Source organism: Clarias gariepinus, chromosome 4, assembly GCF_024256425.1.
Source record: "Clarias gariepinus isolate MV-2021 ecotype Netherlands chromosome 4, CGAR_prim_01v2, whole genome shotgun sequence".
Classification (NCBI taxonomy): domain Eukaryota; kingdom Metazoa; phylum Chordata; class Actinopteri; order Siluriformes; family Clariidae; genus Clarias; species Clarias gariepinus.
The window spans coordinates 17,458,998-17,525,662 of record NC_071103.1 but is presented as its reverse complement, the minus strand read 5'-3'; the positions used below and the strand labels follow the sequence as shown (position 1 = coordinate 17,525,662).

The 66,665-nt window shown below is 37.6% G+C and overlaps 3 protein-coding genes across 6 annotated transcripts; 2 read left to right on the top strand and 1 right to left on the bottom strand.

Annotated features, from left to right (window-relative positions):
* Positions 1-12,189: 12,189 nt before the first annotated feature.
* dcst2 (DC-STAMP domain containing 2) lies at positions 12,190-21,843 on the bottom strand. Of its 3 annotated transcripts, XM_053495158.1 has the most exons (17): positions 21,779-21,843; positions 21,340-21,596; positions 20,940-21,110; positions 20,668-20,769; positions 20,349-20,543; positions 19,424-19,489; positions 19,029-19,242; positions 18,520-18,677; positions 18,210-18,374; positions 17,414-17,581; positions 16,854-16,954; positions 15,426-15,556; positions 14,944-15,071; positions 14,580-14,673; positions 13,895-14,065; positions 13,164-13,206; positions 12,190-12,469 (listed from the first exon to the last, which is right to left on the bottom strand). In XM_053495158.1, the coding sequence occupies exons 2-16, from the start codon at positions 21,593-21,595 to the stop codon at positions 13,203-13,205; spliced, it is 2,124 nt and encodes a 707-aa protein (XP_053351133.1). In that variant the 5' UTR covers position 21,596; positions 21,779-21,843; the 3' UTR covers positions 12,190-12,469; positions 13,164-13,202. The 3 variants fall into 3 exon arrangements, with proteins under 3 accessions (XP_053351133.1, XP_053351131.1, XP_053351132.1); XM_053495156.1 differs by lacking the exon at positions 13,164-13,206; XM_053495157.1 differs by lacking the exons at positions 12,190-12,469; positions 13,164-13,206 and adding an exon at positions 13,210-13,284.
* A 137-nt stretch (positions 21,844-21,980) lies between these two features.
* dcst1 (DC-STAMP domain containing 1) lies at positions 21,981-29,767 on the top strand. The gene is made up of 16 exons (XM_053495228.1): positions 21,981-22,072; positions 22,167-22,292; positions 22,446-22,520; positions 22,621-22,749; positions 23,440-23,579; positions 23,773-23,944; positions 24,091-24,234; positions 24,378-24,499; positions 24,725-24,882; positions 25,247-25,346; positions 25,420-25,515; positions 25,614-25,740; positions 25,828-25,944; positions 27,158-27,300; positions 28,789-28,899; positions 29,341-29,767. Exons 1-16 carry the CDS (start codon positions 22,027-22,029, stop codon positions 29,578-29,580), a joined length of 2,046 nt encoding a protein of 681 aa, XP_053351203.1. The 5' UTR covers positions 21,981-22,026; the 3' UTR covers positions 29,581-29,767.
* Positions 29,768-31,543: 1,776 nt separating this feature from the next.
* On the top strand, positions 31,544-62,866 carry adam15 (ADAM metallopeptidase domain 15). 2 transcript variants are annotated; one of them, XM_053494180.1, is made up of 25 exons: positions 31,544-32,097; positions 36,240-36,334; positions 46,291-46,367; positions 46,474-46,552; positions 46,743-46,819; positions 49,079-49,280; positions 49,381-49,446; positions 49,779-49,850; positions 50,632-50,801; positions 50,913-50,997; positions 51,104-51,252; positions 53,072-53,249; positions 53,355-53,447; positions 53,610-53,805; positions 54,307-54,415; positions 54,566-54,761; positions 55,933-56,010; positions 56,586-56,697; positions 56,808-56,958; positions 58,499-58,607; positions 59,608-59,676; positions 59,999-60,079; positions 60,876-60,944; positions 61,058-61,236; positions 62,012-62,866. In XM_053494180.1, exons 1-25 carry the CDS (start codon positions 31,881-31,883, stop codon positions 62,079-62,081), a joined length of 2,979 nt encoding a protein of 992 aa, XP_053350155.1. In that variant the 5' UTR covers positions 31,544-31,880; the 3' UTR covers positions 62,082-62,866. The 2 variants fall into 2 exon arrangements, with proteins under 2 accessions (XP_053350155.1, XP_053350156.1); XM_053494181.1 differs by lacking the exons at positions 59,608-59,676; positions 59,999-60,079; positions 60,876-60,944.
* Positions 62,867-66,665: the final 3,799 nt, after the last annotated feature.

Sequence of the window (66,665 nt, the reverse complement as noted above, 5' to 3'; positions counted from 1 at the left end):
TTACAGACAGTTGTGAAATAAATAAATTTTATCGTGTGGGTAAATTCAGTTAAGCTATTTCCTAGGGTTAGTCTCAGTCTGTTCTAAAGCAAAGATGTCCTCTCAGTCTGCTCTGTTTTAATTTGGCTAAGAGTCGAGCTTAGCGTGGTAGTTAGTTCAGTGTGTGAATTTTATTATAATGTGTGTTATATAGTATATAATATTCTTTAAAGAGGCAGCCAGGCTAGTCAATGTTTCAGTTTTAGCTTCCCCTTCCCCACTTTAACAAGTGATTAGCTGACCTTGACACTGAGTGCCTAACTGCAGCAGTTAACCATTGCTCTAGAGGTGAGTAATTAACCTAAAGATTTACCTTTTGTGTTTTGAATTGAGCTCAATATAAAATATTAACTGAAAGGGGACATGTGTAGTAACAGAATATTGTATGTTTCTTTATGATGAATATGATTATGATTAAATTTTTTTACTTAAATATTTAATTAATGTTAGTTAATTTGTCTCAGATATTCAATAAAAATAAATCAATTTCTTCCAGATTTCTCTCAGATATTCATTAAGTGTAACACATTTTTTTAATAAAGGTAAAACTGTTTTTCTTAAAATGATTTAATTTACCTCAAAATATTTTGATGAATAACTTATATTTTTAACATTTAATATTAAATCCAACACAATAAAAAACTTGATTTCATTTATAATTAAATATATATTTTGTCTTACATTTAAATTTTTTTCCCTATGTTTCTTACTCATTATTATAGTAGTAAAATTTACTTAAATATTTTAGGTGTCACTTTGTTGCCATAATTTTTTTAAGTAAACCCTAGGTCAGATTTTTTTAGTGTGCTTAAATTTACATTCTGCATGTTATATTGCCTTCACAGATGCAGATTCACATTTAAGATTTTTGAAAGAATTAGATATGCAAGTTCCAAAAGGTAAATTTTGATTTTGTACATAATTAAAAGCTCACATTTGTTAACATTTAATCACAAGTGTTTTTTAATTGTGTGCATGTAGATAGATAGATAGATAGATAGATAGATAGATAGATAGATAGAAGGATAGATAGATAGATAGATAGATAGATAGATAGATAGATAGATAGATAGAAAACAGAAATACATGCAATACATTTTTTGTTGTTGTTGTTGTTTTGTTTTGTTTTTTTATGAGGGGATTTGCCAAATTTTTTCTTTTTTTTATCTTTAATCTTTGTCACAAAAATAGTCCACATCTTTTTGTGAGTTATATTACCATGTACTTCTCCATATATTAGAGGTAATAAGGTAAAGACAAAAAAAAAAAGCATTATTTTTAACGAACATTAAATGTCATGTCTTAAAGCTTCCGATAAAATTTACATTTTTAACCATAAATGATGAAGGAAGTCTCCTAGGAAGCAAAAAAAAAAAAACTAAGTAAATATGATGGAAGACTTGTATGTAAGCTGGCCCACAGTAGCACACATAAACAGATAGTCAATAAGCAGACATTAACATGGACCCAGTGGAGTGTCAGTGTGATTGTGTGCGCCCCACAATGGACTATTTTTCAGCCAGTTGAATTAGCCTAGTGAATACTGTAAAGCTAAAATAAGTGAAATGGTGGAGCTAAAGAAACAACTGTGACACGTTCAGAGTATGACATCACAGTATGCAACACCTTACATTCACTAATGGAGCAAAGGTACGATTCCTTGTACAAGCACCGTCTGTGACAGAGAATCACCACCTCGCAGTCTCTACCCCTAAGTAACTATGAGGTAACAGTATAGGGTCAGTGTATAAAAACCTGCGTGTAAGTCAAGAGACTGCAGTCAGTAACACATGAGACGGTGAAGCGCATCAGCTGCTGGTCATCTCAGGGACACTGATGGTATGATCATACCACTCTTTACTTACGAAGGACTGATTACTGATTTATCACTTGAATATGAGTTATTTGATATTTAATTTAATTACTATTGTGCTCAATACAAGAAAGAAACAGTAGCTTATGTTATGCTATGATTGTTGTTTAAGTGTTTCCATGCATTCACAAAAAATGTCATATGATGTTATTATGTATTACATGTTTGCTAAATGGTTCATGGAATCGTATGTGTTAAGGTTAGTTAAATAATTTTGTTGTATTTGTTTACATTTTATTTAACTTTTCTTTATCAGAAGTAGTGATGTACCTTTTTTGTGTTTTTTTATTTTTCATTTTCATCAGGTTATCGATCACTTAGTTGAATCCACTTTTACGATTATTGTGCTAAGCTGTCAGACACAAGAATTAGAAGTGATTGAAGGGGTGATCTTCTGATACACTGACGGCTGCCTCTGAGACAAACACATGCACACATGGTGTCTGAATGTTCTCTGTCTATTAAGAGCAAAGACAAATCTTAAGTCAAATGCCTTGTGTCACATAAATCTGTTACATGAAAAATCAAAAGTAATTAACATGTCCAGGGACAACAAGGAGGAAGATTTTAAAGACAACCGGCACCGAGCAACAGGATGTCATGTATAATTCATTAATAATGAATAATATACAGGCATGTATAAATCATTGTCAATTCATTATTATTGGGATATAACTAGTTAATTATTTCCAGACTTTGATTCCAGCTGTTACACAGAGACTCTAAAATCAGATTGAACGCTACATGGAAGCATACTAGAAGTATGCTTTAACATTTACGATGATGAAATTAATGTAGGTGGCTGAGTGTCCAAAAGGCTCAGGTGCTCTTCAACAGATTTTAAAATAGTTAAAAACTTATTCACTTTAAGAGTTATAAAATAACGAGAAAGCATCTTTTTGTTGTTGTTACAAGGAAGATGAAAGTCCTGTGTAGAAACCATGTGGGTTTTATTTGAGTGTAATAAATGTTTTGGTCAAAACAATGAGAATCACGTGAGAGAATCGTGATCTCAATTCCCATGAAGAAAGACATTTTAGCAGTAATTGCGCAGCCCTAACTTTGTTGATATGCGAATCCGATCTGACCAACAAATCGCAATTGAACAATGCGGCTTTTAATGTGAACATAGCCTACTGTAACTTAGCCATTTTAGGCATTTCACCCTAAACAAAGACAGTGTAAGCATATTTTAGTAAACATATATATATATATATATATATATATATATATATATATATATATATATATATATATATATATATTGCATGCAGAAATATAAATAACTATATCAATACACTATTATAGAAAAAAAAGGATGACAGGAGTAAGGCAGGAATAGCAATGCAGGGAGGACTGGTGAGCGCCTGAAACATGTAACTGGAACAGCAAAACAGGGGGGATTGGAAAGTACCCAAAACAACTAAGGCAAAGTCCAAGAACATAAAGAACAAATAACTAGGCGACAGGAACCAGAACAACACACGTATAGGTCATGCAGGATGTATGCTCGAAACCAACCTTTGGCGGTTCATGGAGTTTCACTGTATGCTAAAAGCATGTATGCAAACAGCAATGTACGTAAACCTGTACAAAGGGCAGTTAATAAACAAACCAGAGACACAGAGCCAGCCTTATGAATAACATATTTTAATAAGAGTAGACACAGGATAAAAAAAAACGTGTATCTACATGGTAATAATATGAAAATAAAAAAGTATAAAAGCCCAACATACAATACAAAAAAATGAGAGTGGCGCTCTCATTAGTCTGTGTACTAGCAGACACTTTAAAATCAGTTTGAGTACCAACACTTACATGACACCCAGTTTTCTAGACTCTGGCCTCACTGGCTGAAAAGAACAATGAGGACTCTTAAAATCCAGACAACGTCTTTTAGAAGGACCAGGTTTGGAATCATCCTTTTTAAAAAAAGTAAGTCCCTTATCCCGAAGATACTGCATCAGAGATCCAGACAACTCAAAATCATCTCAAATAGGACTCACGATTCATGACAGGCTCAGTCTAGTTGTAGTCCTCAGATGGAACACTATCTGGACTGCCCTGGCTGTCCAAATCATCCAAAGGGATGTAGTCAACATTGTAGCAGTTGCAGTTAGCTATAAAATGCATAAACATAGCGAATAGGGTAAAATAAGGCAAATAAGTAAAATAGTGCAACGGAGATGCTTACCCATGGCTAGTCTCTTGGGAAATGAAGAACAAACCAAAGAAAAACTAGGAAAATGCCTTGAAAATAAGCGCCACCCATATATTTTTTATAAAAAGATACGAAAAGTGTAAAGATAATAGAAAATAATTTGTAAAAAAAATGAATTGTAATGGAAAAAATTACAAGCATGGGAGGAGTCAGATAAGCGCAGGGAGGAGTCAAATGACGAGGAGTAATTATAATGAAAAAACTTACTGGAGGAAACTGGATTATAATGGGTTAATATTTACCATGGTTGACAAATGAATGTACAGGGGAGGAAACTGGATGTTTTCCCCTTCCCTCATGAACTGTATAAAAGGAGCATGCTTTTCATTGTGAATTTAGTCTGCTCTTGGTAGTGCTTTCCAACCTAAGCATTGCTAAGCTGGCTGATCTGGGTTCTTATTGCTGCAATAAAATCCTGTCTTACTTCATCCAGATCTGCGTGAAGTCTGAAATCTTCTTTTATTCTCTTTGTAAGTTGTTAAGTAAGTGATTGATATTTTAAACTAAAGGCAACATCAACAGGTGGAAGAATTATCTCCCACAACAGAAGAAGGTGCTTCACAGGCAACAGTGTTGGTAAATTTAGAAACTGAATCATCATACGCCTCCACTCAGTCATGCACTTAGCTAAAAGAAAAATATAAACGATACTGGATTGAGCCCACAAACGCAGTGTCTCAATATGCTTACTGACTGGCTCCAACACGCTAAGTGGCCACGATGGACAGCAAACACACACGCTCATACAGTACAAACCATATGATAATGGTGTCTGTTTAACAACAAAGACAAATATTTATTCACCTAGAACTGTTAGATCAGAAGAACAAAAAAGACATTAACATGCTCTAAGGAGAAGAAAGAGAGCGGAAGCTGCATAAAGATCCACACGGATGTGGACAGAAGAGCTTAAAAAAACAAAGAGAGAAAAGGGGGAAGATAGGAGAAAGAGAGAAATGAAAGTTTATACAATTTAAGGAACATAACAGTATTAAAGTAAAGAAAGTTTAAGACAATAAATAAAACAAGACAATAAAATAAGACAAGAAATGTCTAAGATTTGTTCAGGGAGGGGGGGCCAAAAAATGTATACACACTTCAACATGGAATATATATGCCTTTTCTGACAATCACAATTTTATTTATATAGCACTTTTAACAATAGTCATTGTCTCAAAGCAGATTCACAAAATTTAAAGAAGATTATGGAAATGAGTAGGAGAAAGTCAAAATGTGTAAAGATCATAGTGATCTGATTGTCCCTGATGAGCAAGCCAAGGGCGACGATGGCAAGGAAAAACTCCCTGGGATGGCAATAGGAAGAAACCATGTAAGGAACCAGACTTAACAGGGAACGCAACATCAACGATGGTGTGACTACTAACATCTTCAGAGGAAACATAATACCACACATAGCTGCCATGATTCAATTTGAGTTTTAAAAGGGACATACTATAGATAAGAACTTTTAAAGTGTTTATGCAGTTTTTGACCCTATCTGTATTTAGGGTGGTAAAACTCAAGATATATTTGGTCAGAAGATAATAGGAAACATAAAATTGGAAAATTGATGGATAATTGCGAAACCTAGAACCCTTCAACATGTGACATGTACACCATGTGATAGATTTCACAATAAACCAAATGATTTAGCATACGTCAGGAAGAGCCAGAATATCAGCCAAGAAAAGACAAGATGATAGAATGTTCCAGAAACAATTAGAACATTTTCTAAGAAAGACTGGGATTTAGAGAGACATTTTCTAAGATTATCTGGACAAGGGAAGTACAGAGGTACATTTTACTTCATCCAATACATTGCCTGCTTTTTTATTCTCCTATCCTCCCAAAGATGTTCTATTGGGTTCATATCATTTGCTGAATAGATTAGCTGAATGGATAAGTAGGTGTACATTTGTTTCTAAAAGTTATGTTTATGAAAATACATTACTGTGAAGTTACACTGCCAATGCAGAAGAATAAAATAAAACTTTTACTTTAACTAATACTTTACCAGCTTTTTTATTTTATTTACTGCAGTTAGTTATATATCTGAACAAGATAACTCATAGGTGAATTAATGTGTGAATGAGGGGAAATCTCCCACACAACCATTAACAGTGTTTCTGCCTACCTGCATAAATATTTTTTTTTTATTGGGAGGTACACACGACTCTGCCACCTCACAGACCCAGGGTCCAGGTGCTTGTCTGTGTTTTGCATGTTTTTCCCAAAAGCGTTCTCCAGTTCCCAGTTTTAACATATGTGCAAGATGTCTGGGGATGTCTTGGCCTTCCATCCAGGATGTATTGCTACTTCACAGTCAGTGTTGGGATCCAGGGTCGAGGTTTCACTTCCTGCCTCAGGTCTGTGTGCAGGGATTTTGCATGTTCTCTATGTGCTGGATGGGTTTCCTCCGGGTTAATTTAACACATTATCAAACTCTGGAAGCATAGTGCTGAACCATCAATGCTGAACCGTCAATCATGAATCATTTAATCACTTAGTATAGTTGCATGGTAAAAAAAAATTAACAGTAAAAGAAAGCTTATTAGGTTTCAACACAGCTGTTTAATAGTGAAGGGAAGTGCATGAAGAAATGCACCTATTATGTGTGTTATGATCTGGTGTTGCTTCGGTTGCTCTGGTCTAGGCTCAGCAATGTTATGAAAAGCAATAAAATGAAGTCATCTGAAAACCTGAATGTACTGAATGACCTGGAATCAAGTTCACACATGAACTGGCAACCACCTTGTGTGCTTGAATCTAAGCTAAAGGTGAATAAATAGAATTTTAGTGTGTGACTTGGAAGAACTGGTATTTAAAGGGAATCCCCAGAACAATAGTGGTTGAACCTGCGACCTTTTAATTAGTAGAATGGTTAACCACTGAGCCACCACTAGTTGTCACCATTTCCAGGCCTGAATTAAACTTATTTGGTTCCAATTTAATTGTAAATGTACTAATACAGTAACAAATTCATAATAAAAATTATAGCTATGATTAACCCTAATTTCAAAAGCAGTGATGTATGAGGTGTCACTTAACACCTTAATGTAAACATATTCATGTCATGGTCAGGTTTATTCTATAAGCAAAACGTAATAAAATATCGAAATAATTACTCAAATGTGGGCAATAATGTTTTGTCTTTATTTTAGCAATATCATTACTCTGTTTTTCTCTTTATTCTTTCTACTCAAAATGTTTTTGTAAAACAAATATACTGTATATATGCAGATTGTATTTTTTTGTGCCAGGCCAACAAAGTGAAAGCAAACTGATCAGTAAAGCTGCATAGAAACTAGAAGAGAAGCAGTTATACTGAACTGGATTGTTTTCAAAGAGCTGTTCCAGGATCCTTCTGTAAGGGATTTAAATGTTGTGGTTAAGGGCATGAGGTTACAGACACAAGAGATACAAGATTTTAAAAATGGAATGTTTTAGGATATTTGAATGCCCATTTGCATTTTCTAGATGATTATATTTAAATTGTCTTAATATGATGAAAACACACAGCCAAGTGTTCAACATGTTTGGAATGAACACAATCAACCGTTTTGTATTAGTTTATCTTGCTTGTTGAGCTTGAGATTGTGAAAGAGACGCCTACACTAATGTCTCTCTCATGATGTGCTTTAAAGAGAGACGTCAATGTTGTGAATGAGAACATGCACCGAATTCCCCAAGACAAAAGGGCCCTTGTAAGAATTTGAAGCAGGTAATGATAACACTGGTTTACTGAAATATGGAGATTTGATGAAGTTCTGGATGAGGCAGCTGACTGAAAATGTCTGACATCCTAAGGGAAAATGAACACAACAGCCTCACAGGATATCTATAGAGTGTCTTAGTGATAATGTTTACCAGTTTTGTATGGTGTATGATTTTTGTTCCTTTAATTATAGCCATGAAGTATTAAGGAGATAAAGAAAAAAGAATTAAATGATATATTTGTCAGAATTTCCCTTCCCTTTGCTTAAACCAGGGATAATCCTGTCATTCTACCAGGTAAATGTTTATGAGGTTATAAAGTAAATCTATACTTCTTTTTAAAGTTGGAGGGTTCATTAGGGTTACACTGACCCCTGCTGTAAGCACATGCTTAGTGCTACTAGAGCACAGTCACACCTCCAAAAAATATTCTGTCAGCAAAAACATATGGTCAGCTTAAATATTGTACTATAGTATCGTTGCCATAGTACTTTTTTTTTCTTTCTTTACATAGAAATACACTATAGAAAGCAGGTAGGATGCTTTTAGGAAAGAGATCATATCAAAGGTCAAAAGGTCAAAGGTAATCCAGAACTGCATGCAAGTAAATTTTAGTTGCTCACTCACTGAATGTTTTTGTATTTATTTTAATATATTTTCCTTGTCATTTTAGTGTCATTTTATATGCCAACATATTTCTATACATACTTATTTATATTTTACCATGATACAAAAATGTATTAGTATGTATAAAAGAGACACTTGTCAAAAACAAACAAACAACAAAGCATCATACAACACAATAATTATGGCAGACCTCATCATTGTACAAAACTATCGTGATGAGAAGGTTAAATCAGAAACATTTAACCAACAAACCTGCAGCACCAAAACATATTAGTACATATATAAGCTGCTTCTTTACATATTGTTCATAAAGTCATGTACGTGTGACACTTACAATGTTGGCATTGTTAAGCCATTCAGGTTACAGGTGTGGCTGAGATTTTGTCTATAGTATCTGATAACATGTTAATGATAAGACAGAGGAAGTCTGAACAGGAGCCTGCTGAGGGAGCACTGCACCTACATGAATTGGGAGGGGCCGATAGGAGCTCTGTGCTTGGGTTATTCTGGTGCCTGGGTTTCAGAGTAACAGGCAAGTGCATTTAACACTTTTGTCTTTCTGGAGCTGGCCACACTGATTGCTAGCAAGGGAATTCACCAGTTTCCAAAAGTTCTCAAAGGTGATTCCGTGCCCCTCTTCCACATCCATTTCCTTCAGCATTTGGTTAAGACCTTCCTGGTCCTTAGGAGTCTGTTAAGAGAAGCAAATAAAGCTTTACTTTGGTAAGTAAGAGTACAGCAGGTCTTTTTTGAGTGTTTAACGGAAGTGGTGGGAATTCTGAATATAGTGCAGTAAAGTTTGTAATCAGATCTTCCTTTAGGATAATGAGAGCTCATTGTGGTAAAAGCTACCTACCACTGTAGGCAGTTCTTTGGAAAGCATCCCCTGGAACTCCTCTACTGTCAGAGTGGGACCTTCATTAGCAGAGGCTGCATGGAATTGAGTTACTATGGCGTTGATGGCCAGTTCTAGATCTGTGTACTAAACAAAAGGAGGATTTTAAAAAAAGTTTCACACCACAGTCTATGCTACTACATATTTCCTTTTGGATTAGTGACAAGCATTCATAACTTCCACCGCATAAGTTAGTGCTCGCTCTCAGTGCGGACCCAAGCCAGGATAACTACAATAAGAAGGACATGCGGCAGTAAATGGGACAAATAAAATTGTGGACTTGATGATCCACGAATGATCCACATACACTAATGGGAGCATGAAAAACATGAAGAAGTCAATCATATTATAAAAAAATTACATCTAGGCAAGTGAAATATATTTGACTCTAGCTAAACCTATCTATAGCCTTAAAATACTAAAACTAAGATTATTAATCTTATTTTTAGTCGAATGTTACTAAAATTGCATGTAGAAAATGTTCTTGTTCTACTAAGATGCTATTTTTTGCAATGTAACTTGTGGACCAAAATTTGGGTTAGTGTTGTTTCAGTTTTTAATTTAGAACAGCAATAATTAAGAACAGCAATAATTTGTAACAACAATAACACACTGCAAATAAAAAATATCTTAAACATAAATACAAAAACATTTGTCTTTATTAGATCATCTTTAACAAAATATAAGATTATTAAACCTTCTAAATGTTTACACATTACAAGCTTAAAATAAGTTGCTACAGTATTGGCAGACAATTGCCTTCTATCTAGAAATATGTGTATAAATATGTGAAGTAAGCAAAATGATCTGCCAGAAGAAACAACTCATTTCAAGAATGAAAAGAGTAAACATGTTGAGAAATAGGCTTAATAATCATAACAAGTATGTTTAGGAGTAAAATTTATGCTCTTCTGTTTGTTATATAATAATCTCATTTTCAATCTCAGTTTTCCTTTATTCAATATATTTTCACTTGCTAGAAAATTATTTCTGTAGAACACTTTGTAGTAGTAACAGGTACAAAAGAAATAAGAACGCTGGTGTTAATTGCGATGTAGAACATGATTCATTCAAAAAAATTTACACTTTTATGTTGCACCAAAAGGCACTTTTTTAAAATGATTTTTGGTACAACATAATAATACATTGGTAGAAAGTGGTGGAAGGGCTTTAGCACCATATGACTTCACCCACTGTTGCATTTTAAGATAGACAGAAAAACTTTTTAGACCAATTACTTATTTGGGGTCCTGTCTTATCCCTGTCTGTCTAAATATTGGCCACAGTAACATTTGTGGGGTTTTCCTCAGAAGAATGTCTAAAAGATTAACAGCTGTTCTCAGGCCATACCCCAAATTCTTTTGTAGTTGGATAATCTCTCTGTGCTATAATCTTTTAGTATGTGCTTCAAAACAGACCTGGATCTGAACTACTGAGTAGTTGATCAAATTACTACTGGACCAAAAAACAGAAATCTTCCAGGAGTAATTCTGCAAACAATGTTCAAACTTGTTTAGACTTGATTTAAAGGTGATCCCGGTCATTTCTGAAGAGTTAAAGCAGGGTTCTTATGCACTGATGTAAAACAGGAGTCATTCCTTCTTGTCATGTTACTCATAACATGTCGTATAATCTGGGGTGGAAGAGTCTCTTTACCTAACCAGGTAACAGAGCATGGACAATGAAATTCAGGAAGCAGTTAGGCTAGAGCATTCGCAACAAAGCAGTATTATTTGCTTTATGGGCGTTGGCCAGCAACCAATTTTACCTCTGGTATGGCCATAGTAGTAGGAATCTACCCTAAGGTGATTCAGAGCACTTTTTTTTTCAAACAATAGTATATATGATCCCTAGGCTTTCTGAGGACAATATCACATTATGGAAAAATTATTTTAAACTAGCTATGAACAAAAGCCTTGGGGATTATTAAAAAAGTGATTGCTTTAGACAAGCAAGTCAAAATAAAGCTATTTATTTTTGCTGTTTGACAGACAGTGTATTACAGGTGAACAAAGTTGGCAAACTGTTTGAAACTGTGCACATATATATATACTGTATATACACATACACAAACACACACACAATGCATCTATATCTGTAATGATAAAATCCACTCTGATCAAAGACCACATTGAGTTTGAAAGTGCTGTGCACACTTACTTGTATAAACTGGAAGCTAGTGTAGACATCATTTTATGCATGCAAATAAATACAACAACAACAAAAAGTAGAGTTATTTACCTTTGGTGCCATTGCGTCCGTTTAGTCTCCTGATGTCGAGTGGAACTACGTGAGTAAAAATCAGTGACGGTGTTTTCTCACCGCCCTGCGTGTGGACAGGCTCCTTATCTTCCTCCCTTTCCACGTCAGTCCTTCTGACTTTAATGACGGGCTTCGGGAGTCATTTGACTGAGTCGATTCTTTTGAATCATCGTGTCGTATGTTTAGTGCTGTGTGTTCAGTTGATTCAAAAGGAAGCGCGGTAGAAAGAGAAGAGTGGAGGCACACACATTCATTGATTTTTATTCTTATTTTATTTTATTCTACAGTATTTCCAGTTAATAACAGCAGTTAATAACTCACTATTTACAATTTATTTGAATTTAGTTTCGCAAAATCCCTAAACACAAAAACAAACAACAGAACTACACTGAAATTGTTCAAACGGTTGGGGTAGTGACTCATCTGTCATGAACATGTTATGCTAAGTTTTGTGTTAGCAAGAGTTGGTTGTGATGTTTTGTTTTGCTGTGTCAAAGAACAAAACATAGATCCTATGATGGATTTGGAAATCCTGAGGGTTTTTATTGTGTGTGTGTGTGTGTGTGTGTGTGTGTAGAAGAGCCCATACCGGGAATTCCACAAAGCCGCAGGCCATGAAAAACTAGAGCAATAACTCAACACCCAACTAGCCCCACCACATTCTCATAGACCATCTGAAAAACAATGGCATTTTTAAAACACTAAACCTACAGAAAAAAGCATATACATGTACATATCTTGGGTTAAGGCAGAAATGCAGTTAGATGATGCTGGATTTATCCTTGGTGTCCTGTCTTTGTCCTCTCAAACTAAGCTTTCAATCTCATCTTCACTGTCTCTGTCAATGAAATTCACACATATATTTAATTATAATTTCTACATATCTCTTCACACCTTTCACAGTTTTTAAAAACAATTATTAAATACTAATAATAAGTATTATACTGTAAAATAGCGGCACGGTGGCGTAATGGTTAGTAGTGTCCCGGTTCGATTCCCACTTCAGTTCTGTGTGCGTGTAGTTTGCATGTTCTCCACATGTTTGGTGGGTTTCCTCCGGGTACTCCGGTTTCCTTCCACAGCGCAAAGGCATGCAGATTAGGTTAACTGCTGTTCCCAATTTGTGTGAATGCGCGTGTATGTGCATGCCCTGCGATGGATTGCCACTCAGTCAATGGTTTACCCCGCCTTTATATTCTGTAAAGCTGCTTTGTGATAATTCCCATTATTAAGTCTTAAGCCTAAAGCCTAAGTCTCCTGACATGGGTTTCAGTCCCCTGCGACCCTGAACACAGAATAAGCGGTATAGAAGATAAATGGTTAATTAAAAAATTATATATATATATATATATATACATACATACATACATACATACATACATACATGCACTGCCCAGCCCAAAAAAGTCACCACTTCACAACAAATTATTGCCCTGCATCAAGCATCAAGCACCTAAAGCATTAAACACATATGTGCATCAAGCACATAAAACAATTAAGTAGATTTGTTGGAATTGGGTTAAGAAACTTACCAACACATTATTTAAACTTGTAAGGTTAGTGCTGAAGCTTCAACTTCGCGAAAGAAAAAGAATCAAAAAAGAATCATGAATGGAGATCACTTAAACTCTTAGCAAAGATGGATGGTAAAATCTGTCAGGAGAAATTACAGCTATGGTTTATAGTGAAAGTAAGATAATTTCTACAATGAGTTACTGAATTACAGGATTGGGACTAAACAGCTATTTGGGCATAAGAAAACAACTTGTTAGTGAAACTTATCAGGAAAAAAGCAATAAAACCTTCTAGGGAACATAAAGATTGGACTTTGTAGCAATGCAAAAAGGTCATGTGGTCTGATGACTTCAGACTGATCCTATTCCAGAGCAATGAGCATGTCAGGGTAATAAGGGAAGCACATGAAGTGATGTATCCATCATTGTACAAGCCTCAGTTGGTGAAGTCTAGGCTCAGCAATGTTATGTGGCAATAAAATAAAGTCAGTTGATGACCTGAATGTACTGAATGACCAGGTTATCACATCATGAGAGGTTTTTCTTCCGTGATGGAACAGGGATACTCCAGGATTCAAATTGTAAAAGTGTGGTTCTGCGAGTATAAGGAATCATTTTCATGGATAAATTTCTTACCAAAATGTTCATTATAATCGAACCTAAAAACATTTATAGAAATCTTGGGGTGTGCACTTTTTTTTTGCCTGGGCAGTGTGTTCTGTTTATAAGGTGTGAAGTAACTTTACTACCTGTGTGAGTTGCTGCTGGATGAATCACTGCGTTTCTTAGTTTTTGCAAGGTTCTCAGTTACCATGGACACATGCTTCCTCATCTGCCCCATCCTTTCAGCACTGTAAATGATGTATGTTGATGTCATAGCTTCCTTCCACAGATCCACTTGCTCCTCATCACTGGAGTCTCTGTGATACCAAGTATTTCATTGAAACGGTAACACGTTTGCTTCTAACACAGTTTTAATTGTTGTTTTATCTTTAAATTAGGATTTTATAATTAATTAATTTGGGGCACAAACTGGGTACCTAACTTAAATGCGATTCTAATTCTTTAAACAACACAGCGCCCTCACACAAACATACAGTAATTAAGGACAATTTAGCATAACACATCCAATGTTCTTTTGGTAGGTGGAATGAAATCAGAGGGGCTGTGGGCAGAAACTCCACACAGACTGTGACCCTGGATTGTGATTGAACCAGGGACCATGAAACTGTGCAACTGTTGGTGTTGGTTTGCCCATAACTGAATAAGGTATAACATGGCCAATGGCTTTTGAAATAATGTGAAATGCATTATAATGTGAAATGCATTATCATTTGAAATGCATTGTTTTTTCTTTTGGTGTTGTGCATCAACTGTAAATTTTTGGTTTAGCTAAGTGTTGACTTGTGTTAAGTTCTATGTAATTTGACTCACAGCTCATACTCATAGTCTTCCTGGAATGTTAGGGGCCCCATACAGACAGCACAGATGTTCCCCATTACCCTGAAGCACTCCATGCAGAAATACCCTGAAAATGCATATGTATATACACCCACCCACACACACACACACACACACACACACACACACACACACACACACACACAGACTTTTAGCTTATATATTCCCGAATATCTCTTGCAGAAACTACCATTTATGTTTCTTATCCTACATTACAACATGCCTTCCAGATCCTCTGAATACTAAAGAAAATGTCTTAAAAAATACGATTGAGTTGGGAGACATTTGCTCTTTGATGTTGAAGGCAATATTACTTTAACATGTATATAAATATGACCTGAGCACTTTTGAGTAGAGCAGATGTACACGGCAGAGCTGTTTTCGGCCTTCACGACAGTCCCACAGGCCAGACATGACTTATCAAACAGTTTCAGGAATTTGGCTATGGTGACTCCACCTGGCAGTCTGTAAACATATACAGGCACACAAATTCGACTTTGGTGACTCCACTGTATGAACTGCACATTGCCTGATCTGGCAGTACTCTCTCTTTCATCATTCAGTAAACTTTCAAAGACAGTTGTAGTTACTTTACCTTCACAAACAATGAATAATTAAAATAAACTCATATTAAATGAATTCAGGTACAGCTAATTGCAACAGTTAATTGTAACTGCTGCTATAGTAATATTATTTGCATGTATCATTCCCTTAACAATTAAACATTAAGCTGTTTTTACAGCATGTTTTCCACAGTATTTACTTATGTCTGGCTAATCATTAGCTAATCCCACCTAGAACAGTAAGGGCGTGACTCACCGCAGTGCCAAAGTTTGCAGCACACTGCCTTTGCCTTGCTTGTCCTTTTCCTTGGCAACCACCTGCAGTAACGCTTTCCCCACTGAGCTACGCTGAGAGAGGATACGACTGCGGAGATGCAAAATCCTTACCTGGAAAATGTTTAAAAGTATACACTCTCAAATCTTTGCATGACCTTGAAATAGCAAAATGTTAATTCGAGAGAAATATAAATATATAATAACTTCTCGTTATTGAAAACTATTGAAAAAAAACAATAAGTGGAGAAAACAAGCATATTACAAAACTTTTTATTGTTGTTTTTTTTTTGTTATAAAAATGTCTGACACTATGTTTCTTGATTTCTGGCCTTACCTCACAAAATGGGGTGCAAAGTTTTATATCTTTTGAACCCAATAATACAGATTGTGCACATTTTCTTTTGGGTTGGTGTGGCAGTGGCGGGAATGATTTGTTTTCATTGTAGTCTGGGTTAATGGCATGCAAAAATTTTTAAACCTGGTTTATGAAACGAGAAACAAATTTCAGTAACAACTAGCTAAAGTGACTAGAATCTAAGTGGGCCAACAGACAGAAACCAAGCAAGCAAATGTTGTTTCGCCTATTATACGGTAGATTTAAATACCCATGTGCAGTAGAGTATCACACCTGAATACCACACCTATAGGAGGTACAGCATGCAGTACCGCTTTCCCCACTGAGCTACACTTAGAGAGGATTGTTTCTCAAACTGTTGCCACACAGTTAAAACTCCACAACCGTCCTTAACATCTTTGTACTGAATGTTGTAGCTTTAATATTTTCCTTGATTGAAACAGTGGTCTAGACTAAAACGGTTCCAGTAGAACAGTGCCCCTGTGCAAAAAGCAAGCTCCATGAAGTCATGGATAGTCAAGGAGGAGTGGGAGAACTTGAGTGGCCTGTACAGAGCCCCGACCTCCGACCCACTGAACACCTTCAAGATAAATTGGAATGCAGTCTGCATTCCACCTCTTTTCCCAAAAAATTGGTGCTTGACTTCGGTAATGCTCATGTGCCTGAATTGGCAGAAATCCCAAAGAAACACTCCAAAATCTAGTGAAAAGACTTGTGGTTACAGGAGTAAAAGTGGAGCAACTTTGAAATGGGATATTCAATAAGGACGCATGGGAGTAATAGACAGTTGGCCACATCATGAATGAAGAAAATAAATTAAAAAATTGCAACTTTACAAGTTATATGAATTACCACCAATGCTGTTGTGCAATATAGCCCAGCATTTTGTGAAAGCATTAAGCTTGAACCTATGATTGAACATATATGTGATCACCCATGAATTTGCAATAAGAGAAACTTTCGCATATTTTAATACTATGAAGGAGAGAATAAATGTTGCCTGCTGCAAAATTAACCTTATCTAGTTTGTTGTGGTGATGATGTTTGTCTTACTTTCTCTCGCTGCGGGTAGTAATGTGCGCACACAAACCTCTGCAACCGTTTCAGGTAACCTCCAGCAAGCACGAGGGAAATGGCAAGACCATAAAGGAGGCCTGTAAATGAGCATAAAGTGTATCACATAGGTATGTCAAATGCATGTTACCAAGTAGTGTTACCAAGCAGATTGGGGGATAAATCACCAGCCTAGAACCTGGCTAAAAAATGTAAAATCTAAATCTAAAAAGAAGAAACTAAATAGCATAAATGCATAAATAATGTCACAAAATGCAGGTTAACTTCCCGTTCAGCAGCCATAGCAGACATGTTTATGATGTTTTAGAAGTTCAGGATTTTTATAAGTTCCCCTTTATCACTTCTCATTTATAATTTTGTACTGTTACCTTGAAATATCTTGACATAAAATTGCCTTAAAATGTATAGCACGCATAGTGCCAATTCTAACCACTAGATGTCCTTAGATATCTGTTGGTGCTTTCACTCTCTCTCTCTCTCTCTCTCTCTCACACACACACACACAATAAGGCAGCACATTCATACAGTATGTACAATACCTATGAATAGGTTGACCATGTATTCTGGCTCTAAAGGTTCCATCATGCACTTCTTGCTCACTATTGTAATGTTCCCTTTCTGCAGAATGTCAAATGAAGCCATAATATCCTTAAAGATGTCAGAAGCATAACCAGAGCCATTTACTTGTATATCCATCACCAAAGGAGCTGGGGAAAAAATTAAATAGAACAGCACATGAAACATTAGAAGACTAATGTGAAAAGACTAATGAGGAAATTAGTGCCAAGTGTCAACATCGACACATTCTTATTCTATTCATCGACACATTCGTATTCTATTAATAGTTCTTTGTATGTGTCACTAAATTTTAAAGGAGCAGTTTGTAACATTTAAACCATTTTCCGACCCATAATGACCACCAAATAATAATCTTAATTAGAACACTGACAAGTCTTGTCATCTACCCCACCTAGAGGTGTGTTAGAATGGGATTCTCAGAACCCAACAATAGGTCCCGTGATTTTTTTCACAATAAGTATAGGCAACTTTAATTTACATGGGAGCACTATGTACTGTAACATAGTTATCATGGCAAACCAAATGAACTCCTTAGATGAATTAGAATTATGTAATATTTTTAAAAAGACATATACACACTTCTTTAACATTAATTTTCATAATTGGGGCTAATATTTAAATATGTTATTTTTAAATTGAAGTCATGTTATTAATATTTTAGTTTCTTGACACTTTATTATGTAAAATTATGCATGCAGTTAACACGGCTGGCATGCATAGTAATATACAAGAAATGAACAACCCAAAGCCTCCTACCTTTAGCCACTATCTCTTCTTGAGCATGGTGATGCAATATGTCAAACGCCCAGAACACCATGTGGTCCAAGGCAATCACCACACAGCCCATTATGATGTACTGAAACATAGACGCCAGGCCGGTCATGATAGTTTTCTTCTCTCGAGCCGTCAACCGCAAGCAGTCTTATGTGGTGTAACAGTAAACAGAAGTGATTATGTAAGTTTTATAAAAATACATGTTAACACTTTTGGCTCCTCTTTAATAGATATCAAGTTGAATATTCTTTGATTTAAACATTTTTAAATCATTAGAAACACATTTTCTTACAGGGGGTGGTATAGGTCAGAGCCTCCTTCTTACTGAGGGGCAGGACGGCTGCTTTTCCTTGTCTATATAACTTGCGATCCATCTCTACAAATTCCTCTGTTATGTAGCAGTTGTCAAAATCATCTACATGAAGGTATTTTTTTTTGTACGAGACAGCCCTGTTCACAAGAGAGAAATGTAAAAACAATGTATGACAGACTACACAGTCAACAAATTACAAAGCATGATATTAGTATTTCCATTTATTAAACAGAAAATTTCAGGAGATAATAAATGCACGACTCATGTTTTCCGCATAAACATTTCTATAAGATCTATTTCTATAGGAAGTGCTTACTCCTGTTTAAGTGAGTTTACCACTCCAGATCAACCACAATCTATGTTCAAATAAAAAAACAATTCCTAATTATTTTTTTTCCAGAAGAACTTATCTGGATTAAGATTTCAAAATAAAAAAAGGAAGTAATTGGCAGACAAAGATGTTTGTTGAATAATATTAGTGGACTCACTGTAGGTACATGAACAGCATCAGAAACAGGCCCACATAGGTGAATAGACCCATAATGTCCAGGACCCGGTTACAGTCCTGTGACACTTCCTCCATGATCTTTTGAATCATTTGACGCACAGACTGACTGCTGTTTACATTCATCTCAAAGTGCACAGAGGCTAACATGTTGAACTCAAACTCTTTCTTCATTTGATCGAATGCTGCAATAATTGCTATAATAAAAACAAACAAATGAACAGAACACCCAGCTTTAACCTTAAGCCATATATAAAAACATAATATTTAATCTTTGTATATATAGTCTGTGGGCATAAATGACTATGTTATTATATCCTTAAAGAACAGGCTTAATGAAGGGGGAGAACAAGAAAAAGGAGGATTTGTCGGACTTACGGAAAGCCAGCTTTTTCTTCAGATGCTCGGCAATGTATGAGGGTATGACACAGAATAGCTCACCAACTGTTGATAGCAAGGTGAGGGGAAATATTACAATTCTATTACATTAAATATTGCAAATTATTTGAAGAACATGTACAAATAAACAAGATTAAACCGCAAAAGCAAATAAAGTATATAAAATTCCTTATTTTTTTTATCCAATGACTTCATGGATATTACTATCAAAAGAATGACTATTATTATTATTTTATTTCTTTATTAATTTTTACTTTTCAACCCATGACAATCCTTATGCAGCAGCATTCATGATGCTGAGAGAGTGAGTGAGTGTGTGTGTGTGTGTGTGTGTGTGTACTCTGAGGTCATGTTTCGATTTAGAGGCAGCACTGTCACTAAGGTTGCCTTGGCATAGACAAAACAATAATTTATACCAAATGAGAACATGCTGGCAAAAGAGGGAAGTGAGTCATGGTCAGTGAGCCTGAGAGTGAGAAGGGAAATAAGTAATCCATAGTGCAGGTTCTGCATTCAGAGCAGTTCTTATGCTAAAACACTGACCTCTAGATGATACAAAACATTTTTAACCACTCATGGTGTCTGACACGTAGCACCATCCGTGCCATAAAAGTACTCTAGCCGCTGATCCAAAAAGTAGTTTTACATGTTAATGTTGTAGGGATTTAAGTTCTGTATTAATTTAAGTTCTGTACTATAGAATCAATCGTGGTACACTTTGTACATAAACGCATAGTAATTATGTTTATATAGCCCTTTATAAAGCCATGTTGGATAAAAAAAAACTGGGAAAAAACAACTTCACCACAGTAATAAGTAAGAAGGCAATGATTAGAAGCTTCCTGTAAAAATGTTAATTACAGAACAGCAAAGGTCACAATAATACATCTGTGGTGAGACTGACCGCGTGTGAGGCCACAGAGAGGCCTGAAGCCATCCACGATGTGGCAAAGGAAATTGAACACTGAGAGCAGCTCCATGCAGTCAGCACGGCCCTCATCGAACACTGAGTTACATTTCTGATACGGTGTCCCCATCTTGGCATTACAGATATCGCCAATGCTCGCCAAGAAGTGCAGCACGTTTCTCAGAGAACGAGCTGGAATAGTTCAGAATAAGAGATGATGAAATGGTTACTATGGGAGATTATGAAGCATCCCAGGAGTCAATTTTTTTCTTGTGCTTTGTCCATCTGTCATTAAAGTACATTGAAATTCACTCACAGATATGCCGTACAGACTCTGTAAGGGCTCCAATTAAGTTCTGCACTCTTCCTGCCAGTGAGTATGCATTCCTGCTGACCTCCCTTACCTTGTCCAGCACAGCTAGGGTTGCAGATCACAATACAAAGACACCAGTGTCAGGTATTTTTGAAATATGTAATACACTTTTATTTTAATCAACACAAAAGGTTTAATGCATCTTAAATAAGAGAACAAAGTGCACCATGCTTACTTGTTGGAAAATACAGTGAAGGCTAGTGTAGATAACTTACGCAGGAGTGGAGTGGAAGCTCGCTGCATGAGTTGCTGGGTTTGGTTCATCGCTAACTCCGCTCCACACAGTATACTGGTTGCTGCTCGGTCAAAGTTCTTCACAGTGTTGTTTAAGGGGCCTTGAACCACGAGGGTGATGATGAGGAAGAGCAAGATTTTTTTACCCTCCCCTTCAGAAGAAGAAAAAAAAATCATGAAGAGAAAGAAAGCCCCAGAAATAAGAAGTATTTATAAAGTAATCAATAAAAGGGTATTGCCTTCGTGAGCCTAATAAATAGTGGACTTTGTTGTTCTATGATGAATAATATTCATAACTCAATCACATAACATTTATTGCTACCATAGAAGACTGATATGTAAGTTTTTAATGTAGTCATAAATGATGGAAAGGTTTCTTACTGGAGCACAGCATGGGAAGCATGAGCGTGATGTTGGCACGCACATTAAGGGAGAGACCCATTCCAAATGCTGCAAAAGCGCCCATGGTTACCGTGGTGATGATGCAGTACCAAAGCGCTTGATTCTGTATGTACAGTGCTGTCGCGCCGTAAACGAAGGCAAGCAGCAGCCCAAGCAAAAAGGCTGCAAGACTACGCCAGGCACGGCTCCATGCTGAAGTGCGAAAGATCTTTAACACCCGTCTGTTGAGTGCCATCCTGTCAAAGAAAAACAATATGTAATGATTAGAGAGTAAAGTGGAGAGTACCTGCTGCACCACTGTACACTTTTAAATGACCTACTGTAGCTTAGTGTTTTTGTTTTCTCTATCTTCCCACAGATCTTGTTTTTTTTTCTACCCAACCTTTATGTATATAATCTTAGGTAACTTTTTCAGTACCTTTTTCATTGGAGGTAATGCCTACTCGATGTCAACAGCCTATTTCTGGGAACTTTGTCACTCAGGTGAAGAATTTTTAACAGTTACTGATAGGTTGCTAATTTTCAAATTGAAAAAACAACACCCGATAACACTATTACATCACTTTTTAACTGACAAGATTTGAAATGTGCTGATTTAAAATATTTTTAACTGACAAGATTTAAAACGTGCTATGTGCTTTCCAGTAGACAATAGAGGATCTAAAAATGCAGAGATCTAGACGCAAACATGAAACAAAAGCACCTCTTTCAAGTATATTAATATTTTACACTATCTTTATTTGAATTTAAAGAGTATTTAATGATAATGAATCATTTGACAGTGTATTTCTTATTTACATATAAAGCATTGGAGAAGGTCAGTAGGCGTATCCTGCCTGACATGGCTCACAGATTCCTGTTTGGACCACCATCTGATTTCTGCTTTGCCAGATATTTGATCGGAGCTGTATTTGGAGCCATCAGTGGGACTGGTGAGAGTATACTTTTGTGTTTTGCCTCAAAAATATAAGGCTGTTTGAAAAGTCCTATATGTTATATATGTTTTTAAAGATGTATGTATTGATGTACTGTACATATGTGTGCATGTATAAATAATATAAAATTTGTCACTATCTTTGTCATAGCTTTGTTTTTTGGACTCATGCACAACATTCCACTGTCCTTCGATTACAAAATCTTCTGTGGACTTGCTTTTGTAGGTATGTCTGTCCTTTTATACACTAATTTTGCTGATTTTACATTAGGACGAAAAATAAGCTGTGAATGCTTAGTTAATAATATATGTGTGTGCTTTTAAAGCACTGTGTATCTTAGGTGCAATGGTGTCTTCATATTTCCGTTGCTCAGTTCTATTGATGTTTCCCAGCATTCTCGGCTCTCGTGGACAAGCTTATGTAATGCTATTCGTAATCCAGTCTCTCTATCAAGGTAAAGGCTGGTTAGAACTATCTTCTCTTTTGCATTATATTGTTTCATTGCTTTACTTCGTTATTTTCTGTTTTGCATCATGAGGGTTGGAATTTTATTGTTCTACTCTGATTTTTATGTGACATATTATCCTTGGGCAAATAGTGCTTATGTTACAGATTAGCTTTCCCAGCCCCTGGTAATGGGATCGCTTAATTATCTCGAATCCCGGGTAATGCTAAAGCCTCACTCTTCCAAAAGCTTATTGGCTGAGCTCTTTCAGACGGGAGGGAGGGGAAGCACTCTAATCTAAGAAATTGGTAGCCAATCATGGTTGTCTGTGAGCACACACAAGTGAAGCAAGGGGACATGAACAAGTTTGTTACACGTGAAACACGTGATAGTCTTCTTCCTCTCTAGTTGATAGGTCTAGCCTTGATGTGGGCGTGCCCTACTAATGACAGGTGGGATTGGCTACGAGTAAATTAAGGAGAAAATTGGGAATGAAATCACAAGAATAAAAAAAATTACTTTCCCATTAGTACATGTAATGTACTTGTACATGTAGAATACATTATACTTAATTAAAATGAGCAAGCAAATCAATCTCACTACATTCAACAACAGAATATTACAAAATGAAGAGATCATAATGTAAAACATGAAATCTTAAAATTAGATAATCTCACATGCAAAAGTATTTCATCTTAGGTCCAATCTCAAATATCCAACATAATGTCCAGGAAATGGTCTTCTCTGTGGGTTGCAACATAGACCTGCAAATCACGCACAGTAGGCTTATGTGGAGGACAGTTTCTGAACCATTTTTTCAAGTGTTACAGGAAATAGTGGTAAGTTTAATCATTTTAAATTATATTTCTATTAGCCTGTAATTTATTTTCTGCCAGCCCAATGAAAGCTGAACGATGTACGTAAATTAAGCTGGACATTTTTTATTAGTCTTAAAGACAGTTCACTCATATAAATGTATGTTAACATGTAGAGACTTTTTCAGCACTTTCATTCTTTTCTCCCTTACATCAGGACGACAGTGTGCAACTCCAGAAAGAGGCACAGAATGTTAGTAGACAGTTTGAGGGTATCAGGGATGAGGTGATGGGCCAGTATGGCTATGATTCCTTTGGTCAGAATCTAACAGCTACAGGAAACAGCACACAGGAGCAGTACACTGCAAAGACCATGCTGCGCTGTGAATGTGAGTGATGCAAATATTGCAGGATAACCTAAATAGTATTTTTGTTTGGGTTTACTTCGATACAAGGAGAATTTACTCACATCATGTGTTTTTCATGTGAAAATAGTCGACTTGTCACATTGTGATAGACAGAATGTTGTGTACAGATGTAGTACAGAACGGAATTGATCGCTGCATAAAGTGGTTTGATGATACATGGCTGAAGTGCATGGACACTATTAAGTCCCCTGTCATCAACCATTTCCTTTGTGTGCCGATGAAGTTTGATTTTCTTTGTAATATTATGAGAGGTAAGTAGTTACAGCATAGATACAACATATATTTCATTTGCTCATATGATATATTCCCAAGGTTGTGGGTTTTTGTTAACAGCTAGACATTACGACTACCTTATACGATGATTTTGTCTGGTTCAACTGTGTATTCACTTCAGTAATGACTCCATGGTGTAAGGAACAGATCCCAGTGGAGGGGAACTTTGGGCAAACCTTTGACAAACTAAGTTCCTCCATCAGTAAACTTGGGGAACAGTTTACCGCCAATTTAGTCCTTGAGGTATAGTGTGTTGGCACAGTTTCATAATTCTTTAATTAGTGTACTACATTCTATTCTGATAATTAACATTAAAATGTAAAAAGCATTTTCATGTTCTAATGTTAAAGACTTATGTCTTAAAGCTCTTTTATCTTAGTCCCATATTCTTTCTAAACTATTGACACTTATATTTGCATGTGTGGGAGTATTAAATGCCCTGTTGGTCTTGGTTTTTGATATCTGCAGAAAATTGAGGATCAGCCGATACTTGGAAGCAAAGTTCTTCGAGATGATTTTCGCGAGGAGCTCGTCAAGGCATTTAAGGAGGCGAGCAACACTGTTAAGCAAATCATAGGGATCGTACAGATCCTCCTCTCTTTCACGTTCATAACTGTTTTTACTTCGTAAGTGAATGCCTTTTCAGTCCTTCCAAATACACATTCATAATTGGTGTATTAAGCAATAATATTTCAAATAAAGGACAAGGAAATTAAAATATTCCCAGAAATCTTATACTGTAGAATTTTTATTACTTTATTTAATTAATAGAAATCTTTATTGATGTTGAAAATTATTATATTATATAAATGTTTACAATTATTATATAAAGTTATATTATAACTTTATATAACTTACACTTATAACTTTAATATAAAATTTATTATATATAATAACTTTAATATTTATTGCATAATTATTAAAGTTAGTGTTAGATATTAACATTAGATTTTTATAGCCTTTCCTTTTCTATTCTTTATCATTTTTAAGGGCTTTTGGATATGCACGGCAATACACCAGAGACATCTGCTTTGACAATGTCTACATTACAACTTACTTTCGACAGATTGATGAGCGGAGAAGAAAAAGGGTAAGATCAATTTTCTTATTCTGTTTTTCTGCAACTCTTTTTGCCCCCAGACTGACTAAAATGACTTTTTCAGGGTCGCAGGTATCTGCTGCCTCTGAAGAAAACAGAAAAGAGTAGTTTCATCGAGCCCTGGAGACTGAAAGTCAATTCCAATGAAATCCGACCTGTGGTACAATCTTTAGGGATTTAGTACATAACATAACATAATATAATGAAAGCTTTATTTTGCTGTTTTTATGTTTAAAACATTTTTTTTTAATCCAACAGTTTACAAGCCTGGTCCAGGTTGTATCTTTGGTCCTGTTTGTAAGTTTTCTGCTGGTCACTGATAGAATCCTTTACTACATCTTTGAAATCATCCGTAGGCATACATATATAGAACAGTCTTTTGAAAGTGAGTATAATTCACAAATTTGGAAATGTTTATATGTTAATCAGTACACTTTTGTATTTGTGCTTATTATTTACTCTTGTTTTACAGGTAGTCATGACATACAGATTGACATTAGTGGAGATTCCATGTTAGCGAAGCTCCTTCGTAAGACTATTGGTGCTTTCAACACTTCCTCTAACCTAAACATTGTGTCCAATAACTGGCGTAGGTGTCTTTCTAGTTTTGTATATTACTCTTACTTTACATGGCTATGATTCTGCATGCATTATTCCCTGCATTGCCTTGTATCTTACAAGGTCCTAAGGTACTTCTGGCCTACTGTGTAAATGGAAAAGGATGCCAAACATCTATTTGACCTTAATGTGTTTTCTGATCCAAACCCGACGGCGACTTCCATCTAGGAAAAACTAAGAACATGCGGGCAAATCCTCAGTACATTTATAGCTGAGTTCTTGCCACTCAGGCTTCAACACTCCCACTGATCTGGATTTAGTTAATGAAATGTTGGCTTTGAGAGGTGGAACATTGTCCATTTAGAGTCCATTCACAATATGGCTTACAGTAGTACTTTCCACTACTTCCTGTACTTCTCACTGATTTAATCTTTTTTGATTTATTAATCAATAATGTGACTATGGTCTTCAGCTCTTCAGTGTATTTAAAGATCTATAAAACTACTCTTAGTACTGTATATCTGTCGTGTTTTTATGTGGTTAAATTAATACCACATGCATTTGGAAGTTACAGACTATGTCGATTTTTCTCAGGCAGTATACCTAGGTACATGTTTTAAGACTGTGGAAGGAAACCAGAAAACTGGATGAACATGCAAAACTCCACACAGTAATCCTAGCTCAGGATCAAACCGAGGATCCTGGGGATGTAATGAGGCAATGCTACTTGCTGCACCACTGTACTGCACAGCTTACATAACAGTCGAACAGAATTAAATGAAAGAACAGATGTATTTCAAGTCGCACAACACATTTTAATATTTAATAGAGGGGACAAAACAGAATCAAATCAGCTTCTAGCCGTTTTTTATTATCCCTGCTATGGTTCACATACCCTTATACATGCTTTCTGCCATATATGGTTTAGCTCAGACAGATTGCGTGGCAGGGATTTTTCCATTTATTTCTACTGTAACTGTAAAAAAAAAAAAAACTTCTTTTTCAGCTCAAGTCAGGATACCTGGAAAAGCAACAAAGAGACAAAACCTTCTTTTTAAAATATTGATTTTCTCTTGTTAGTATTTGTTGTCGGGTTACAGGATGCACTCATATTTCATTTTAGAATTCCATTTTTATAGATTTTATAGATTTAGAATTCTGTTTGTATTTTAGGTATTTTCTTAGGTACAGGTCTGCAGTCTTAATAGGCAAAATGTATATTTTTTATGTGTGTGTGTTGATAGAGTGTCTCCCACAGCCTCATGCCCTGAGCCAGAATGACTACCTGTTGTGTATCTTCCCATTGCTGCTGATGGTCCTCATGTGCCGTCTGCAGGTTTATACAAACCGCCTACGCAGGGTCATCACCACCTTCTACTTCCCCAAGGTAACACTGGATTCAATATTTCTCTTAATATGCTCTGATACTAAAGATTAATGTATTTAATCCGAGGCTGGATATGTATTGTGGTTGTTAATAAATCTACAAAGCAGTAAACAATAAATGTTTCTTTATCTGATTATTGTAAACATATTAAATACAGCACAAATGATCCACATTGCTACATACTGTTTACAAGCTCTCAACACTAAATGCTAATCAGTTATGGTGTTGCATAACAAACAGTTGCAACATAAGGATAGGATTTAATCTAAGACTTTATCGGACACAAAACACTCACAGTTAGTGCTTCTTATACAGTGCCCTAATACTGAGTGCCTCAGTAGTTTTCATATATAAATATGAACTGGACAGCAGTTATAATCAAGCATGCATGCATCTCCAAACATGCTGAAATTCTGTCATGTATTTTAAATAAAATTTGGTAATTTTTCAGTTTTGAAACAAGGTGCTTTCTGCGTTATCAGTAATTTGGAAAATGGAAATTTTCTTAAAATGGATTAAGAAAATTAAACAAAACACACATTATTATACAGCATCTACTGGCAAATAACTAACATAGGGTGTGACTGTTTTTTCGGGTTACTGTCCTTCCCAATTATTACATCAGCTCAGCCAGCAGCAGGTGGTACACAGGAATGAGCCAACAAGAAAATGAAATGCTGGAGTACCTTTTCAAGAAACTGTCTAAACCTTAACTTTCATTTAACTACATTATGGTTATATTCAAAACAAATGAAAAGAAAATGTACATACAAGAAGCCAGAAGTTTAAGAGATGTTGTTTAGTATGCAAGTTATAGACTTGTATACTTGTATATGTAATATTCTGTGTTATTTTTTGTGAAAAAGGATTTAACGTTTTTTTAGTTTTACTTTAGTTTTACAATGCATGCATGTATTTGTTGGGTATTTGCTGTTATTTTGTTCTAAAAAATAATAATACCGTTGAAAGTTCCAGCATTGTACTGCATTTGATGTGGAGAATAGTGTAAAGCTCTTTTAAAAAGGAACAAGGTTTCAGAGTCTTAAACACTTGGTGGTGTGCTACACTTTATTTCACTGGGTTCATAGAATTAACAGAACATGGAGCATAAGCACAGCAAAATCTCTATTGTTGTATTACAATTCTTGCAGTGTTAATTTAAATACAGCTGCACCGTTTGTGTTAATTCGGCTCTTGTCAGCTTTGTTGTGCAAGGAGAAATATGTATGTGCACATGTAGTAATAAGCGGAAAGAGTTTTACGCTAATAGCTTTAGACACTTTGTGTTCTGAGGGCCCATGTATCTATGAAAAGGATTAGAGGCTCCATCAGGACTAAAGCAGCACTATTATACAGAACAGATCACTACTTATACCATAATGTCTCACCATCTAAATGAAACAACTAAAATCTACTTCATTACGTTTCTTTTTTTATATTTGACTTTATTGTTTTCTCTTTTAACTATTTCCTTTTGGTCCTGGACAGAGAGAGAAGAAACGGATTCTCTATCTATACAACCTCCAGATCCAGAAACGTATTGCTTTGGTCAACCGCTTGAGCAAACAGCTCAGGCGTCAGCGACAAGCCCCAAAAAAGGTGTGTGCGCTGTTCCACTCTTATTACTACTAAACTGGAAAAAAAAACATACACACATAATTTTAACGCACAATTTAACTCAAAAAAGTTGTATTCTTGTGCAAACTCTGTAGAGTATAGTGTAAAACATTTAGTGAGTCATGCATGTAGAAATAGAGGACTATTGTGATGAAGCTGGAATTAAGATTATTACACTACCTAATACTTTATTCTAGATAATAATTAATTTTCCACAACAGGGCAAAACAACAAGAGTGCCAGAATATCCCAGTTTAATTTATATTATCCATTCTCTTTTTTCTTGCTGTCTTTCTGTCCTATTGCTTTTTTCATCATCTTTGATTCCCAACACTCCCTATCTCTCTTTTTTCTTTGTTTGACACCATCGTCTGTTCCTCTCACACCTTCTCTCCAAATGTATCCTCTTTCTGTCTTTCTCAGGTGTTGTCAGTGCTGTTGTCTCCACTGGAACGATGGGGGTGGGGTGTGTGTTGGTGTTGGGTTTGTGAGGAGAATATGTGGCAGCAGAGGGCTATGCGTTGTTCTGTTGTGGGCTGTAATGCACTTTACTGTGCACAATGCTGGAGGGATTTGGGATACTGTTGTATCTGCTCCTTCCCAACAAATGGGAAGCCTCAAGACAGTGACTCTGACATAGACACAGTTTACTATGTTTATTAATTACACGTTCACATATGAGATAAATATACTATGTTCGTTAGTTACATGTTCACAGATGAGAAATCTATATTGTGTTTATTAATTACATGTGCACATACTGTATGAGAAATACATACTAGATTTATTAATTACATGTTCACAAACAAGCCTAATATAAAGTTTATTAATTAAATGTTCACATATGAGATTTTGCCCATATTAGGCTTTTAATTTGTTTATTAAACTTTCCCATTAATAAAAGAAATGAAGCATGTAATTTTACCTCTGTGTGGTTCCTATTTACAAGCATTGGCATACTTTTTAGGTGGCCTAGAGGCTGTATTTTCTTTTTGTATGATTAGAGTACATTATAGTGAATAAAACACTTTTATGTGTGCTGCTATAGCTAAATTATCTACATTGGGGTGGTATGATGTCACACCAAAGGTGATTATTTTCACATAACAGTACAAATGAAATATTTTATTTCTTTTATACCACAACAATTTGTTTTTTACTAAATTAAATTATACTTAACAACACATCATGCTTTTTAAACTGGAAATTAAAGTGAATTTATAAGTTAATATGACAAAAACAACACAGTTTATCATGTCACGACTTGCTCATGTGGCAAACGCTGAACATGATGTTCTGAAGACTTTCCTGTGGCAGAAAACTTATGATGTTTCAAAGCACTGACACTGAGAACTTCTTTTAGAAATGCTAAATAAATAAGCCTCTTTTTACAGAAAGCTTCACTATATCTAAAAGTTAAACTTCACTCTCACTTAGTAGATTTTCCTTAAAATGAAAGTCTATGAAGTGCTTCTTTGAAAAGGAAAAATACTCAATTATGAGACAGCAAATGAGACAAGAAAGCTGCCAACAAAAAGCTAAATTTAAAATAAAATACCTAGAGTCAGACCTAAATTATGAGTTTATTCACATACTCCAAGCCTGCTCTGTATAATAGATGTGGCCTTAAAAGTATGTTTGAGACAACTTCAACTCTGACGACTTTCTGGATTAAAATCAAGGTGGAATTTAATGAAATTATCTTAAAACCACTGAAAACCCTTATTCCATTTCCACCACCTATCTTTGTCAAGTGTAGTTTCCTTCAAGGCCAGCAACAAAAACAAAATGACAAAGCAAATTGGACATAAGAAATAGAATATAATGGGTGTCATTGCCTTCCATCACTCCTACAATAGAAGGGACCGTCTTGTCGCAAGAAAAAACACTTTTGTTCTGGGGGGTTTGTCAGGAAACTTTTTACACTAATTGGACAAAGTGTTTCAATCATGCCCCTTATCCCCAGTGAAGGGCAACCTCAATGCTTCAGCATACTAAGACATCTTGGACATCTATGATTTCCAAGTGTGGGAGGGCTCTTTTTTTATTCCAACACGACTGTGTCCCAGTGCACAAAGCAAAGATTAAAAAGACATGGTTTGATGAGTTTGGTGTGGAAGAACTTGATGACTGACCTGCACAGAGCGCCGACCTCAACCCCACCAAGCACCTTTGGGGTGAACTTTGGGATTGCGAGTCAGGTCTTCTTGTCCCACAGAATGCATGGGCATGAATTCCCACAGAAACACTCCAACATCTTGTGGACAGCCTTCCAAGAAGAGTGGAAGCTGTTACAGCTGCAAAAGGGGACCTCCATATTGAAGTGTATGTATTTGGATATAATGTCATTGGAGGTTTGGCCGAATACTTTTGCCCATAAAGTGTACTATAACCAAATTAATATTGAATAATACATATTCTGGCCAGACTTACACGTGGTATAATTTATTATAAAGATTAAGAATAGTAAAACATGTCCTCTGCTCGCCTCAGTGTGAGACAGGATTAAAGGTCGGGTGAAGATAAGCAGTGTCCGCGGTGGAGCGCGGCCAGGAAAGGGTTAAGCAGCAGGAGGAAATCCCGCCTTGCTGACGAGCGCTACAGCGACCTTGTAAACACTTAGTTCAGCCCGAGCTGCAGAGCCACACGGTCGCGCTACGGCGATACGTTACGATGTAGCACGTTGGGAAGGAACGAGTTATTTCCTTTTTCCGAACACTGAAGCCCACAGCAGCGGAGACATTTTGAGCGGGAGATGAAGACTGCGCGTGAAGGCGCGAGCGCTGGGCCGATCTACACTGTTCAGGCTCAGCAGGTGAAAGGAGTACACGATTAATACATCATTGCCTTCATATTATACGGACAGTGTGTGTGTGTGTGTGTGTCACACACTCCGACATCTGGATGTACTCGTTGTGGAAACCCCTGGCAGCTCTTCACTCCTTTTTGGAAAGATTGAGACAATGAGGCACGGCTTTCTCCTTGTGTTTCGGACCCTTGTCACTGTGCTGATTTTTACACTCACACAAAGTGTTGACAGCAGACTGAGTGTACAGCGTGAGAGGGCGTGGACGTCAGCTGTACCTGTGGAAGACTTCAGCACTCAAAGCAGGACAGAGACACACCACCAAGATAATGTGCTGATGAACACACCAGCAATAACTCATTTTGCTCAGTCAGGTACGAGTCACCTCGAGAAATCATTGCACCATCAGAAAAAAAATCTTTTGAATGTACTTCAAAAGGACATGCTTTTTTATTTTACTATGCATCTTTTACCCCAAAACATGGCTATACTGTATTTCTTTACGAAAGATGTTAGGGTACATAAATAGACAGTCATTTTTTAAAAAGGTTTTTAAAGCTTGAAGTTGTCTGATACAGTACTTTGCATTTCTAGGTAAAGGTGCAACCTAGCATACCCTTTTGTAATGAGACATGTAATAGTGCTTAGAATTAATCATGTTCAAAAGCAATTTTTTTTTGCTTTGAAGCATGGTGGCGAAAGCATTGTGCTACAGTATGTAAGGAAGGGAATAGCCAGGAAGCACTCACCCACTCAGTCACTCATCTTCTGTACTTCTTAATCAGGTATACGGGGAAGATTGGGGGGGGCGGATCATGCGAACTCTATGCACACAGAAGTGGGAATCTAACGTGGACCCTGGAGGTGCAAGGCTACAAAGCCCAAAGCACCGGATATGATACTATGACATTATTATGACATTTATTATTTTTTTAATTTTGTTACAATTCTAATCAAAATTAGCAAACAGTTTGCCCCTACCACACAGGATGTTGCTTCTGAATAACTTAGAACGGATTATCTCTGGTGTTAAAGAAAGACAGCAAAAAAATATCCACCTCAGATGCAAACATACATCAATTTAAAATAGTTTTTTTAATAGATTTTGAAGTCACAAAACGAAAGAATAGTGATATGAAACTGAAACGGTCTCTAATGCTATGTGGCTGCTTCTGTTTATTTGGCACTAGGGCTCTATTCAAGCTAGAATGAATAATGGGTTGTTCCAAATGCCAATCTATTTTGGCACCAAAACATGTGCTTGTTAATTACCTAAAGATGAATAATAACAAAATATTTCCAGCAAGATAACAACCCAAAGCAGAAAGCCAACAAAGCATTGGCTTCAGAAAAAGCAGATCGACATTTTATATTGGCCCAGTCAGAGCCCAGCTCTAAATTATATCCAACACCGTGAAATGATTTGAATCGTGATGTGCACGGGAGCACATTTTGATTAATTTGGTGCATTTTTGAAAGTTGATGTGTAATAAAAATAGTAGAAGACAGTGTGCTGTATCAAGGGGTGTACAATCTTATGCAGCCAGACTACTGATTTTTTTCTCTTATTAATTTTCTCTTGTTTTCTTTTGTTTGTTATTATATCATGTGAAAGGTGGGAAAAGATCTGGCATTATGTTAATTGCTTACATCTAACAGAGGTTAAAGTATGAATAATTTAGGTAGCATTGTGGTGTAGTGGTTAGCACTGTTGCCTTGCACCTCCAGGGTCTGGGTTTGATTCCATGTGTGCATGGAGTTTGCATGTTCTCCCAGTGCATGGTGGGTTTCCTCTGGTTGTTCCGGTTTCCACACACAGTCCAAAAACATGCAGATTAGGCTAATTGGCTAATTCCCTAATTGCCCATAGTGTGTGCATGTGTGTGTTTCCCGCAGTGGATTGGCACACTGTCCAGGGTGTACCCCACCTCGTCTCCTGTGATAGGTTTCCGGCCCCCTGCGACCCTGAATACAGAATAAAGCGGTATAGATAATGAGTGAGTGAGAAAGTGAAGTATACTTTATATCCACTTAAAAAAAAAATTATATTATTATTATTATTATTATGTCATTTTTTAAAATGGTACCAGTGGTACTATTATCTATAATTGCATGGATAAAAATAATAACCAAAATAAGACATAAGCTATCTGAAATACATAGAACAAGTTTAAACTGTAATTTTTATTTTTAATCTTTTTAAGTTCTTCTGTAGATTTGGTTTGGAACTGCACAGAACAGGAACATCTCCTGTTCTGTACAGTGAGTAAAAAACCCTGTTTAAACTTTAATTTTATTATGAGCACAGCTTTAGTCTTCAGTCATAAGCAAAAGTTGCTGACCACAGATGGTCAGTGTTACCAACCCATGCACAGCTGCAGACAACACATACATCTGCGTATTAGTTCCACAGAACAGTTTACAAAGACCACCATTGTAAATGCACCAATTTATAAAAGTTTATCAGTATAATGAGTAATTAATATAAATAATATACTTCCTGATATTGCAGTATGAAAAGTTGTTTTGTTTCTAAGATGCAAAGCTTTTTTTTGGATTTGTTACAATTCTAATCAAACTTAGCAAATAACTTGCTCCTGCTGCACAATATTGTATATAAATATAATTGTATATAATGTAATATTAAACATTTATCAGGATAATTATTAACGAATATAAATAACATACCTTCTTATATTGCATTATAAATGTTTTTTATTTTTAAGATGCAACACTAAAAAAAAACAAACATACACGGACACACACACACACACAAAACAGAAATTCAGCAATAAAACAAACAGTCAGTGTTGTTTATGCTGCTGTGGTTTCAGGTGGCATACACATAAAACCATAAATAGACAGTAACTTTAGCAGAGCTTTGATTATATTTACCGTGCACACTGCAATTTCTGTCATCATCCTTCATTTATTTCTTCTCATTTAAATCTTGATCTGAAAACTATGTTATTGCAATATTCTTGGTAACTATAGTGCATTAGTGGTAATTCTTAAAGAATTCTATCCTGGAATTGGTCATTTTAGCGGCATATATGAGCAGCATAATACATACAATTTCTATGTGATAGTAGGTTAATTTTAATAGCAGATAAAACAAATGAACATTAAAATGCAGTACTAAATACTTCAACAAATCCCATTCTTACTGCCCTTTCTATTTAAAGAGTAATCTATCCTTATGTGAGCTTTGCATTCATGGCACAAAGTTATTCCTGTAAATGTAATCAAAGTATCTAAAACTCATACCGACAGAATTGAGGGCTGTGTTCCAATCCACAAAAAGCACACAGAGTAATATGATTAGATAGTAATTACACCCGAGGTGTTTTGGCAAAATATTTCATACTGATGTAATTTTTTTGGTAAAAGGATCAAGTTTTTGCAAGCCCAAAATATTTTAGCTGAGCTTAAATACATTGGCTAATACTGTACAGTATGTCTCTGAGGCCAACAAATACAGATTAGCCATTGTTCTTTAGCTAGCTAAAATCCAATGTAGTAAAAAAAAGAGCAAATATAGTCAGCTCTGCTGTGAGTCCTGTATATTTTATTATTTAATCCACAAATTAATTTCTCTAAAAGGTTAAATGCATTCCCTTTTAGTATAAATTAATTACTAAATCTATTAATCTGTAAGGCAAACTTGGCTAGTGTTTGCATACTAGCTAAAAAAGCTAGTAGCACAAGCAATAAACATACAATCTGAGGGCAATATTGTAAATATACAATCAAAAGGATGACAAAAATTAGCAGGATAAAATTCATTTTAGAAATGCAAACATTTACCCTGCACAAACATCAGCTGTTGTCCTCAGTAAGTTATCAAGACTTTTCTAGCTCAGTAGTTCCATGAGTTGATAACTATACATATTCTGCCTAGGGCAAAATCAACTGAAAGTTGTTCGTTAAATTCCCATCAAAACCTGTCCAGGAAGTAAAAAAAACAGCTCTTAGTTATGAATCAATTTTCCTCTTATAGCATTATTTTGACTCTCTTTTTTTAGTCAGACTTCTTTTGTGCTTAAAGTTGAGGGATGAGATGCTGTTTGAAATGTGAGCTAGCGAAGGATGTATGTGTACAATATGTTGCCGATGCAGGATTGTCAAGGCACCAGAGGAACAAATCGTAAAGAATCTTTTGTCCTTCTGTGATTTAATTATGTTTCTGTAAAAGTAGTAATACTGTTTTTAGAATTCTATTTTCAGTCAAAAACGAACATATGAACGCAGGGAAAACTGTTACAGTTGTGTAATGGATAAGTACACATTTCTAGGAGGTGGCAGTCAGGTTAAGACTATTTGAAGAGGAGTAAGGATGATGTCGTTATCCAGGCTGGCTGGAGTTCTGTCTCTGGAAGACAGCATTATGATTGCTGATCTAAGCAGCACCCATTGAAAATCAGAAATACCTGCTGAATTAAGCAATAAGCTTTTTAGACAAACAAGTATATTTTGATAGAATATGAATGTTCATTCTTTCTGTGTCTCCCTGCAGTCACAGGTCATAGCAGAGGAGTTAAGCCCCTATGGAAGACGAGACCTTTCGTCATTGTGGGTGAACACAGGAGGAGCCTGGGTAACGTTCTACAGGTGAGGCGAGCGAGACATTTCAATCTGTGGCCATGCATTTGAGGAAACAAACTGCAAAACAGTTCTAAGCAATGGAGGGTGAATGTGCTTCCTCTGAGATACACAACGTCAGCCAGTGCATTTCTGTTGAACAGCTGAACACATTTGGAGGGAAGTGCTAACTGCTCTCCTACGCATACACAGGATCACATACATGCAGAATTGGCAAGTGTCACTCTGACAGGGGAGTAAGTAATAGGAATCCCTCTTAAGCACAGAACATGACCAATTATGATTTTCAAGCACAGATGGCTTTGGCTTTGTCACGATTTAAGCTTGCAATATTCGCAACAATAAGGAGAGTATGTTTTGGTTTTCTGTCTGCTTAACATTTTTTACTCTAAGTGAATTAGATTGTCCTCTAGAACACCAAATGTGACAGAGTAGAAAATAAGTTTAGAGCTGCGTTGGCTGTTGGCTGCGAGGCTGCGTATCTGGGGCTTCAGCAGGATCATGACAGACAGATTTAATCAGGCAAACAATGTTTGTTCTCTGCTCTCAGTTGAGCAAAAGCTTCAGATACTTTTATCAGAAGGCTGCGTTCACTGTCAGCTGTCATCTGTTAATATGTAAATTAGTGGCTTTTGGAAACCAGCACTGATTGCAAACAGATCATTTATGAAATTATAAAAACAGCAAGATTAGATAGTATTTTGTTGTATAATTTCTGCAATTTCTTTTTTTTATGCATACATTAAATATTTTGATTGTGATACAAATGACATAACATTATTCATAATCAGTACACATATTATGTGAGGCTACTTATATTCTGCCTGGCAGTTGCCATTTCTGAAGGACTAAATTATTATGCTGCAACAACAACAAAAAAACAACTAAAGAGATTTGAAATTATTGGGACAGGGTTAAGAACTGTTGTCAGAAAAAAATCTGACATCCTTTTTATAGTGATCACAACAAACAGGTGGTAAAGTTGCTTGGTAAAATAATCTACAGTAATAACCATAGCTATGCTTAATAGTAAAAGTAATAGCATATTTATACATACTCACACAGTGTGATGAGAACTCACAGGATTTGAACTAAACAGCTGTGTAGCCATAAGAAAACCACTTGGTGAGGTTAATCAGGAAAAAAAGGCTTCAGTTTGCTTTGGAGCAATGGAAAAGGGTCATTTGGTCTGATGAGTTTAGATTGACCCTATTCCAGAGCGATGAATTCATCAGGGAAAGAAGGGAAGTGCATGAATGCACCCATCATGCATAGTGCCCACTGTACAAGCCTCTGGAAGCAGTGTAGGGTTGCTTCAGTTGGTCAGATCTGGGCTCAGCAGCGTTACGTGGCAATGAAATAAAGTCGGCTGATGACCTGAATGTAATGAATGACCAGAATATCCCATCTATGGAGTTTTTCTTCCCTGATGGCACAGGCATACCTGATGAAAAAGTGGTTCTGGGAGCATGAGGAATCATTTCCACACATGAACTGGCCACCAGATTGGATGCTGTAATAGAAGCTAAAGGTGACTGAATGAAATCTTATGGTTTAAACTTACGTAAGTGAATAAGTAGTGTATATCAAACACAGATTTATCAGCACATTATAGAATCCCGCTTTGAATTATTAACTCAACTCATTTCAAAAAGAGGTTGGGAATTAAATATTGAATTGAATTTATTTAACAATGGCTGCTGTGTAAAGCAGCTTTACAGAAATCCGGGTAAAGTTTTATATTTAGATCCCTAATGATCAAGCCAGAGGCAAGATTTGGAATGAAAAACTCCCTAAGATGACGATAATGAGCTGCATCTACATTGTGCTCTGGCCTTAGAAGTCTCTGTACTTCTGAAAATTCATTATTAATGAAGTTAAATATATATTTTTATTCCCATTATTTTTTCAATTTTCGAAGATCTGTAACCTATACTGACACAGTATCCTAGTCGTTATCAGAAGTTTTACTTGGATCAGGTCTCCCATTGTGCTCTAATTTGATTTGTGTGCGTGCTTGATATAAAAGGATATGATATCAGGGGTCTACACAGCTGCACAGGACATGGCCATCTCCTTCATGTTGCCTCCACTTCCTCTTCTCTTAGATTATACTTATTTCAGGAAGTCTCCAGTAAAAAAATGCGAGAGCGCCTGCTTCCTTCCTGCATTGCAGGAGGGCAGAAAAAAAGGAAACTAGCCAGCAGATCCACTTCTCATCACTCCTTGTTCTCTTGTTAAAAAAAGCTTAGAGTGAAGACATGACTGAGCAAACTCTCTCCGCTTTCAGGAACTGGACCAGACCCCGGCATTCATACTAGTTTTGGCTTAGCTTTTGAACTTTGTGGCAAAGCAGCACTTCCGCGCACACATGCACCACGCAGACATGCCCAGACAACAACTTTACTGAGTATTTTAAAGTGTCTAAAAGTTTCAATTCCTTTCTCTTTTACAATATTTGTAACCTACCAAGACACAGTAATCTTAGCAAGTGCAGATGTCTTAAAATTATTCATTTTTCTTCAATGTATTCTACTATTATGTTACTCACTCACTTTTTATACCACTTATCCTGTACAGGGTGACGGGATGCCTGGACTTGAGCCCATCCCAGGGGACCCGGGGCTCTATGCGGGGTCCCCTTGGATGGGGTACAAATCCATCACATGGCACAAGCACGCACACACTCACACACAACAGGCAACTTGGAAACACCAATTAGCGTAATCTGCAGGTCTTTGGACTATGGAAGGTAACCAGAGTACCCAGAGGAAACCCACTAAGCAAAGGAAGAACATTCAGACCATGTACACAGACACGAAGACGAGACTCGAGCCCTCGACCCACAGTGCTAAACATCGCCATTAGAGGTTTAACGCTAACCACATTTAAAATTATTAAACCTATTTCTAGATTACCCTATACCCCTAATTTTAAGCTTGAACTTGTATTATTCCATTAGCAGCTAATTTATCATATTTTAAGTATTTATTCCCTTAAAGAAGCATTACCTATATGTAGAATAAGGAATTATAAATCTTTAAATTATTAAATGTCTCAAAATATGTTTAAAGTTTTTTTTTTATTTGGTTAATTGTCATATTTATTGTAGGAAACACTAAATACATACTATTTTTTCATATTCAATATGTTTTTACTTATTAGGATGTCATATAAGATGCAGTGTCTTCTCAATGTCAGTTGTAATTCGAAGTTACCCACGTTGTCTTACTCATCTGGTCCTCAATGTTTCAGCTATCATTAGCTTTCTGAGATACACTGTGTGTGTGTGTCAGTGAATCAGGCTGCTTATGCAACCATAGCAACTGTGGTCTGTTTTTAGATTGTTTTCCAAAAAGTGAGGAAAGGTGGGGAGCAGCATGTCAGTGTTCAGAGAAAGCGGGAGGAAAGGGTGGGTGATGCTATGGGTGTGGGTGGGTGTCGGTATGGAAGGGTGTATGCACATTTCTAATTTATTAGCCTTTTCAGTTCCTTTTCAACTGACCCCCAATCATGAGCAAAGTTTGATCCTTTGTCCTGCCTTGTGTCTTTAACAATTATTTGCCTTTCAGTGCCAAGTCTGATCTAATTTGATGTGGAAGTATTCTTACCCCCTCCGAATTAAGCGCTTACGTCCCCAGTGCCTGTTGCTGAATCTGAAAGTACATTCCTTACTTTAGTCATTTCCTGTTCAACTGTACTTACGGATGCTGAGACCTTAATAATTAATTGCATCTATTTATTAAAGCAATATTTTAACTACAGTAATGTTGCTTTTATACAACAGTTTTATAAACACCATTAATTATCAATGGATTATGATTTGTTTTTTTATTTGACCAGGACATATCCTTCCACGACTAGCAGAACGAACTTACCGCAACTGGTGGAACTAGTGACTAACAGTTAGTGTAATTAAAAGTAGTTTGAAATTCTTACTGGTACTACTGTACTGTATGTAGCCAAAGGTTGAGGAGGTGGTGGACATTCCTGTGAATTTTAAGTAAGTTTCTCTTTCTATTTCCATGTATTCCACTTTAGAATATCAGCTCCATTTACAGTACTTTGCCGTTTCCAGGGTTAAATCCCAAATAGCATTAAATACAAAGGTAGCGCACAAGGGTGTATAATCCCTTGTTCAACAAACCAAGTAGCGGCCTTGATTAGGGGTTAAAGTACTGCGGATCTACTTTCACCCATGCTGTGACCAACAGTTAGTGTAACGGTTGTAGAACATCTGTGACGCAATCTGATGCATATAGTTAAACATTGCAGCGCTGTTACTGTCTATTATCACCACTCATGGAAAACCTCTTCTGCAGTCAGATGACTCGGTTAGTTGTACTAACTGTTGTTCAGTACACATCTTAAACCCAAAACACATCAATATGTATTATCTATCAAGATAGCAATGATCAAAACAAGTTAACTCATAGACCATGCATGTTGTGTGTATGCCTGTCAGTAGTTGATTGTTATATGTACAGTGATAGGCTACTTAACATCTTAAAAGAACTGAATTTTAAATGTGTTAGTGTCACAGGTATGCTTTTGTAGAGAAATAATGAACACCAGGATGGTGTGTTGTGGCCTGTTGCATCCCACGAGCTTAATAACATCATGAAGCTGACCATTATTAGGTTTAAAATGTTCAGTGCCCATGAGAGCTAGTTTCTGTTATTAAATACATTATAGCAGCTATAAACTGCCATATCCCAAATAGCCTGTTTTATTCTCCTTATTAAACTTAATTATGCACAAAACAAGAACACACTGCGAAACCAGAACACACTAAGTCATCTGGCTTTAAATGTGGTTTCTGCCTACCATGGAGAAAGCTATAATGACTGTTCCAAAGCGTTGACACTCAAGACCCCATCCATAAATGTTCAACAAATGTTTTCTTACAGAATGCCTTATCATATTACTAATTATAACATTTTCTTTGTATATTTTTTTTTACTACTACTCCGCAGTAGTGAGATATTTCAACTCCACGATGAAGTGTGGGCAGGAAACATTAGTTTTTGGTTTGTATAAGAACACAAGCCTCATGAGCTGGTTCTCATGTTCGACAACAGCAGGTTTTTGCATTTTCATCAGATTTTTTTTAAAGAACAAAAGAGGAAAAACCCAGTTTTTATCAACATCAATGTATCTATAAACAAGTCTAAATCTATCAGTGGTATTACAGTTGGCACTATCGTCCAAGCTCTGAATTAATTAAAATGACATTCCTCTAAACTCTGAACAGGCTTATGTTGCCTATTGCTGCCTCATATTTTGCTTTGTTTCAACCTTAACCTCTTTAAAACCACGACTTAGTCATGTACATTTGTCACACTTGCATTTGGCCACACTTAGGGTCTTTGTGCTGCTGTATTTTGCATATGTAAGTATAATTATGTATTTTTAAGTCTGTGATTAGACTGCAGATCAGTGAGGCACACCATGTTGTTTATCAGTATGACTACATCTCAGAACAGGCATTTATTGACCCATGAGTGTGATACAATTACTGAAATTGGTGAAAGGAAGAAAAGAAAGCAGCCGTGTGTGACAGTAAGGACGTTTTCTCTTAGAGACAGAACACAAGGTTTTATAGAGCTTTCATCTCTCATTAACCCATGCTTGTGAAATTCGTGAAATATTGATGTGTTGTCTAAAAGCCGTGGTTTGTATGGAAGCCAAGAGACTATCAGAGACAGGGAGTGGTCTATTTTGTTACTGTAGCTGAAAATTTCAAAACATTCGCTTTTGATCCAAAGTACTAATCAAAAATGTTCAAGTGTAATTAAGATCTAAGCCAACAGCGTCTGGCAGTAGTCATTTAGTCATTCGAGAGACACTATAGTGTCTTAATGCTATCTTTACTGTCTCCATACTGGATTACTTGCTCACGACCACAGACTAATGTAATAAGCAATTCTGTTATGAGTAACTGGAAGGAAGACAGACCTTGCTTAACCACCCTCTATCCGCTAATGTTTTCCCATCCCTCTCTTTATTCTGGCTCTGCTTTGCTTATAAACCACACCCAGCATTCATGCGCTGCTGAGGTCATCCCGCCAGCTGGAACATGTGTGTAGGGACATTGCATCATGGATAGGAGGTGGGTGTGTGATTGTGCGATAGCGAGACAGAGCAGTAAAGGGTGGTGCAGACATCGGTGTAAGGCGGTTGAGGTCAGAAAGTAGTTGAAAGCCTCCAGAAAGTCAGGAATATCAGCATGAACATGGAGAACAAAGGATACAGAGAATGCAGTGAGTGAAAGGTCAGAAAGAAACTGCAGGAAGGAGACAGAATGGATAAGATATAGAAGGAGGAGGAGGAGAATTTGACGTGTTGTGGGAGGTGTTATCTGCTTAGCATAGTTCTGAGTGTATCATACTATCATTAGTTCTGTCTCTTGATGCCAGTGATTGTTCTGTGATCACATCGGAGAGGGGACAGCTTATACCCCTTACACTTTCTTTAACTCATCAACATCTGTTTACCATCATTCTCTTCTCTTTCTGTCTCCCTTATATCCATTTGATTTCCCCTTTCTCGGTTTTCTCGTCTCTGCCTATTCTCGTCATCCATTAACATGTCCCATGAGAAGCTTCCTGTTTCTCCCAAGCCTTTTCTTCTGTTTCTGACTGCTGCTCCATGGTTTACTCTGTAGTCATATTTCTACACTTTGCATTGTTTGCATTGAAGCACCAGTTGGCAGTTTGCCTACGTTGCACAAAAATATCTCCAGTATTCATGTCTGAGCTCTTTCCTTTGAAGTCTGCACATAAACGATTGTGGGTGTACTCATCCAATCCATATACAATACACAAACTCCACTGTTTGAAATGTATATCATTAAGGCAGGAGCAGTTTCATTTCTTCTAAAGCCTCAGTATAAAATCAGCATCATTCAGAGATGATAGGGAGTTGCACATTGTTCTCCAGTCAACCTCTACTCCATCACCTCATGATGATTCAGACAGAAGGCTGTGGAAATGCACTGCAAAGCTTCCTTTAATTGTCCACAGCCTTCTTTTCTCTTATGATGAATGGAGTGATAACTGTCTAAGGGACCGGTTGCTGACATGTCAGACAAATATATCCACGTTGTCAGTGTTTAGATGAGGTTGATGAAAGGTTGAGCTTATGCACCCTATAAAACAAAGAAGGTTCAAAAGTTGGTTCTGCCCATTCGACCAGTGCTGGAATTAGACTGAAAGCACTTGGCATAAACATTTACTCTGAGTATAGATACAAGACTTGTATGAAATTGTATGACGAGAGTGTTTATTTCAATAAAGTGAATAGATCTTTCCCATTTTAAGTGTGCATTTGATACTTATTACTATTGGCATAGCCACATGTAGTGTAATTATCAGCATCAGACCAATTAGAAATGTAAAAACCAGTTAATTAAAATGACCACCGTTTGAATTTAATTCAAATTCATTTCAAATGAAATGATTAATAAAAGCTCACGGCCATGCCAGTGATAAGTCTCTTGGTGCCTGTCATCCTGGAATATGTGATAATGGTAGTTTTCTTTTGAGATAGCATCTGCGTGAAGTCTCAGTTCCCATGTGGAGGGAGAGAAGAAAGACAGGAAGCTGAGGTGGCAGTGCAGGAGGAAGCTGATGGAGTTTTCACCAGTCCATTGTATTGGGTGGGTGTTGGGGGGGGCGGTTATCATCGGCATATGTGCGTCTTTGTTAGTGCATCTACATGTGCTACAATCACTCTGTCTGGTAGTTTTCTTACTCTAGCTCCTCTGCGCAGGAAAGAGCCTCGCCTCGTGTGTAGGGGAAATGTGATTTGTGCATGGCTCAGGTAACAGGATGTTAGACGACTGAGAAGAGAGCAAAAAGGAAGAGAGGCCTGTTTATACTGCAGCGCAGCCTGCCACATTTAACTCTCAGTCAGCAGCAAGATCAGCAGATCTTTTGTTCTTAATGGTGATGTGTACAGTATGCTGAAGAGAAGTGGCTATTAGACATCTCACCAGAGTGCACTAGAATCCATCAATGAGTTGAAATCTGTCTTGAAGCAGAAACTGAACCTGGTCTATTAAAGAGATAACATTCCTGGATGTTAATGCGACTACAGAGGCTTTCACTGCTAAGCCGTTTATATGGATATCAAAGGTTACAGAGATATGGAAGCTTTAATGAACATTGCGGTGAAAATTGAATTATATTTAGTAAATTTTTTAGTAAAATTAGTAACAGAAAACACCAAAACAAACAACCAAAAACAACCGACTTGCACCTGTAGTGTAAATATGCTGTCGAGGGTTTTATTCCCGCCTCGGGTCTGTGTGTGTGTGTGTGTGTGGAGTTGATTGTCCATAGTGTCCGTAATTGTCCATAGTGTGTGTGTGTGGAGTTGATTGTCCATAGTGTCCGTAATTGTCCATAGTGTGTGTGTGTGTGTGTGTGTGTGTGTGTGTGTGTGTGTGTGTGTGTGTGTGTGTGGAGTTGATTGTCCATAGTGTCCGTAATTGTCCATAGTGTGTGTGTATGGAGTTGATTGTCCATAGTGTCCGTAATTGTCCATAGTGTGTGTGTGTGGAGTTGATTGTCCATAGTGTTCGTAATTGTCCATAGTGTGTGTGTGTGTGTGTGTGTGTGTGTGGGGTGTGTGTGTGTGTGTGGAGTTGATTGTCCATAGTTTCCGTAATTGTCCATAGTGTGTGTGTGTGAAGTTGATTGTCCATAGTGTTTGTAATTTGTCCATAGTGTGTGCGTGTGTGTGTGTGTGTGTGGAGTTGATTGTCCATAGTGTCCGTAATTGTCCATAGTGTGTGTGTGTGGAGTTGATTGTCCATAGTGTCCGTAATTGTCCATAGTGTGTGTGTGTGGAGTTGATTGTCCATAGTGTCCGTAATTGTCCATAGTGTGTGTGTGTGGAGTTGATTGTCCATAGTGTCCGTAATTGTCCATAGTGTGTGTGTGTGGAGTTGATTGTCCATAGTGTCCGTAATTGTCCATAGTGTGTGTGTGTGTATGTGTATGTGTGTATGTGTGTGTGTGTGTGTGTGTATGTGTATGTGTGTATGTGTGTGCCCCCTGCAACAGATTGTTCAGGGTGGACCATGCCTTGTGCCCACAGTCTCCTGGCACAGCCTCCAGGCCCCTGTGACCCTGACAAGGATAAGCACAAAGGAAGATGAATGAATGAATGTGTTTACATATGAAGTGATAAAAAAATTTGCTGTTTCTCTTTAATCCTGTTGCTGGTGTGCTTTGACCTATTCCCACAGCCCAGCATTATGTGTGGTAGGAGCAAATTATTTGTAACAAAACCTGCAGAAATTTTATCTAGGTATCATGATAATATTGTATCGGGAGGTCCCTGGTAACTTCTACAGTATAATCACTCTTTACAGTCATGATAAGCGGAAAAGCATCTCAGCCTGCACAACATTGCAACTTGAGATTAGTAAGCTTCAACACAGAGTAACACATCAGGTTTCACTTCTTTTAATCAGGAAAAACAATCTAAGGCTACCATGCAGTGGAACTAATTTTTTTCCTTCAGACCAGTCCAGTCATTTTTCTCTGATCTTTCTAATAAACCAGCTTTCAGCCTCCAGACCCTCAGCTCCCTGGATGGTTATTGTTTTTTTCACACCATTCTGTGTAAACTCTAGAGACTGTTGTGTGTGTAAATCCCAGGAGATCAGCAGTTTCTGAAATATTCATATCAGCCCATCTGGCACCAACAGTAAAGTAACAGATGATATTTTTCCACAAGTTTACAGTTTGATGTCAATATTACCTGTTTATGCATTATTTTATGCATAAACTTGTGGCTGCCACATGCGTATACATACATATACATGTTCATGTTAAAGTGGATGGTGAGTGTATGTACTTGTATTGTGTTATTACACATACTTGAAATTCTTTTTGTATTATCGAAAAATCATTAAATGGCGCCTTTTCTCATGATTTATTTTTCTTTTGCAGAATGGTCACCCTGACAGACTGTTGTGTGGGCTGCAAGTGGCAGACAGTCTTCTTCTGCTGGACCTGGAAAAGAACCAGTGAGAGTACAATCACAGACATGCAGCATATGAGGGCAATACATTATTCTGTCTATTTTACGTTTCATTATGTTTATTTTTTTGCCCTTTCTATCTTTTTCTGCAGAGAGCTATTGCCTAAGCCACCAAATGTCTTCTTCTACCTGCCAAATGGAGAAGGGGTAACCATGGAGAACAGTCAGGTGGTATGTTACTTCTGATGAATTTGTTAATATGCACATACATTAATGCACTTTTTATACTACAGTGTAATAGACATTTTATTAATTGTTAATAGTTTAAATAAATGCCTTTGTGTGTCAGGCAGATAAAAAGAAGGAATAGGGAAATGGCAAAAGCAAGTAAAATATTTACCTGTACCTGTTCTCTTTTTAGGCTCAGTGTTACTATCATGGCTCTGTGAGAGGGTTCCCCCAGTCCCGTGTGGCCGTCAGCACCTGCACTGGCTTACGGCAAGACTCTACTTATCAGTCTGCTATTGCTTTAAACACAGTCTGCTGAGGTTTATTCAGTTTAGATTATTGTGCCACTGAAGTCCTGTTTTGATATAATCTTTACGCTGTATAATAACCAATAGTGTGTGTGTGTGCTTATTTTGCAAAATGGTAAAATATTAAAAAACATTTGCACTGCAATACTGTTAATTACATCGCAAATATTGTGCTTGTGATGGAGAATCCTAAAGACTGTTGAATATGAACAACCAGTTCAAAGTAAACAGACTCTATGGGTGAGTAATAAAGAGAATATGAAAGCTTGAACCATGCTCCTCGTTGTGCATTAAGCAAAGGTAGTGTTTTGTGCAGAATTATATACTTAGTCAAGTCAAGTAGGCTTTTATTGTCATATTGGTGTACATAATTAGTACACAGTGAAATGAAGTAATGTTCCTCCAGGTCCATGATGTTAGATAGTACACTAACATTAGTACCCATCGTCGGGTGAGGAGTTTGTAGAAATAGTTAAAAGATTCAAGCTAAAAAAAATAAGCTGATCAGCTTTAATGTGTGGCGGCACAGGGTCTGAGTGGTTAGCACTGTCGTATTGCACCTACGGGGTTGAGGGTTCGATTCCTACTTCAGGTCTGTGTGCATCCATTTTCCATGTTCTCCCTGTGCTTGGTGGGTTTCCTCACCCAGTGATCACTTTTGCACCTACCTGTACAGTAGTTACAAGTTTCCTAAGCCAAGCCGTTGTAACATTACATTTACATTTACATTTAGGCATTTGGCAGACGCTCTTATCCAGAGCGACTTACAAAAAAGTGCTTTAATGTTTACAACATTGGATACATACTTACACTGGGTTAACTAGGTTAATAACTAAGTACCATTAGTCCAACACAACTGAGTTTTTTTTTTTTTTTTTTTCGGGGGGAGGGGGGTTAGTCCAAGTACTGGAGAAACAGATGCGTCTTGAGTCGTCGTTTAAAGATAGTCAAAGTCTCTGATGTACGGACATCTAGAGGAAGTTCATTCCACCATCTAGGTGCCAGAACAGAAAAGAGCCTGGATGAATGCCGCCCTCGATCCCTGAGAGATGGTGGGATGAGGCGAGCAGTGCTGGAGGATCGGAGGCAACGTGGTGCAGTGCGTGGTGTAATTAGCGCAGAGAGGTAAGTGGGTGCTGGGCCATTTTTGGCTTTGTAGGCAAGCATCAGTGTTTTGAATTTGATGCGGGCAGCTACAGGAAGCCAGTGCAGGGAGCGGAGGAGTGGGGTGGTGTGGGAGAACTTGGGAAGGTTAAAAACGAGTCGTGCTGCTGCATTCTGGATCAGTTGCAGAGGACGAATCGTGGACAGAGGCAGGCCTGCCAGGAGTGAGTTGCAGTAGTCCAGTCTTGAAATAACAAGGGACTGAACAAGCACCTGAGTAGCCTGTGAAGAAAGAAATGGGCGAATTCTTCTGATATTGTAAAGAAGAAACCGACAAGAGCGAGTAAGGTTAGCGATGTGTGGGGAAAATGACAGATGATTGTCCACGGTTACCCCAAGATTGCGGACGGTGGTTGAGGGAGTGATTTGGTTGTTGTCCATGGATATCACAAGGTCTTGACCTGGAGATGAGTCACAAGGGATAAACATTAGGGATTGGAATCACCCAATACAGTATTATCAGATACCTAGGTGCTGATTCGATTTGTATTGTGATTCTGTAAGTGTCACGATTTTGTAAATATCCCAATTGTGTATAATTTTTTTTTGTTACAATTATTAAATGATTTGATACTACCATACATCCATGCATGGTGCTGCCTGCCAGTGTGTAAATAGTTCAGAGCAAACCACCTGTAGGATTGTGGAGGAACTGCAGCATTTTATCACCTCAACCACATATAAATAAAAAAATTGATTCTGGAGTCGATACATGAATTGCCACACAAAAGATTGCCATACATCACTCGAATCGATTTTTCCCCCCATCTTTGCTTAACTTACTGTAGAGAGTAACCCAAGATCAGGATTAAACCATCGACTATAAAGCTGCGAGTCGTACCGCCCTAGTACGGCACAAAGACATAATTACCACTTATGTTTTTTTTCATTTTGGTATACTATGCTTCAGAACTATGCTTGATCTACAGCCATGGCCTGTAGATCAAGGGACCAGGTCAGCTTAGAGTCGTATGCATGAATGTATAATATAACCTGACATATAGTGGGGAAGGGGAAATCAATATTACTAAAGTAACTGTTCTGTTCATCTCTGCAGGGGAGTGATTGTAATCAATGCGAGTTTGAGCTTTGAACTGCAGCCAGAAGAAGGGGATGAAGGTGTAAAAAGAAGTGGGAGTTCAGAAGAAGAGGAATTACACGTGCTCTACCCAACCCACCACCTGAGCTCTAAATCTGGGGGATGTGGTGTTCCTCACACATTTATACCACCCATTCAGATTATTCCACACATGCACAGGGTGAGAGCTGTGTGTGTTTTTCTTCCGATAGCTGTCTATAATCATAATGTGAAATAACATCTGTCTGGTGCACTCATTCGTGTCTTTGTTTGTTTCATAGATAAAAAGAGATATTCTCTTAGAGACCAAATACATTGAGCTGGTATTGGTGGTCGATCACAAGGAGGTAAGTGTTTGTTCCTGTTACAGTGTGTCATACTGTACAATGCAGCATTGTACAGTATTTGTATGGTTTCAAGTAATTGTCTAAATAGCGTGACTGTATCATGAAGGGCTTGGCATTTAGAATTCAGTCCATTGTATTTTGTTTGAAAGTAGTGGCAAAGAATGTTTTTTTTATTTTCCTTTTGTGACTTGGCCAAAAAAATAGATCATACAGTTTAGTAAGTTGCATTTGTTTCTCCAGCACCACCTACTGGTAATTCTACCTCTCTGTAAACAAATGGCATTTTTGTTTGCATCTGTTTGATGTTTTGTGCATGCATGTCTTTATCACAGTACCTAAATTATCAGAAAAACAACAAGACTATTATTTACCGTATGCTGGATGTGGCCAACCAGGTAGACTGGGTGAGTTCATTTGCGGAATTTGTCTTCTCATTTCTTACTTCTGAGTATAATGTGTGTTTGTATGTCCAAGTAAAAAAAAAAAAAAGCAAAAGAAAAACTACAACAAACAACAAAAATGTAAGCATTTACACTTTCTGTGTGAAAAAGTTTCACTAATGTGATACCCTGGTCATTCAGGACATTCAGGTGGACAGCTGACTTCATTTTATTGCCATATTACATTGCTAAGTCGAGACCTGAGCAACTGAAGCAATCTTAATCATAACACTGCCTTCAGAGGCTTGTACAAAGGCCACATGACCCTTTTCCATTGCTTCCAAGAACTCCAAAGCATATTAAAGACTTGTTTTACCCCACTTAGTCTCGCTGACACTTTTTTTTAGTTTAGTCTCAATCCTGTGAGTTCTTGTTGTATTGTGTATGTGGAAATGCTTTTATTTTTGCTATTGAACATAGCTGTGATTTCTGCTATACATTTTTTAGCTGCAACTTCACAAAGCGTTTAGATTATCTTTGATCAGGGCATTTAAGACTTTTTTTTAAAACACATTCCCTCCACAAACTTGCTGGTTCAGCGCTATCCTTTCATGTTTTAATAATGCATTGGAAGTCGTAAACCCAAGGCTCTTGATTATACTGAATGCTCAGACTCTTGTGTACTGTAATAAAATATGTAATGTTCTATTCCCAGTGAAATTAGGACAAAAACAGGTCTAAAACTTTGCAGCACAATGTTTGATCAGTGTTTTGTTCTCCCTCTCCTTACCTGCATGCACCTCAGTACTATCGGCCTCTGAATGTGCGAGTGGCCCTAGTGGGGCTGGAGATCTGGAATGATCAAGATAAAATCCTGATAGATAAGAGTCCCGGTGACACCCTCAACCGCTTTTTGGAATGGAGGAACAGAGAGCTGCTGCCAAGATTACGCCATGACAATGCACAACTAATCATGTGGGTTTTAAGAAATATATGTTTTGGAATGCATAAACTGCATTATTAAAAAAAAAAAAAAATTTACCAGTGTAAAATGTTGCAGCATGATTTGATTGATTTTTTTTAAAGGGGTGAGTCATTTGATGGCACAATAGTGGGGATGGCCTCTCAGTCTTCCATGTGCACCAAGGACAGGTCTGGAGGCGTTAATGTGGTGAGACTCTTCATGAGAGTAATAACAGTAATCTCTTTTACTCATCTGCTCATCACTGCTAATCAGTGCAGCATGAGCATAACTTTTTTTAATTTTTGTGTTGCAGGATCACCTGGTAAGTGTGCTGGGTGTTGCATCCACAGTGGCGCATGAACTTGGTCATAACCTGGGCATGAACCATGACACAGCTGAACGCCACTGTCAGTGCCAGAATGAGCCACGTCTTGGGGGATGCATCATGGAGCCATCAACAGGGTGAGTGCTTCTGCGTAGATTAGTAAAGCAATAATGTGGCCATCAACAGGCTGAGTGCTTCTTGGTAGATTTATCCTGTTACCTTATATTACTACCCCTTAGATAGCTATTCCATCATACCAGCTACAGAGTTTAAAAATAGGATGACATTACAGCAAGAGTTGGTTTAAAAAACTGATATAATACGTCCTACAACTAGCTAGTTCTGCTTAATGAGAACATTTTAGACATCCATAAAGCTCATTTTAGAACATGTGTAGTAATGTCCTACAGAATTTATAAACTGATCAGCCACAAAATTACAATGCAAAAAATTATGCCCGGTAATGTATAGGTTCTGCTTGTGCCACCTGGGTGGCTGTGGCCCATCAGGGCCTGACTCCACAGGACCTCAGGAGTGTGCTATGGTATCTGGCACCTGGACGATGGCCGCAAATACTTTAGGTGCTGTGGGAGGCCAGGTAGGGCGGCCATAGCTCTACTCCTGGGCCCCCTAATGCCAGGTCGGGTGCACTGGGTGTTCTGGTGCTCTTCTTTCATGGCCAGCATAGACTCTTTAAATGAGTTGTGCTACATTGGCACAGTGCAGATTTCTATAGTCTGATTTGGTCAGTTTTGTTGGTCAGGTAGCAAACATTTTTCTGTATAATCCATCAGATGTCTGGTCTATATGGGTTAGCTTTCAGCCCTGTTCACCTCAGCATTTAATGTGCTTCTGTTTCCTTTCACATCACTTGTGGTGTCTCTTGCTATTCAGAACCAAGCTCGCAAGCAAACTGAGTTTGTGGAAATTCTCTGATGTAATTATTGTTGCTTGGATAATTGTTATTGATTTCCATTACAGTCCAGTGGTCGTATTTCAGTTTCTGATTTTTTTTCTTATGGACTTTTTACCAGTATAATATCCAGAAACTACCAACACAAAAATACAAAAAACGCACTATACCATGCCACCATTTTGGAACAACCCATACACAGGCAGATCTCATGAGACATGAAAGAGTTCCTAACAGCACCTGTAATGATATGTTGCACTGTATAGTTTGGGTTCATAGCCTGTTACTGACTGAGAAATGGTTTAGAAATTATTGGCAAGGATAAAAAGAGTGCTTGTGTAATTTGTGGATATTTAAAATGTTGTTAATAAGGAGACATTCTATAAACAAATTAAAGTTTTAATAAAATATGTATGTCTTCTCAATAATTCCATAAAGTTTGGCAGAACTAAGTCAGAATTCAGTACATCATCAGTGTCAATGCAGAAGGTCTACATTGTCCTATTGAAAGTTTAGAGAGTTAATAAACTTAACAAAAATTATCACAAAGAGTTCTATAGAAATTCCATAACACATTTATCTTAAAGCAGAGGTTCTGTAGAGTCCTATTTAATTTCTATAGATTTTTATAGAAGCCCCATAGAACTTTTTTTTTTGCCATCAGCCCTTCAGTCCATCTGTCAGTAGCCATTTTTTTCTTAGTGCAATATCTCAAATATAAGTTATCTATTGTATAAAAAAAAAACCTATATAGAAAAAATTACATTTTTGTGTAAATAAGAAAAATGTGCAAATATGCATAAAAAGTGTCTTATTAAAGTTACTTGTGTGCAATAATCCAGAAATAAAAAATATATATGTGTAAGTGTGCATGAATGTGTCCATAAGTGTCCATGAATGTCCAGGATGAGTGCAAAGAGAGAAAGAGACACATGAAAGTAGGAGAAAAGTATACTGAGAAAGCTGGTTACATATATCTGAGTCCAGCATTATCAGACTATTAGTTTTCTCCACTCTCAGGCATATGCGTGTTTTGTTACCAGGTTCATGCCAGGTCAGCTGTTCAGCAGCTGCAGTGAAAAAGATCTCTCTCTGAGCCTGATGCACGGTGGAGGCATGTGCCTTTTTAACGTACCGCAGCCGGAAAAGATGCTGGGAGGCCCGCGATGTGGCAACCTGTACGTGGAGAAGGGAGAGGAATGTGATTGTGGCCTACTCGATGTAAGAAACAGTATTGAATTTGTGGATGCTGCCAATATTCAATTACATTTAATTAGGGAGGGTTTCTGATCTACTGCGTGTGTTTGTGTGTGTGCGCTTGTACAGGAATGCATTGATCCATGTTGTAATGCCAGCACTTGTAAGCTTGTTCCAGGTGCCCAGTGCTCCTCTGATGGCATTTGCTGTGAGAATTGCAAAGTATGTATAATGGTTTTTATTTTTATTTTTTTACCTTTGTTACAATTTAAACTTGATCCATGTTGATAAAGAGTGCTGTCTCTCCTATCTTGTATAAGTTTCCCTTATCTTACATGGCACTCGTGTCCTGCTTTCTTACTTTGCTTTGCTTTCTTTCGGCAGCTGCGTGTTGCTGGATCGTTGTGTCGAGAGCCTTTGGGAGAATGCGATCTACCGGAGTACTGCACTGGTGACTCGCCACACTGCCCGCCCAACGTGTTTCTTCAGAATGGCGAGACATGTCAGGCTGGCACCTCCTACTGCTACAGCGGAGTGTGTACCATTATGGACGAGCAGTGTCATATGCTGTGGGGAGCCAGTAAGTGAAACCTGTTCCACCTTGTTATACAGAGTCACTATTCTGTAAGAATATGTGCTTAGTGTGCTAAATATACCAGGAAAGCTCTACCAAGCAGAGAACATGCTGTAAAGCAAACATGCAAACAAAAATAATGAAATGAACATTTCTACATTAACAGTATCAGTAAACAGTGCTAAACTAAGCATATCACAACGTAATGTTTGTTTTACTGAGACTTTGGGAGGATATGTCCCAGTTCCCCTGGACACTTTGACTGTCTCACTTGTTTCTCTTTCTTTTTTTTTTTTCTTCTTTTTTTCTTGCATGCAACTCTCAGTGGAACTGTTGTGTAATATTTGGAAAATAACATGTTTTTGTACTGACTCAGGAATGTTGAAGTCATAAAATAAACATCAGTGACAGCTAAAAAAAAACTATGACATATTCCAAAGGGGCCTCATGTCCTGTCTGTTAAATGGTGCAAGTGTAGAACTAACACTGTGTTTGTGGTTCTCTCAGACTCCACCCGTGCTCCTTCAGTCTGCTTCTCCTCCGTCAACAAACAGGGCAACAGGTTCGGCAACTGTGGCCAGATGACCAATGGTACCTATATACCCTGCTTAAATAGGTACTCGTCAAGTTCAACACTCCTCTTAAACAGACTTTACAACCAGAAAATATCATTTTCTTTGCTTGAAGAATGAATTAACTTCTGACTTCGCTTGCAAGCATTCAGCTGAGAAATGCTATTCAGTTCTGTGTTTTGTTCTTTTTCCAGTAATGTGCAGTGTGGTAGAATCCAGTGTCAGGGCGGCAGTGATCGCCCACTGATAGACACAAACGCTCAGATTCTGACAACCAAAGTGAAACTGAATCACAGTGACATCACCTGTCGAGGAGCATATTTCCGTCTGGGTGATGACGTCTCTGATCCAGCCATGGTAGCTCAGGGAACTGCATGCGCTCCTGGCAAGGTCAGAGTTTTCACTGTTACCTCTGCACAAAGCACACACACATATTTACAAATACATGATGAATATTTGAACAGTTTGACAGTCTGACAAAAAAAAACACAAAACACTATTTGTTGGAGTTATTCAACAAAAATATTTTGCTTTGGAACACAGGGTTGTCTGTAATCGAACCTTCCACTCGAAAACCCGATACATAACCTTCTTTTAAAAGCTGTGAAGTTTTATGTTTTGGGTAACATGGCACAACAAAAAATGACCTTACGACTGTGAGTGAATTGAATCCATTTGATGGATTTTTTACGAATTTTAAAGCCAAAGAAAAAGGAACATTTGATAATGGAGGAGGCTGATGACACTGTAAAATGAAAGGATGGTCTTGTTTTTAATGCTTTTTGATGTTCAACAATCATTTTTGTAACTCAATAATTTTTCATAGTTTTATCAAAATGGCAGCACGTGGCTTAGTGGTCAGCACTTTCGCCATGCACCTCCAGAGTCTGGGTTCGATTCCCAGCCAGTTTCCATTCGTCCCTCTGTGTGCATGGAGTTTGCATGTTCTTCCTGTACTTGGTGGGTTTTCTCCGGGTACTCCGGTCTCCTCCCACCATCCAAAAATATGCAGATTAGCCTAATTGGCATTTCCAAATTGCCTGTTATATGTGAGTGGATTGGCACCATGTCCATGGGGTGCCCTGCCTCATGCCCCAATTCTCCTGGAATAGGCTCCAGGCCCAAACATATGTAACCAAAAATTACTATGCAATATTTTGCCTGGAGAGAAACAAACACACACGCTGAAGTGTGTCTGAAGTTCTCTGTTTATTATTAGCAAAGAGACAGATGTTTAAGCTTCTGGTCATGTATATCAAATGAACAAAATAATTATCATGTAAGTTATAGAGAGACCCAGTGAGAGACAGAAGAAAGGGAACACATTAGTTTTCTGGTTAGACAGAAGGGTTCCAGCAAACACAAGCTATTTGTATGTATAGTCCTTCAGACATGGAGTATAAGAAGTAGTACCATATCATATTATATTATATCAGAGGAATCTGGAAGCACAATGGGGGGGTTGTTTTATAGGCAAAAGGACATGGGAAAGTCCGCACAATATTAGAGATCCTGTCATTGATTATTGTTTATTGTAACATATGTATCAATCTATCTTTAGGTGTGTTTAGACCAGCGCTGTCAGGATGTGTCCATTCTTGGCGTTGAGGCGTGTCGTGGGAAATGTAACGGCCATGGGGTGAGATGTTCACACTTGCAGCTCCTTTTTTTTTTAACAGAACTTTTTCCCTAATCACTGGTTTATTAAGGTAGAATTTGTGCATCTGATAAATACCTGAAACTATAAATATCTCCTTAAATGTTTTATTGCGATCATGTTTTAAATGAGAAGATCAGGTTTCTGAGGAACAGTTTGTAATTAGAGGTTATTTTTTTAAGCTAAAAATCTCATTTGTAATGAAAACATTGAGGTGCCTGTTGCTTTCTCGGAACCAGCACAGATGTTGCTTTATGAAGTACACATAATGAACACCTTGTGAGTTGTTTTTAAATCAAAGACTCTTTAGAAGAGTAAATTTCTCCACTGGAGACTTCCTAAAACCCAGTAACTAGCAAGATCTATTTTAGAAACTATATCTTTGATTTCACATAGCTGTGCCAAAAGTCTTTTTTAAGTGTTATTACTTTATTTAACTAATATTTAACACTCTATTGTATACCCATGCTTAACCAAAATAAAAGCATCCTGATTTATCAAGGTAACAACTGGCCGTATCGATTCATCTCATGTCACTTTTGCCTCTGCCTGTGTAGGTGTGTAACAGCAACAAGAATTGTCACTGTGATGTGGGCTGGGCTCCACCAGAGTGCAAATACTCAGGAGCAGGAGGCAGTGTGGACAGCGGCCCTGCACGTCAGCTCAGAGGTGTCAGCTGATGATGCATGTTTGAGTTAAAGAAATGAAATTATGATGGAATCTCTTTCTATATTACGCTTGTTTTTGAACATTTCTTTTGTACATGTGTTTTTGTATAGATTCCAACCCTGTTCTTGTAGCCATCCTAGTGATCACTGTGTTCGTGCTGCTGGTGACATCCCTGATCCTGGCATTCCGCTTCTCACGCGCCCGCCGATGGTTCCTATGTTTCAACCACCCACCCTTCAGCAAGGCAAGACAACCCAGCCGGTGAGACACAAAAACAGAGAGAGAGAGAGAAAGAGATGCTGTCTTGATATGCTGGATATGTCTCACTGTTAATGATACTAACAAGGAAACCTTTTCACTATCTTTTTTACCCATAACACAGTAATGACTTTGTAGGTCATATTGAAAATTGCATGTTTCAACCAGAGGAACAATTTCAGAGGTATTAAAGAAAACATGTGCAGTAATGTTCATTATGTTGCACATTAGTGCACATACACTAACCGGACACTTTATTATGCACACCTTGTTAGCACTGGATATGACATGCTTTTGCCTTCAGAACTGCCTTACGTCTTAATGGCAAAGATTCAGCAATGTGCTAGAAACATTCGTTAGAGATTTTGGCATGGTAGCATTACGCAGTTGCGTCAGGTTTGTCAGTTGCACATCCATAATGTGAGTCTCCCGTTTCACCATGTCACAATGGTGCTCTATTGGATTGACTGTTTGACCAGTCTGCTGACTATGGAGGCCATTTGAGTCCATTGTCATGTTCGAGAAATCAGTTTGAGATGATTTTAGCTTCGTAATATGGTCATAAAAGGATGAACATGGTCAGCAACAATACCCAGGTGGAGGCTGTGGCATTTAAACAACTCTCAACTGGTACCAAGGGACCCAAAGTGTGCCAAGAAAATACCCCACACCATTATACCAGGAAGTATTCATGCTTTCATTTCTTCACATTTAGAAGAAACTGACACTCATCAGACCAGGCAACATTTTTTCCCATCTTCCATTATCCAATTTTGGTGATCACATGTTTGGTTTTCTTTTCTTAGCAGACAATAGTGGCCCCTTGTGTGGTCTTCTCCTGCTGTAGTCTATCTGCTTTAAAGGTTCAACATGCTGTGCCTTCAAAGATGCTATTCAGTTTACCGAATTTGTATTTGAAAGAGTTATTGTTGCCTTTCTACCAGTTTGAACCATTCTACCTATTCTTCTCTGACCTCTGGAATCACCAAATCATTTTCACCAACTGCTGCTCGTTGGATATTTCTTTTTTTTTTCAGACCATTCTCTGTAAACCATGAAGATGGTTGTGCATGAAAATCCGAGTAGTTCAGTAGTTTCAGAAAGATGTAGACCAGCCCGTCTGGAACCAACAGCCATGCCACATTTAAATCACCTTTCTACCCTATTCTGATGCTCAGTTTAAATTCAGCAGATCATCTTTACCATGTCAACATGTCTAAATGCATTGAGTTGCTGCCAAGCAATTGGTTGATTAGATGCAGTTGAACAGGCGTACCTGATGACGTGGCTGGTGAGTGTATGTGTATGTAGTATAGTGTGCTACATGTAGATATAATATATAGATATAAAAGTAAAAAACAAAGCAACGTAATTACTACAATGCAGTGTATACTGCTAGACTGATGTTTACAGTCATTTGAGGTTCATAAATGATTGCATGGAGACATTTTCAAGCTCTGTAAGACTACAGTAGCCGTAGCTAGGGTTTAATTTTGACTTGAGGTAGAATGAATAGTTCTGACTCAGTGTGTTTTTTTTACAGAACCCCTGCCACTGAGCGAATGAATGCACATAATGGGGAGCAGATCTTGCCGCTGAGGTACCAGTGGACCCCACAGAATGACATCCCACTCACACGAGCCATTAGTAAGGTACAAGATGTCTCTTTACTCTCTACTCTCTTGAAAGTAACCAGGGGTCGCTTTTTTGAAAATGTAAAACATGGTTTAACCTTTCTGTCTTATGAGGGAGTGATATCCTAAGATTTACCTTTAAATATAGATTGGACCCTACTAGTACAGTTGGAGTATTTCTGCCTCTCTCACACACCTAGAGGTTTGAGTCCAAACAAGAACCCACAGAGAAGTCAGTGCACTCTCAGTGTCCCAATCCTGGAACAATTGTCGTTTGCGTTAGGAAGAGCATCCGTGGTAAAAACCTGTGCTAAATCAAATATGTGAATCGGTTTGATCTGCTCTGGCGACCCCTAATGGAAGCAGGTCGTGTAGCTTATTTGTAGTAATATGTGCTACAATAGGTTTTCATACTCAAAAATCATAAAATCAAAGGTTCACAGTAGGTTTAATTGTAAATGTTCCTTTTTTGCCTAATTATACTGTATGACTTCAATGAACTAAAGAAAGACTGGTTTTTCAGATTATCACAAGATGGATGCAGCTATTGTGCTACGGCATTGTTAAAGATATGATGTTCTCAGGATCTCTCACTTGTCCCGTGAACCCTCGCCATGACACCAGACTATTGTGTTAAACTCATTGGTTTATGCTGTTTATTGTACTAAGGCCTACTGTAGGTAACACCTACAGCAACTGTTTCCTGCTTCTGTTTGCTTTCCTTTTAGGGCTACACATCACATCTGATACAATAGACTGAGCATGCCCGCTTCATAGGAGTTGTAAATACTGCATATCTCACATCCTACAGCTGTAGTTGATGGAAAATAAAAACTTCACTTTTTCATGTATCTTTAAAGCAGTGCTGCTTCTTAATTAAAAACATTATGTTTCTTTTTCTAACTCACTTGCTTATATCTGGAATTTATCTGCACTCTTTGTTCAAACATTATGTGTGCACGTGCTGTCTGCCTGTCTCCTGCCTGTCTCTCCCTCTAACCCGTCCCCATTTGTCCAGGCTCAGACCAGGCCTGCTCCTCCTACTAAACCTCTTCCACCTGATCCTGTCTCTAAACAACCTGTCCAGGTAAACTCTTCTTTTTTTAAGAGATTACTGGAGAAAGAGAGGTCTTTGTTGAATCATAGTCCAGAGCATCTATATACTATACTGATTAAGCACACTGTGGAGCTTAATGCTGTTCATTGTTAATTTCTTTTAAATAAAAAATACCTTATAATACTGTAATAGTTTTAAAAGGTGTAACAATCTTTATTATTTTATGACGTTTTGAAATTATTATTATTTCCCATATATCAAATTTCAAAAGATTTTTCTCATATTTCTGTATACACTTTGTATACTCGTTCATTAATGGTGTATTTGCTGAATGCCTTCTCTGCTGCTGCAGTCGGCAGGGCAACGGCCTGCCCCTCCCAACAAGCCCCTCCCTCCTGACCCCGCCCCCGCAGAGAACAAGGTGCAGCGAAAGGTAGAGACGGGTTACAGCCACGCATGACCACCTGTTCCCGTGTTTTATCTAGTACAGCTTACCAATATGAATCATGTCTCCTGCTTTCTGTCGCGAGCCTGTTCTCCTGTGTTGTGTAGATTGTGCCTGAGCTGTGTATGCCAGCGCATGTGTGTATGTACTGTAGCTAGATTGCCATTTTAGGGGTGCTTGGTACGAATCAGATTGTTTAAGGCTGAGTTTCTCAGGAGCCACTTAATGAGACCACGTTCTATTTCCTTCTTAAATGATCCAATTGAACACAATGCTGTATTTTGGGATCGTGAGCTCAAGTGAAAAACCCAGCTTTGTTCATGTTTTAATTCGCTGAAGGTCTTGCTGGTTTTCGTCCATGTGATCAAATGTTTTGTTTGATGTGAAGGGAGACAGAGTAAGTAGGAAAAGAAAAAGGATATATACTGTATAATACAACCATACTTTAATATATCTCAAGGTGTCATGTCCTTATTATTTCTTCACTTATCATCTATTACCTAAATTATGGTCATTTGGAATGACTGCTGAAACTTCCTCTGTCATCTTTCACAAGTCATGTGATTGGAAATAATGTGCCTAAGGTTACGTGTTAAAGACAATCAAGGGAATATGTGATAGTTTGCTGGAGTACAAGAATAATGCATGGGGTGTGATTCTCTGTGATTGATTTGGATGGATAAGTGTTGTGAGATGAGAACAAAGTGGTGATGGTGGTGAGTGGAGGTACTTGGTTTCATTCGTTTTTCTCTCTGTTAAACCACGTCATTCAATGGATCTCCAGCCGAAGGTGACACGACCGGCTGCACCAAGCAAGCCTCTCCCCCCTGACCCTGTCCTTTCTGACAGACAGGTACCAGATGCTGCAGGCCTGCAGAAAGATGGTCCTCAGGCTCTGCGCTAGACTTCTTTTTTTATCGTCCATGAACACCATGCTGGATTCTCATATTCTCTCTTCTGTTTTAGAGCCAGAAGCAAATTCCCCCCAGACCCCCAGTTCCCAAGAAGCCTCTGCCTGCAGACCCCTCTGGTTACTCCGCTGCTCTGCCACTGCTGCCCCTCTCTAATCCATCAGGACACCACACAGCTGTTTCTGTTTCTGCTTCTGCCAGCTTTAGCCCTTCTGCTGCTGCTGTTCCGGCAAGGTGCGTATACAAGTAGGGTTTGTGACTGTCTATTGAGCAGTAGTATGAGAGAGCTACTGAAACTGTGGTGTAATCTTGAAGATGAACTGTCACTCATTAACAGTCACGGAGCCTTTAGAATGACTTGTGGAGACTGAAAACAAAGATAATGTGTACATTGAGACTTATCTTAACAACAGAAAAAGGCAAGGCAGGTCCACAGCTCAACCAAGTCCATGCTAATCATCTCTTTTGACATTTGCGGTGTTGTAGAATTTGTCCCTAGGGGCCAGATAGTAGCAAATAATCAATAGCAAATTAAACTGCCAGGTGTTGTGTGTGAAAATCGCACATATGACAGCAATAATCATTCCATAGTTAAAGTCACAGAGTTCACAGTTTTTCCCACATTCTGAGGGGTGATGTAAATATTAATTGAAGCCCTTGGTATGTATCTGCAAAAAATTTTGCATTGCGCTGCTACAACATACTTAGTTGACTTTATAACTACATGAATGTGCAAGTGTACAGATGTTCCTATTAAAGTGGACAGTGAATGTATGTTGAGTATAAAGTGAACAGGAAGCCATTTGCAATATAGTCTACCTGTATGTCACAGGATGCTAACAAAAAAATGATTCTTGTATAAAGACAAGTAAAGAAGCATAATATTATAATTTGTTTACTGTAATGTGGACCCTTTGTACAGTTGCTTGTCTTGTAAATATGTTAATAGATCAGAACAGTAAATATGAAAAATGAACAATTTTGTTTTTCCTTTTTTTCCTTTATCTAGACGCCCCCTGGCGCCTCCCATTAGAGCAGCACACCAGCCCAGGAAGTTTCACACACCTCCACAGGTGTAAGCAGTAGGTGCTACAATGTAGGCTCTACAATGTGTGCTGTGGCCCTGTTTTGTGCTGAGGATTGACACACTTCTAATTGCACTGACCATCTCAGACTCAACACAGCTGAACCAATGCCATGCACTTGAACATATTTCTCTAAACAGAGTCAGCGAGTTAATTCCAACACATGGACAAGCAGTAAAAGATTATCCAGTTAATGCATTGATGATGAAGAAAGGCTCTGACACTTTGCATGATGACTGATCAAGTTGTCTTTCATGTGCTAAACAGTATTCTGTATTAACGTGTGCTATCACTGGCTACATTGCTGATGAGTGTGTGTAGGTTGAATGTGGGTTAAAAACCAATGTTCAACAGTTAAAGGGCTAGAAATTTACCCTGAACTTCCAGTAACTAAGTATTTTATAACTTCATTTGATTAGGCAGTAGCTATGCACTACTGATACTGAAATTGACCCAAAAAGGTTTGTTGTATTTGTTTTGAAGCACCATGATGACCTTGACCAAGCTACTAAATATGTGTTCATCCTTTAAGCCGGTGTAAAGGATTGAACTGATGATTCTGTGCAGCCCAGGCTGTTTTATGTGGCACTTATCTGTGTATAAATCTTACATGTCTATCATTTAAGAGATGGTGGTCATAAAAGAAAAAAAATAGATGCTGCTGGTCTGGTCTCTTTGCCTTTTGTAAATAGTAAAAGTGTAAGGGGGATATTGTTGTTTATTTTGCAAAATACAGTATTTTTATGCAATAAAACTTGAAACCTGTTTTTAAAAATGAATTATATTGAATTATTTGTTATCACTGTGTACTATAAAGCACTATAAAAGGCAAATGTAAAACAACTAAACTGCTCATTAGCTATTTACTGTAATGTTTTATTGATGGGTTTGAGGCCATAATTTATTACGACATTATGCCATGGTATGGACATTATATAGAGATTCTATACAATATAGTATATGCTGTACACACTGCTCTCCCTAGGGGCAGCATGAAAATGGCATTAGCGCTGCTGTGGAGTATCACTGTTATTGAAGAGCAATACTTTCAACAGAATCTTCCCTGAATATGCAAACCTCTCCTCATTCCAATAGATGTGTACATGATCTGCATTTCACAAAATGAAAAATTTCTTAAGTTAAATAACTAATCCATGATCATTTGAAATGAGGTGGTGGTTCTTACTCTTCTATTTTCTTTATCCTCTTGTTAATGGACTTCATTTGTAGAGATGGTATATACTGTAGTCATTTTCAAAGTTGCTCCTCAAAACTAAATTGTCTTTAGAAATTCAATACATTAGCAAGGTGTGTATTTTTTAAAACACACTCATCAGTATGGAAATGTACTTTCCTACTGAAGTAATTCCTACCAATTCGAACAGATAACAAAGTTTCTGAAGTGTTTTCAAATTTTTGTTGAGTTTACCAAAGGGTTTTGAACACAGTCCTTTCTCCCCTTTAAGCATAAGGTTCATGATCACTGTTATAAAAAATATATAAGAAATCCAAAGTTTATGCATCTGGATAATGGGATTGGTGAGCCCCTAAAACAATTAGCTTTTTTGTTAATGTGCTAAACTTGACACCTGTTTATTCCACCTGGTTATTCTTATAATAGACAAATTACTGGTGCCTATTACTGTTGCTTTGGCTCAATAGTACAAGGCTTTACACATACATAAAGGACATCTAAATTGAGTTTTTATTAGTCACATACACAGCCATACACAGTATGATATGTAGTAAAATGCTAAATGCCTAAAATTAAAAAAAAGAAAATAAGAGTATTTAAATAAAGAAATGAAATATAAAAGCGAATGAGATTATACAAATATAGCAAGAATGAGCTGTAAAATGTATAAGATGTACAAGTAAAAATTAATTGAAATATAAGTATCAGATTTTAAGTGTATAGGTTATGCAGAATAAGTTATAACTGAGTGCAGTAAGTCCTCATTTGTGAAAAAAAAAAATAGCAATGTCCAGTCAAACAATGTGCAAACTCCCAGAGGTGTGCAACATTGTAAATACATTGGAAGACATTGAGGTCTTTGGAGTAACTATAGACAGTCAATGAACAAGGTATTGTCCATTTCTATCCACATAGGCTGCTCAGGTGTATTTTAGTTGTCTGGACTACTACATTGTCTGGACTACTACAACTTGCTCCTAGTAGGTCTGCTTCTAAAGTAGATTCAACCTCTGCAACTGACCCAGAAAGCAGCGGAATGATTAGCAACCTTCCTAAGGTCTCAAACACCACCCTATTGATATGTCCTCTCCAATAGCTTTTTGTAGCTACAACAGTTTATTTAAAACACTGATGTTGGTCAACAAAAATAAATCCTTAAACCTACACTCCTATAATATGAATAAACAAACTATTTTTTTAAATAGAAAATTACCTCCCACTGGTGGGTCAGTGGTAGGTGTTCGCCTGCCATGCGGAAGGCCCGGGTTCGATTGCCAGCCAGTGCCCAAACCCCCCCAGCCACTGAGTGCAGTGCTGGTCCCAAGCCCGGATAAAATAGGAGGGTTGCGTCAGGTAGGGCATCCAGCCTGGCCTGGATTCTGCTGTGAATAGCTGGATATTGCGGGAGCAGTCGAAAGACCAACAACATAGGTGTGTAAACAGTTCTGGATTAGTCTACTGACAACTACTGCAACTCTGAGCACACTAAGTGTGACTGGTGCTGATATGTTCATGGTTTTTTTTACTGTTTGATGAGTGACAGTTGGGTCCATATGGTTTGAGATGTCTCTCAGGCATCATGAGGGAAAGTCATATGTTCAGGTAGGACAAGTAAAGAGCACACTGTCTAACAATTTCTGAGATATGTTTTTTCCTATAGATAACCCATCTGCACATATTTTCTCCATGTTATCGTAAACTGACTTATTAAAAAATTGCAATCCTGCACCAATGGAGAGACATTGCAGGGCTTCCACAGCCTTCTATGGAGATTTCTTCAGGCTGCTCTGTCCAATGGGGGGAAAAAGTGTTTTTACTCATTTGCTTTGCAATAAAAAGTAAATAATAGGTACATTTCTACATTTATTAGAGACGCATGCCATCGCCACATTTACATTAAACTGGATTCATAAAGCAATACAAAGCACTAACCAAAGTTGTAGTCGTTCTCAGACATGGTTGCCAGATTGAGTTTATTTGGGGAGAGAGAAAAAATATTTGTAGTACTTTAGTGTATGGAGTATTATTTATTCTTTTAGACTTACTCTAGTAAATATAATTTGAGCTTGCTTTAAATCGGACAGGTTTTAAATATTGTATTGTATTGCTAGAGGTTGAAAAGCATGCCATGGCATCCCTGATGAAATGAAAACGAAACTTATCGGTACACTACACGGCTGCATCGCGCTCATACCTTTGAGCACCCGTAAGTTACAAAGTAAAACGTATCTTTTAATTTTCTGCATGTATCTCATAGTGTCTCAGTAAAATGAGAGAAGCTTCGGGTCGTTTAGTGTGTGCTAGCTAGCCGTGGTTTAATTGTAGTTAAGCCATTTCCAAATCAGACTAACACGTCGTTTCTAAGGAGAACTTGTTTTTTTTTTGCCGTTAAACGTTTTTATAAATATCTATAATATTAAAGTTTGAAATTAGTTTATTAAGCTAACAAACAGCGGTCAAATCCAGACAAACGGCGTCAACAGCAATGACGTAGCTATTTGTGGTAGCGGGTGTGTAGCCTATGGGCCTATTTATTTATTTATTTTACTTTTCCGCTTGTTTTCCGTCTTCCACGCTGTACCTGAACACAACGTGTTGTTTTGTGAACAGCTACAAAGCAACACATCGGAGTTTAGCATCAGTGCCAGACTTATTTAAAAAAAAAAAGTACAACAGCACTTTCAAAAGAGACCCTTAAATCTGCTAATTAATGCAGTGATTTATAAGTTTCATCTATTCCACTTCTATGCCACTTTTGCTGTACAGGGACGCAGGGCTCAAAGCCTGTCCCAGGACACTTACTGTAGGCCACGAGACACAGTACACCCTGGATACCGTGTCCTTCTATCACAGGGCACACACATGCACACAATTAACCTAATCTGTATGTCTTTGGACTGTGGGAGGAAACTGGAGTACCCAGAGGAGACCCACTAAGCACAGGAGAACATGCAAACTTCACACACTCAGACATGAGATGGGAATCGAACCCTTGACCCTGGAGGTGCGAGGCCACAGTGCTAACCAATAAGTCTCTGCGGCGCAACGAGTTTCAGATGAAATGATTATTTAAATTGCTGCAGTGAGCAACTTTTCATTTCCTGAACATCTATGCATGAAAATGTATCTGGTGTTCATGAAAAACATGTTAATGTGCTTGAAAAACTATTGGACTTTGTCATGCAAAGAAAACAACTAAAAAGGTAACTTAAATTTTAGTGTGTGTGTGTGTGTGTGCATGCATGCCCTGTGATGGCTTGGCACCCTGTCCAGGACATACCCTGCCACATGCTGGGATAGGCTCCATGCCCCCTGTGACCCTCTATAGGATAAGCAATTCTGTTTTATGCTGAATACAACATATGTCAAACTTTAAAAAACAC

Coding starts and splice junctions, on each gene's coding strand:
- dcst2 (XM_053495156.1), bottom strand. CDS start 21,595: ATGGCACTCAACAGACGGGTGTTAAAGATCTTTCGCACTTCAGCATGG. Junction 18,678..19,028: donor ATGCTGTTCATGTACCTACA/GTGAGTCCACTA, acceptor TCTTGTGAACAG/GGCTGTCTCGTACAAAAAAA. Junction 17,582..18,209: donor AGAAGAGATAGTGGCTAAAG/GTAGGAGGCTTT, acceptor TTTTTTCCCCAG/CTCCTTTGGTGATGGATATA.
- dcst1 (XM_053495228.1), top strand. CDS start 22,027: ATGCAGAGATCTAGACGCAAACATGAAACAAAAGCACCTCTTTCAA. Junction 22,750..23,439: donor AATCCAGTCTCTCTATCAAG/GTAAAGGCTGGT, acceptor ATTTCATCTTAG/GTCCAATCTCAAATATCCAA. Junction 25,347..25,419: donor ATGAGCGGAGAAGAAAAAGG/GTAAGATCAATT, acceptor TGACTTTTTCAG/GGTCGCAGGTATCTGCTGCC.
- adam15 (XM_053494180.1), top strand. CDS start 31,881: ATGAGGCACGGCTTTCTCCTTGTGTTTCGGACCCTTGTCACTGTGCTG. Junction 36,335..46,290: donor GCCTGGGTAACGTTCTACAG/GTGAGGCGAGCG, acceptor TTTCTTTTGCAG/AATGGTCACCCTGACAGACT. Junction 54,762..55,932: donor CTGCATGCGCTCCTGGCAAG/GTCAGAGTTTTC, acceptor ATCTATCTTTAG/GTGTGTTTAGACCAGCGCTG.